The sequence below is a fragment of the Gymnogyps californianus genome, unplaced genomic scaffold, assembly GCF_018139145.2.
Source record: "Gymnogyps californianus isolate 813 unplaced genomic scaffold, ASM1813914v2 HiC_scaffold_31, whole genome shotgun sequence".
In the NCBI taxonomy this organism is placed as follows: domain Eukaryota; kingdom Metazoa; phylum Chordata; class Aves; order Accipitriformes; family Cathartidae; genus Gymnogyps; species Gymnogyps californianus.
This window is the reverse complement of record NW_026114191.1, coordinates 1,371,513-1,437,349: the sequence shown is the minus strand read 5'-3', so window position 1 is coordinate 1,437,349 and position 65,837 is coordinate 1,371,513. Positions and strand designations below refer to the sequence as shown.

Sequence of the window (65,837 nt, the reverse complement as noted above, 5' to 3'; positions counted from 1 at the left end):
ATGGGCAGAAAGATGGGGGGGGTTTGCGATGCCAAGCGCAGGTCAGTGGTGGGACACCTCCCAGGCTCTGTCAGGGGTGAGGAGGCAACAAAACACTGGGGCTGTAAGGAACTGGTGTCCTCACATGGGCCTCAGCCCAAGAGACAGCAGGCCTAGTCAAGAGAACAAGGACTCAGTTCTGGGTCCCAGCCTACCAAAGCCCTTGGCTTTCCCACCCACAGGCTCTCCTACACTCTCCTATGTCTGTGCCTCTTTCTCTGCAGATTTTAACCACCACCCCTGCTTCCCCAACTCACTCTGACCCCATGATATCCCAAGGTTTACTGATAACTCTCTGTCCTCACTGGTCTTCAAACACAAAGCTGTAGTTGTCTGAGGATTTGCCAACGTCTCTGAGTTCCTGTAGCAGATGAGTGATTTAGATCACTTAAAGACTCACCATCAAAGGTATTAGCAAAAGGGATTTTAATGTGAATTTGTAAAAGTGTGACTTAACAAGGTTCGATGGCAAGGTTCACTCTATTACTTCCTCCATGGAAGAAACATACAAAGGAAATCAAGTTAGAATCGATTTACATTTACACAGAGGTCGGAGACGCAAAAAGGTAAGGGAGACCCTCCCTATGAGTCACAAGGTTCAGAATGGATCCCCTTGCTTTCTAAACTCCTCAGAGAGGAGTCTAGGTGCGGCTGGATCCAGACTTCATCCCAGACTTGGTCAACGGTTTATGTCTAATGCAACTAGACCCAAGGATTTCATTAGCATTAGTTCATCGTGCTGTCAGTCACTTACTGAGGATCTGTTGTGAATAAGGGGTCTCTCTGTCTCGGGTAAGGAAGGATCTCTTAGTCTCAGGTAAGGAATCTCAAACCTTGAGAGGCGTCCCAGCTCAAGGGGAGATCACTGCCATGCAGCCACGCTGCCTAGCAGGGAGAGCTCAAAGAAGGCTCACTTATTTATGGGATAAAGTTGTTGGCTTGTAGTCCAATTGCATACAATGGGAGAGGTATGCATGAGACTCCTTGTACCCACAACTTCCTTTGTTCCTTGATAAATGAGTCTTGGAAAAGCCACCCGTTATTCATGTGTTAATCACATAATCAGTATTCCAAGCTCATACGCATCGATCCTCACTGTGTCACTCTGCTCCTTCGTGGGTTTCCTAGAGTTCTTGGCCCGCCTGCGGCTCAGGCCTTTACCTCCTTTGGAGCCTGTACCAAACTACTGCGAGTTTGGTTAAGGGGTCGAGTGCATTCGTCACAGTTCCCCCCAACCCATCCAGCTTCTTTGAAAGCCCTGTTAATTCTCCTCTAACACCCAAGGTGTCCTAGCCCCACACTTCCTTGAATCCTCACATGCACCGCTCCCCCCTGCACTACCACATGTCTCACAAACCCTTCCCTTTTCCCCAACAGTGACGGGACCTAACCGCAGGAGGTCTGTGCATCCTTCACCCTCATGGATGTTTCCTGAGGTCCAGCCAAGTGTGGGGAGTGAAGGAGGAAAAGGGCGAGGTCAGCTCATGGGGCATGAGTGGGCACGGCCACCCTCAGCAGCAGACATTCCCCATCTCCTAGGCTGAGGCATGTACACAGCATAGAAATGTCTCTTTCATAACTCAGTAGCAGAAGAGGGGTCTTCCTTCCTGACATCTTCCCAGGACAAACCTCCTCCTCTTCCCCACCCACAGACATCAACTGCTTTCCAGTTCCATTGCTGGGCTCAGATATGGGTTAAGGACTTGCTAAAGCCATCAGCCATCTCCTTGTTTCTCACTGACATCCCTAAGTCCTCTCTCTGGGACCTACACACGGCCAATCAGTGCTGCTTACAGCCGCTCGCTCTTCAGAAGAGGCCTTGAGCTTCCTGGATCTTCCTGGTGCTTATTAACGATCTTCCTGGCTCCCTCCAGAGCTCATGGCAAACTTTTTTGTCCTTAACAGGGCCTTTAGGACCATCTGTAACCATGTGTTAGGTTTACAGTTGGACTCGATGATCTTGAAGCTCTTTTTCAACCTAAATGATTTGATGATCCTATGATAGTATGATCTTTTATGAGATCATTGTCTTTTTATGATCTTCTGTGCAGAAGGAGCAGTCAGAGAAAAGCCTCAAATACACCAGAAGGGATGCCAAGTGCAGTGCCAGGAAGAAGCAGGTGAGCAACACCCAAGGCTGTGGCTTCCTGGCAAGGAGTCTGCCGTGAGAAGGGATCAGCCTCTGCCATCTGGGGACACAAAAGGGGACTTTTCCAAGACCACTCTTCATCTGAACCACCTGGATACGTCATTGAGGATTGGGTATCATGACGTATACGGCAAATACTGATTCAATTTATGAAGCATGGACATTTTTGTGTAGGCAGATTAATGTGGAGTTCTTTGTAGAGAATTATACTCTTGGGAAATTACAAAAACACCTGAAGAATTGTTGAGAGATTTTGACAGAAGCGCCAGCACATTTGATTCTCAAGAAACGGGACACCAGAGTCCAAGGGAAGAATGGTTTGGGCACTTCCCTTGGATTTGGGAAACGGAAGCATGCTCCCCTTTGCCTGACAGCCTGCCCTCCTCAGCGAGCTGTGTGAGAAACTCTCCCAATGAGGTCTGAACTCACAGTCATGTCAGGTAATTTATGTCTAATTGCAGCCAATGATGTCTAATTCCAGCCAGTCAAGAGAGGTGGTTATCCTGCTAAAATTCAGCATTGGTGCGGCCTCACTTGAATACTGTGTGCATTCTGGGCAACAACTTTAAGAAGGATGTGAAGGTCCTTCAGTGCATCCAGAGGAGGGCAACAAAGTTGGTGAAAGAGCTGGAAGGAGTGTCCTCTGAGGAGCAGCTGAGGACTTTGGGCTTGTTAGTTTGGAGAAAAGGAGGCTGCGGGGCGACCTCATTGCTCTCTGCAGCTTCCTGAGGAGGGGAAGTGGAGAGGGAGGTGCTGATCTCTTCTCCCTTGGATCCAGGGACAGGATGCCTGGGAATGGTTCAAAGCTGCACCAGGAGAGGTTCAGCTGGACATGAGGAAGCGTTTCTTTCCCGAGAGGGTGGTCAAACCCTGGAAGAGGCTTCCTCGAGAGGTGGTCGATGCCCCAAGCCTGGCAGTGTTTCAGAGGCATTTGGACAATGCCCTTAACAACATGCTTGAACTTGTGGTCAGCCCTGAAGTGGTCAGGCAGTTGGACTAGATGATCATTGTTGTTCCCTTCCAGCTGAAACAGCCTGTTCTATTCTATTCTATTCTATTCTATTCTATTCTATTCTATTCTATTCTATTCTATTCATCCAATGTTGTATTGCCAGCTCAGGATTTGAGCTGCCATTTGAACCCATAACATTTCAGTTCACACTACCTCCATCTTCCTTCTGACCCTGGCTGTTGTGTGACACAACTGTCCTGGTGCTCCAGGCAGGATGGGCAAATGTTTGATGCCTGAACTGGAACTTCTTCCCTTGCTGGAAACGCAAATGCAGCAGGCTCCAGCCAAGAGGCCCAACAAAGAAAACTTCCCATAGGGCCAACTAATGAAAATATCCCACAGGCTGTGGGACTTCCTCCTCAGTGACAGAGAATTTGTGAGTCCAGATGATACAGCTTCACCTGTTTTTTCCACTCTCTTTGTAACTTGTCTCTCAACATTTATGAATTTAAGCTGCTTTGCCACTTTGAAACTGTGTCTCTCTGAATACTAGTCCTACATATTTTGTTTTTTTTTTAAACCCAAATGAATATGCAGAATTGAAGTTGGTTTCCATATGTGGGACAGCTTTGCACAACATGTGCTCCAAGAGGGGAAATATCTCAGCCTGCCATGGGAAATGGGTGAAGCTGTGGGGGATAAATGTGTTTCCTGAGACAATATTCGATACGCATACAATACTAAAAGGTGGTGAAGGTGAATGGGCATGAAAGGAACAGGAAACTGCCCATCCAATGGACCTCTGCAGAAGGAAGGTGGAGCTGGACACAGCATGAGGTGATAGAAGTGGGATCAGCATGTAGAGAAGACTTTTCTAAGGAAGGCTGTGCAAGGGAGTACCCTGACTTCACCCAGCTAAAAAAATAGAGACCGGGCAGTGTGCTGAAGTGACGGGGAGAAGTGTCTTGGGGTAAAAGAGTGTGAATGGGAGAAGGTGGGAGAGATTTGGGCTGCAGAGGTTTGAGGCAGTCCTTTCAAGGTCTGAGCAGGCTGAGCTTTGGAGCCAAGGCAAAATGAACAAGTTCTCAAGGATGTTTTGGACTTAGTGGTACTATCACTAGTACCAGTAACAGGACAGTGCTGTAAGGGAACTCCTTCTTCTTCTTGATGACAATCAACTACAGCTCTTTAATTTCCTTCTCAACCGCCATTCTATATTGACAAAATTGCTCTAAGTTCTCAGTAGCTAGCCTCTGGCATGAAGTTCTTCGAACAGTGTTTTACCTCTCACTGCTACCTCCTTGTTATCATTTAAAGCTTGCACCTCTTAGACAGATTGGCCCCTAAATCATACCTGCTCTATCTCTTTTCTCCCTCTTTTCATCAGGAGGAGGAGGAGGTGGAGTAGGGCAGTTGTTTCATTTTTAGCCAAAGAAGGCCAAGGCACAGATCCCAGGTTAGTGCAAAGGAATGAAGAAACACAGAATGTTCATGTGGCATACAGATACACCAGCATTACCTGCATTTCCAGGCTCTGAAGTCCTAACTCTGCAGCAGGGAGCCTGGGAGGTCTCAGCTCCCTTCATCTGCCCTGCATTTCCACATGTAAAATGAAACTAACCTAGTCAAAAAGTTGGTTTTGATTCTCTTCGGAAACAAAAACTTTGCCTATGTCAGGAGATTGGCCCATACACCTAAAGAAGAATCACACTTTGCTGGACAAAAAGCTGAGGTGTTGCCAGGAAGCTCAGGAGGCATGGCATAGTGATTCCTGGGTTCATGGAGCTGGTCAAAGGCCTCGTCTCTGTTTCTGCAATGATGGCTTCAATGCCCGACTCGTTTGTAGGCTCTGTACCTGGATGCTGACATTTATTGAGCAACCTGCTCTGAAAGGATGAACAGGGGAGGCTGTTATTTTTGGAGGGTAGAAGGACAGTAAAAGAGAAGAACCTGGCTTTGGGCAAATGAAAAGGGAAGCAAAGGATGAGGTCAGGGCTGTTTGGGGGCACCTGTGAAGCAGCTCTGTGCCTGCTGTGAATTCCTTCTGGGGTCAGGGAGAACCTGAGAGCTTTCCCTCATTTGAAAACATGAAGGGGAAGGAAAGAGAGCATCATTCAGGCTGGAAGGGACCTCGGGAGGTGTCTCGACCAACCTCCTGCTCAAAGCAGGGTCAGACCAGATTACTCAGGCCTTCATGCAAACACCTCTGGATCACATTCCAGGATAGACGCAGCACACACTCCCTGGGAAAAAGCTTCCAGTGCTTGACTATTCTCATGCTAGAAAAGTTTCTCCCTATATCTAGCCTTAGCGTCTCTTGTTTCAGCCCATTGCCTCTTGTCCTTGTGTCATGGACATGAGCCTGACTCCGTCTGCCTGGGAACTGCACAATGCTGCTGCATGTTCCCCTCAAGATCTTCTCTTCTCCAGGCTGATCAAGACCAGCTCCCTAAGCCTCTTCTCACAGTACCTAAGTTCTCCCACCCTTATGGCTACATTGAGCTGGTTCCAGTTTATCAAGGTCCCTCTGGCATGGTGGGGTGTCACAACCTAGGGAATGATTTTGGATACCATGTAAAAAGTGCTGAGCGGTCTGCTCAGGCTGTGCTCCTGCCCGCATAGCCCAAGATGCTTTTGGCCTTATTTGCTGATGGCTCAGGTTTTACCTAAGGAAACCCAAGGACCACAAGAGCCTTTCCCACAGAGCTGCTACCGACCCGGGCTCTGTCATTGCAGGGTCTTAGTCCACCTCAAGGTCAGGATTTCTTGGCTATCATGCCGTTCCTCTTGACTCCTCCCTCCAGTCTGTCATATCCTTTGGGATGGCAATCCTGCCCTCCAGTGCAGTTTCTGCTCTCCTCAGTGTGATGGCTTCTACAAATGTAATGAAAAATCAACCTTTCCTCTCCTCTGGGTCATTCAAAACATGTTAAACAGGGCAGGCTGCAGGACAGACCCTTGCAGTTCCCTACTAGGTACAGGTCTCCAGGCAGAGTACCACGCATTGACCATGTCCCCCTCTGCCCCACCATCCAGCTGGGTTTTTTACCCGTCTACTTATCCACCCATGCAGACCATAAGATCCTATCCTGGACACAAGTTGTGGGGGATGATGTTGAAAGCCTTGCTGATTTCCAGCTGAAAGACAATCACTGCTCCCCCACGTCCCCACCAGAAAGCAAAGAGGCTGGCCAGGCACAAACTCCCCTGGGCAAATCCAGTCACCTTCTCTTTCCGACACCCAGAAATGCCATCCAAGTGGACATGCTCTGGAGCACAGCCTTCCATTCCCCTGCTCATCCATTGGGCACTTTTGAAAGGTGTAGGCAATGTTTGGGTGTTGCCAGTCATCAGGGATTCCCCCCCAGTCTCCATGACCTTTCAGTGATGGAGAGCGGCCTCCCTGTGGCATCAGCCTGCTCTCTCAGCTTCCTTGGATGCTGCCCTCCTGTCCCAGACACCGGTAAGGATTGCCTTTGCTCAAGGGACACCTAACTTGATCCCCAGCCACTGCCGGCTGTTCTCCTCCAGAGTCCTGCCTCGAGGCACAAAGGCCTGCGAGACCTTGCTGGTGACGACTGAGGCAATGAGGACATGGAGTAGCGCAGATCTATCTGCACCTGCTCTTTCTAAATTCAGCAGTGGCCATGCAGTATCTTGGTTTCTCTTATACTCATTGCTGAAGTAGTAAATGCTCATTATGGTGCCCTTGAATTGCCTCACAGGTTTTACAGACTGATTTTTTATTTGGACTCTCGCTGTGCTTGGCGGATGCTGTCCTTGAAGACCAGCTGTACTAACCTCTGACTCCACACTTTGGCAATGGATTCCATCAGGGTCACAGCTCTGTCTCTGACAGTAACGACTCCAGCTCATCCTGTGTGTGCCCCTGGCTGAGGGCATTGCTGCACATCTGGCCTGAAGCGGCTCAGCTGTGGCACCAGGCAAGCTCTGACTTGCCAGAAGGAAACCTGGCACCAAGTGTCCAAGAGCCCGTGTGGGCAAAGGCTTTGCTTCAGAGCAGAGACATGGCACGGACAAAAGAGAGCTGAATGTCTTTCTAGCCCTAGCACTACAAACCCAGAATGATATGCATGCATTCACTCCGCTGAAGACATCTCCTCCAGCTTGGAATAATAGATCCTACCCTGTCACCTTCCTGATGTCCTGCCTAAATATGGGACCAAACAAGTGATTCTCATGCCCAGCTCCTTTTCTGATAGGAGTAATGGCACTGCTGGAAGTAGGTCTCTCTCCCCAGCTGAGGGAGGGACCATCAGGCATTCCTTCAGCCTCTTTCACAGCAGGTTCCCCCTGAGCCCCAGGGACACCTCGAGGGAGCCCAGAGCGGGCAGAGAAAGTGGAGGAATGGAGGTTTCCAGAGGGCAACATTGACACCTCCTGCAGATGCGCACACCCTGGTAGAGTAATTCCTGCTGCAGGAATCAGTCTGTCCAGGGTGTAGAGAGGGACAGTCAGTGATTCCTTCAGTCTGCCTGAAATTCTGTTCCCCAGGAGAGACCCTGCTGCCTTTCAGGAGCTGTCAGCCCTGGAGGCCCAGGGACACCTCAAGGGATTTGAGGGCGGTGGGGTAGGGGTAGGAGGCAAAGAAAGTGCTGCCTTGGGCTGGTCCTGTGCTGCTGAGCTGGGCTGGGCTCCTGGGATGGAGGGAGCTCATGGCAAGCGGGCAGCGCTGCCGAGAGACAGCTCTGCCCAGGAGCAGCTCCTCTGCAAAGCGCAGCAGGGCTGAGGGCACTGCCTGCAGCACCGAGGGGAGAGCAGTGAGGCAGAGGCAGGTTAAAGCAGTGTGGGATGGGAGGATGCTGAGAGTCAATGGAGGAAGAAATCTTCACAGCCATTGACACGGTAAGTCTCTGGTGGCAGGGCAAAGAAGCTGCAGTTCCTGGAGGGATCTCCAGAAGCTGGCGCATCCCACAGCCTATGGAATCTTTCAGGAAGGCTCTCACAGCTTCTCTGCTGTGGAGGAGGAGGATGTGCTCCAAAGCAGGGCTTCCCTGCCGCACTGTCAGAGGGAGAGGGCATGATGGCTGCATTCTCCCAGGGATGGCCGAAGGGGTGTGAAGCTGGGTGTGCAGCCAGGGGTGCCCAGGGCTGTCCTTCAGAGCAGGGTTCCTGCACCCCAGGGGGCTGTGTGCTGGGGCAGGGACTCTGCCGCCTGCCAGTGTCAGCACTCAGCCTGCCCGGGGAGCTCCCCACAGCGCTGTGGGGAGAAGCTGTGGGTGGAAGGAGCTACCCCTGTCAGGGCAGGGTCCTTCTGCTGTTGAGAGGGTGCTTCATGGGTCAGGGCTGCTCACAGCTGCAGCTTACCCCCACGCATTTCCAAGGGAACTTTCCAAGATGGAGTTCCCTGAAAGGGAAGGTGGCTGTCTTTTGAGGTTTCTCATCTTGGTAGGCTGGGTGGGCAGTGGGACATTTCCAAGGGGACTTTTCTACTGGAAGGTAAAAAGGAGGGATTACTGTATGGCTAAGGAGCTTTCCTGAGGCTGTGTTTTCAGTTTCCAGCTCTGGGGGCTACAGACAGCACCAGCATCAGCTCTCCAGTCTCAGCACGGTGTCTGTGACCTGTTTTGTAGCCGCTGTACACACGGAGAGGCTGCAGGGCAGAGCTGGGCACACAGGGGCTGAGATGGGGTCTCTGAGCCCTGTCAGTGAAGAGATGTGGGGCCAGAGAAACAGCTCCTGGCAGGCACAGCTCCAGGCAGCAGAGATGGGCAGGAACGGAAGGAACTGCTAATGGAAACCCTGTTGCAGGGGAGATAGGGGTACCTCCCGGCCACCCCTGCACTGCAGATGCCTTCACTGAGACGCCTCCTTCACCTCTCCTCTCCCATCCAGCACAACCCTCAGCCCTCACGGCCATGGGGTCGAGGGTGGGAGTCCCCTCTCTGTCCAGCAGAGCAGCAGCAGAGGCGAAGGGCATCCCTCCTGCCGCATGCCCGTTTCCCGCTGAGCAGCAGTCGGGCTGAGGGCAACTGTCCTGCATTATCGCTGTCTGGGAGGTGGCGTGCACAGCTGGGTCAGGGGAAGGCTTTCCCGAGTGCCTGGCTGCCTCTCCCCTTGCCTCTCTCAGCCAGACCCTCACTGTATTTTGCCTTCTTGCTCCACTTGCCTGGTCTAAAGTTCTCTTTTTAGTGCTGTCAGACTCCCTGGGGATGGGAGTTTCAGCTGCCGAGTCACACACTGGTCTTGTTTATCCATTCATGCAGGTGTGTCCATGGGAACAAGTGTCCCAGCTTTCCTCCAACCTGTGGGCTGTGGGCAATGCAGTGTGTGGGGCTGGGGAATGAGTCCATTTTCTCTTACTGAGATGCCGACATTAGGACAATTGACTCCCTCCTTGGGGTGTCCTTCCAAGCTGTGAGCTGCCCTCCAGGATGCAAACCTCTTCCACAGCCCCTTTGTGTTATCTGAAAGCCCCACGGAGAAATGCAGACGTACTCTGCCTGAGGGAATGCTGTTGGGCTGGTGAAATGAGGCATGTGTGTCCTTGACTAGAAGGGGGGTGCTGAGACCTTGAGAAAGGGTGAGACATTTTGTGGTCTGTAGTGGATCCCTCTGCTGTCAGCAGTGCCTGGTGACTTTTCAGGGTAATATAAGAGTTTGGTCGCCCTCCATCTCGTGAAGGTGCGAGTCCAGGGCAGCTGGGAAGAAGGCAGAGAGACAGACCAGCTCCCCTCACTCTGCACTAAGCCCCAGGCAATCCTCTTCCCTCGCAGCTCTCGTTCTGTTCTCCCTGGGGGCAGCAGAAATGTGGAGGGTTTCTGAGATCAAAGAACACTGCCCAGGTGAGATGGGGGCAGCTTTAAAAGACCCCAAACCTCTCCAACTGTCTTCTGCCATCCTGGTTCCTTAGCAGTGGGAGTGCAGATGCTGACAAGCTCTTCTGTGTTAGGAGCGGTTTCATCTGACAAAGTTGACCACCAGGACTGGCCCCTGCCCCCACCATTCCCATGAACCCACTGCTGCAGAGCAGGGCTGACTCCTTCAGCAGCCAGCGGGAAGAGGCCCTTCTTAGGGCACGCTTGGCCAGCACTAACCAGAGCTCCTGCAATGGAGCTGAAGGAAGGTCTGCTGGAAAAGGCAAAGTGGGTGTGCGTAGCAGGGGGAGGGTGTAGGAGAAACGGTTGTGATTTTGCTCAGAGAAGTCTCCCCTAATTTGTCGTTGACTCTTCCTCGAAGGTTAGGAACCCATGCACAGAGGCAACAAATGTTGAACGGCAGCTCCACAACTGAGTTCCTCCTCCTGGCATTCGCAGAGACGCGGGAGCTGCAGCTCTTGCACTTCTGGCTCTTGCTGGGCATCTACCTGGCTGCCATGCTGGGCAATGGCCTCATCATCACCGCCGTAGCCTGTGACCACCGCCTCCACACTCCCATGTACTTCTTCCTCCTCAACCTCTCCCTCCTCGACCTGGGCTCCATCTCCACCATTCTCCCCAAAGCCATGGCCAATTCCCTCTGGGACAACAGGGACATCTCCTACTTGGGATGTGCTGCCCAGGTCTTTTTCTTTCTCTTCTTGATTGTAGGGGACTATTTTCTTCTCACCGTCATGGCCTAGGACCGCTACATTGCCACCTGCCAACCCCTGCACTACGGGACCCTCCTGGGCAGCAGAGCTTGTGTCCACATGGCAGCAGCTGCCTGGGGCAGTGGGTTTCTTAATTCTCTCCTGCACACTGCCAATACATTTTCCCTACCACTCTGCCAAGGCAATGTCCTGCACCAGTTCTTCTGTGAAGTTCCCCACATCCTCAAGCTCGTCTGCTCAGACACTTACCTCAGGAAGGCCAGGCTTCTCCTGTTTGCCTTTTTATTTATCTTCAGGGTGTTTTGTTTTCATTGTGCTGTCCTATGTGCAGATCTTCAGGGCCGTGCTGAGGATCCCCTCTGAGCAGGGACGGCACAAAACCTTTTCCACATGCCTCCCTCACCTGGCCGTGGTCTCCCTGTTTCTGAGCACTGCCATCTTTGCCTACCTGAAGCCCCCCTCTTCCATGGAGGAGTCCCCATCTCTCGACCTGGTGGTGGCATTCCTCTACTCGGTTCTGTCTCCAGCACTGAACCCCCTCATCTACAGCATGAGGAACCAGGAGCTCAGAGACACACTGCAGAAGCTGATTCAATCACTTGTCTTTCAGCAGGGATAAGCAGGCCATGTCTCTTTACAAGTGATTTCCAATTCATCTCGGGTACCTCCTGTGCTTTGGACATTTTACCTGTGAAAATCCTGGTTGTCCGGGAATGTCGACATCCACTCCACTTCTCCAGAGGCATGAACCCAGCCTGTCTGACCCACAGGCCTTTGTCCGTGGGTCTGGCATGATTGTACAGCTGGCCTCCTGTGTCCTATCTCTGTAATCAATGGGATTTCCTCAGTTTCGATGTCCGGAGGCTGGGCTCTTCTTCCAAAGCTGACATCAGGAACAGGCTGAAGAGATTGCATCCATGAGGCCATCCTATTGTGCTTGGGTTCTCTATGGGTTGAGGGGAGGAGGGCACGGGGTGATGTGTCAGGGAATGGGCCTGTGTTGACCCTTCACATATAGGTGCCCAGTTCCAGTGGAAATGACGAATGATCGACAGATCTGACTGGGACTTTCTCCCCATGGCTTTCAGGCACCACAGTCCCCTCAACCTGCAGAGCAGTATCGCCAGCTGAGGGTCCTGTGGGGAGCATCGGGAGCGAGCAGGAGTGGCCAGCCAGGCCAGCATGGACACAGTCCCTGGGGGAAAGGCAGGGACATCCTTGGACAAGAGCAAAGGAGCAACTGTACTTCCAGGGGGGAATATAACAAAGAGAGACCTATTTCTGCATGCACCAGCTCAGGGCAGATGTCCCAGTTTTGGCTGGGATACAGTTAATTTTCTTCTTAGTAGCTGGTATAGTGTTGTGTTTTGGATTTAGTGTGAGACAGACTGAGACACCTCCAGCTAGATCAGGTGCTCACGGCCGTGTCGTGACAAATATCGAAAATCTGCATTTTTTGAGCTCCCACCAACTGGCCTGGGTCCTTGCTCCGGTGTTGGGCTCTGAGGGATTTCTCAAAAACTCAGCTCTCCCAGCCTCCCCTTGGCCATAATGTGCTCCAGGCCCCAACCATCCGTCTGGCCTCTGCAGGACTCGCGCCACTCTGTCAGGGCCTTCCTTGTGCTGGGGAGCCCCAGATTGCATGCAGCAGGCCTGATGCGCTCCTGTGCTGGGTTAGCTTTGAGCAGCAGCCACCCAGCCACCCAGCTGCTCCCTCACTCTCCCTCCTCAAAACGACAGCACCAAGGGAGGAAAAAAATAGAGAAAAGCTTATGGGTCAAGGTAAAGAAAAGGAGAGCACTTACCCCTTACTGTCATTGTCATCACTTACCAATTACTGGGCAAAGAAGAGTTGACTTGGGGAAGATCAATTTAATTCATTGCCAATTAAAAAAAAAGCTGTGGATTGTGAGAAACTCTAACAAAAATATTACAGACCATTCCCCCATGCCACTCCTTTTGCCCAGGCTCAAATTACTCCTTCATTCCCAACACTTCTACTCACCTCAACCCCAAGACAAGCAGGGGGAGGGATGGGGAATGGAGGTTACAGTCAGCACAGAACATCTCTGCCACTCCTTCCTCACACTTTTCCCCTCCTCCAGCTTGAGTTTTCTCCACGGGATCCCACCATATTTGCGGCTAAGGCTATGTGGTGTTCATGTCTTTCTGTCTTACTTTTCTCCTTTATACTCACAGAATGATGGAAATGTTGAGATTGGAAGGGACCTCTGGAGATCATCAAGTTGAAGGCCTCAGCTGAGGCAGGGTCAGCTAGAGCAGCTTGCTCAGCACCTTGTCTAGCTGAGTTTCGACTGTCTCCATGGAGGGACACTGCACAACCTCTCTGGGCAACCTGTTCCAGTGACTGACAACCCTCACAGTCAAACAGTGTTTTCTTGGGCTCAGATGGAATTTTATAGACATGACTAAGATCTCTCCAAGCCTTTTCTTCTCCACACTGAACAGTGCCTCATCTCTCAGCCTTTCCTCTTAGGAGAGATGCTCCAGTCCCTTAAACCAGCTTTGGGGCCCTTTGCTGGACTTGCCTTAGGAGGTCAACAAGTTGGCTGTACTGGGCAGCCCAGCACTGGACACAGCACTCCAGATGGGGCCTCACCAGTGCCGAGCAGAGGGGAAGGGTCACCTCCCTCCATCTGCCACCAATGCTTTTCCTAATGCAGCCCAGGAGGCTGTTGGCCTTTGCCGCAGGGCTGCATTGATGGCCCATGCTCAGCTGCTTGTCCTCTCTGCAGGAGGACCCCAAGGTCTTTCTCTGCAGAGCTGCTCTCTAGCCAGTCGGCCTCCAGCATGATGTCCACAGGGTGGCTGGATCAGAGGCTGTCCTCCTGCAGGGACTTTCTCAGCAGCACCTTGTCCTTCTTGGACAGCAGCTTCCCCTCTGTCACAGGGCCCCACACAGTGCTGCCGAGTCACCTGGCACAGCAAACCCCTCTCCTGCCACGGCGGCACAGCCCAGGCCTGTTGGTCGCGGGCCTTGGGGACTGCAGCTTTTGCTCTCCTTGTGGCAACCTCCTTCATCATTCTGTTGCCACCTGCCATCCCCTCCAGCATGCCTCTGCTGGGAAGCAAAGCCTTGCCACACAGCGGTCGAGTCCGTGGGTACCAGGTTTCCACGTGACAAGTCTGCCCTTGGCCCTGCTGCTGTATCTGAGGTGCTGCAGCCCAAATGTGCACCAAAGCCCACAACCGGGGGCACAGACAGCAGGAGCCTCGTGCGCCATCACAGAGCTGGGACATCAGGGGAAGGAGAGCTGGGGTGGGGAAGGACAGCTCCCATGGCTTTTGTGGTGGATGGAGATACAGCGTCTTTAGGAGAGACTGGCGGGGAAGGTGAGAAGTGGGGGATGCCCTGTGGGATTTCAGGGCAGCTCAGATAAATGGAGGTTGTCTATGGGACAGGCAACAGGTTAGGTGGGAGCTTTTGTGGGGGTCAACTTCTAAATGGGCCATCCACTCTGATGCTCACCTGGACCTGGTACTCCCAAACGAGGAAGAGCTGGTCAGGGATGTGAAGACCAGTGTCAGCCTTGGTGGTAGGGACTATGAAATTGTGGTCTCCCAGATTCCCTGGGAAATGGGGAAGGAGAGTCGCAGAGCACAGACCCTGGACATGAGGGAATGAGAACTTGGCCTGTTGAGGGCACTGGCAGGTGGGATCCCATGGGGGCAGTGTCAAGGCCCTGACACCATCCATAGGCCTTCATGGCCCTGACCAGCGTCACCTGCGGCCTCCACTCACACCTCTGTCCATGGGCCCAGCAGACCATTGAAGCCAGGCCTCAGTTTCAGCCCCACCTTGATCTCTGCTGTAGCTCTACTGCTCTCCAGACACAGCCAGAGACACAGCCTTGCCTGCCCATGGACTTTGTGGATTCAGCCTTGCACACTCACTTCCCACCTTCATTCTTTCTTGGGGGTACACTGCAATGACACTGTGGCCCTGCCAAGTGCCAGACCCCAGCTCATTCACAGAGCCCTAAGGGCCTTTCTGCTGCCTTTCCTCCTGTCCCTTGCTCAGGGTTTGGGAGGAGAGAAAGGAAGAGCAGGTGAGGTTTGTGGGTGCCAGTGATTGAGATGGGGGAGCAGAGCCATCACATCAGAAATGATCTAAAGGCTGTGCTAGTTCTAAAGTGTTCTCTTCAGCTCCTTTCTTGGAGGCCTTACATCTCCCCCAGGAACCTGCAAATGCTGAGATCCCTCCATCCTTCTCTCTTTCAGCAATTCAGTTGAGAGTACCCAAGTCAGAGGCTTTCTTTCAATTCTGTTTACAGCCTAAAGCACCCCATGGTCTGCAGATGTGCCAGGAAACTTGCAGAAGGAACGCACTCCTCTGGACAAGCAGGTGGATGTTCCCAGGAATCTCAGGAGGCATGGCATACTGTCAGCTGTGTTCATGGAGCTGGTCAAATAACTCATCTCCATGTCTGTAATGGTGGCCTAGGTGCCTGCTTCACGTGTAAACTCTCTCTTTGGATGGTGGCATGTACTGAGCAGCCTGGCCTGACCTCAGAGCTTGCCCTGCTTGGAGCTGGGCGTTGCACTACCAACCTCCTTAGCTGCCTTCCACCCTGAATTCTCCTATGAGCATGTGATGCAGAGACCCTCACCTCCACCTTAATCTTTTCTCAGAGGGCACGTGGTGAAGGCACAGGCTCTTGGAAGGGTTGGTGGGAAAGAGTCTTCTGGGGGTCTCTAGTCCAGCCTCCAGGCTGGCTGTGGCTGTGGAGCTCAAACCTGAAGAGCTCCAAAGGAGGAGATCACAGCAACGCTCCTCCTAGTCCATTTCCTTTTCCTTGAGGCTCAGCCTGAAGCTCCCAAGAGGCAGTTTGTGGCTGTTGCCTCTCTCATATCATTGGCCACTGCAGAAGAGAGCTTGGCTCCATCATCTCTCCACTTAGGTGTAGGCTCTTATGAGGTTGCCCCATGCCTCCACTTCAGCAGGCTAGAGAGGCCCAGTTCCCTCACACTCTCCTCACAGCTCCTGCTTTAGGCTCCTCACTCCATCTTGGCAGGCCTCCTCCGCACCCTCTCCAGTCTCTCCATGCCCCTTTTGAAAGGCAAAGCCCACTGGCTCATATGGCAGCCATCAGGACTCGCAGGCCCTTCTCCTCAGGGCACTCCTTAGCTGCTATGGTCACTGCCCGTGTTGCTGCCTGGAGTTCTTCTGCAGCTTTTCCTTCTCAGCCTTCAGGTTTCTGTTGGCCAAATCCCCAGGGGTGTCAAGGTCCCTCTGGACTGAACCTCCAGCAGGCAGGCGTTCAAAGTACATGTGTTGATGTCCCTCCTGAGGCATGATGCCTCTAACAAGACCAGAACTTAAGCAGCAACAGGACACTACAGATAAGAAAAGAGTACTAGTGTCATGGAGTTGCTAATCAAGGTAGCAACTGTGATAGCCATCTCAGAAACAAGAAAGGAGGGTGCAAAGTGAGGAAATGCAGCGCCAGTGGGGAAATGGTGAAAAGGGGGCGACTTTTAGCAAGGGAGTGGATAAGGTTGGTTAAAGAGTAGGACTGGAGAGGTGGGAAAAGAGTGAAGAGGGAGTGAATGGGGAAGCAAAGGAAATGATCAGGGCTGTTTGGGGATACCTGTCAAGTAGCCCTGCATCTGGGCCACACAGCCTGGAGCAGCACAAGCGAGCTGCAGCTGCTCTGACTATGCTAACATCTGACTTCCATGGTCACAGGAAACCTGAGACCTTTCCTTACTGTCACCACGGCCTTATTGAGGCATGATTTACCATTGGTAAGTCCATGCTGACTGCTTTTGCACACATTCTTCTCTTTTATGTGCACAGAAATGTCCCTCGAGAGGCTTCTCATTGATGGCCCACTCCTCACCAAAGCAAGCTTGTACAGCTTGTGGTTCCCTGCGTTGCACTTTTTGCCCCTTTCAAAGGTGGGTGCAACATTGGCATGCCCACACTCGCAAGAGAACTCTACTAATCCCAATTCAAAAGGGATTCCAATTCCAAAGAAATATCAATCTTCCCCTGTAACTTCAGTACCACTATTTTGCCTGTTATACGGTGTATATAGTTTCTCTGATCTTTCATATACTTACACCTGTCCTGATACAATGACCATTTCTGAAGTCATCTTGTCAGATGCGGACGGCCGAGGCAAAGGCCCTTTCCATTATTCTCCACTTTTCTCCTCCCCTTACTCTTTGTTCATTCAGATACCTCTCACCTATGCTGCTGCTTGGAGGTTCCGGGAGTAAAAGTTGGCCTCTCTTTCAGTAGTCTGATTATCTCTGTAGCCAACTTTTTAGTTGTGTTACTATATTTTTGTATCTAGCCATCTAAAACATTTCTTATAAGATAATCCTTTGTAAAAAGGCAACCTCACTAGAGGTAGCTTGTACTGAGCCTATGGTTACAGAGTGTGTTTGATTGTTTATGAAAACTGATCATGCTTTGCTTTACTTTTCTTGTCTTAGAAATAGGAAAAAATCTTCTGTGCCTGTGTGCAGCCAGTTCTCTAAGGAGAGCAGGCGGGAGATGGTGCAAAGGAGCTGTAACATCCAGCTGCAGACTTCAGTGGAGAAGTCCGATGCAAGGAAGAGTAATGTAAGTCCCAGGTGGCCAATGTCAGAAATGGTGAGGCTGGGGAGGTGAGGAGCAAAGTTCTCCATACAGTGTTAGACCTCTAGGGACTGCTTTTCCTACCTGTACAGACCTTCTGAAGAGACACTCTGCATCAATATTAATCAGAGAAAGCTTCTATCACCTCTTCTTTAAACTGAGAAGTAATAAAAAATATATTCTTTAAAATAAAAACTCATTATTAGTAGGTGCACTTTGAAATCTTCCTCCTTCTCTACAGTATGAAATGACTCCAATTAGCTGTACAAGTCTTGAAGACTTGAAGAAAGTTAGGAAGAGAAATAGTTCATTAGGCTTTCTGTATTTTAACGAGCCCCATGATGTATTTGGTGCTGAATCCATGAACCTCAGATACTGAGAGGAGATTGAACAAACCTCTCAAGGAGCCCAAGTCAGAAGCAAAACCCAAAGTACCTTGAAGCCTTGACTGGCCCCACTGAGGGCCTTTACTGACAAAGCCTCCCCAGGGACTCATCAGAGCAGACAATTGGAGGCTGTGATTGCAGGTAGGCAAAGGCACTGTGCAGGTGGCTGTAATGCTGAGAAAACCCTTGCTTTGTCTTATGAAGCACAAAGGCCAAGCCCTCAACCCCAGGCCATGGCAAGGCAGGTCCTGTCCCTCATGTGTAGCTAAGGGCTCTTCATCTGGATCTGTGGGTAACTGCCCATCATCTGGGTCAAAATAAACCATCTCCCGCACGGCTAATTTTAGGAGAGGGTATTTCGAGGACCCAAAGGGGTATCGGTGGGCCTTTGGTATAGCTGCCTTGGAGACAGAGGGAATTGAACAGTTGTCCACCTTGCCCGGACTCTCCGAGGACCCTTTGGTTGTGGGGTTGTTGAGGGTCAAAGAGCAACAGGTGCCGATCGCTACCACAAGGGTGCACCGGCGGCAATATCGCACCAACCGAGACTCCCTGATTCCCATCCATACGCTGATTCGTCGACTGGAGAGCCAAGGAGTGATCAGCAGGACTCGCTCACCCTTTAACAGCCCCATATGGCCAGTGTGAAAGTCTAATGGAGAATGGAGACTAACAGTAGACTATCGTGGCCTGAATGAAGTCACACCACCGCTGAGTGCTGCCGTGCCAGACATGCTAGAACTTCAATATGAACTGGAGTCAAAAGCAGCCAAGTGGTACGCCACAACAGATATCGCTAATGCATTTTTCTCAATCCCTTTGGCAGCAGAGTGTCAGCCACAGTTTGCTTTCACTTGGAGGGGCGTCCAGTACACCTGGAATTGACTGCCCCAGGGGTGGAAACACAGCCCCACCATTTGCCATGGACTAATCCAGAATGCACTGGAAAAAGGTGAAGCTCCAGAACACCTGCAATACATTGATGACGTCATCGTATGGGGCAACACAGCAGAAGAAGTTTTTGAGAAAGGGGAGAAAATAATCCAAATCCTTCTGAAAGCCGGTTTTGCCATAAAACAGAGCAAGGTGAAGGGACCCGCACAGGAGATTCAGTTTTTAGGAATAAAATGGCAAGATGGACGTGGTCACATCCCAATGGATGTAGAATAAGGGGTATAGAATAAGGGGTGGATATTGTCCTTGTTTCGGCTGGGACAGAGTTAACTCTCTTTTTAGTAGCTGGTACAGTGCTGTGTTTTGGATTTAGTGTGAGAATGATGTTGATAACACGCTGATGTTTTAGTTGGTGCTAAGTAGCGCTTATCTTAAGCCAAGGACTTTTCAGTTTCCCATGCTCTGCCAGCAAGCAGGTGTGCAAGAAGCTGGGAGGGAGTGCTAAGGAGTGCCCTGAGGAGAAGGGCCTGCGAGTCCTGATGGCTGCCATATGAGCCAGTGGGCTTTGCCTTTCAAAAGGGGCATGGAGAGACTGGAGAGGGTGCGGAGGAGGCCTGCCAAGATGGAGTGAGGAGCCTAAAGCAGGAGCTGTGAGGAGAGTGTGAGGGAACTGGGCCTCTCTAGCCTGCTGAAGTGGAGGCATGGGGCAACCTCATAAGAGCCTACACCTAAGTGGAGAGATGATGGAGCCAAGCTCTCTTCTGCAGTGGCCAATGATATGAGAGAGGCAACAGCCACAAACTGCCTCTTGGGAGCTTCAGGCTGAGCCTCAAGGAAAAGGAAATGGACTAGGAGGAGCGTTGCTGTGATCTCCTCCTTTGGAGCTCTTCAGGTTTGAGCTCCACAGCCACAGCCAGCCTGGAGGCTGGACTAGAGACCCCCAGAAGACTCTTTCCCACCAACCCTTCCAAGAGCCTGTGCCTTCACCACGTGCCCTCTGAGAAAAGATTAAGGTGGAGGTGAGGGTCTCTGCATCACATGCTCATAGGAGAATTCAGGGTGGAAGGCAGCTAAGGAGGTTGGTAGTGCAACGCCCAGCTCCAAGCAGGGCAAGCTCTGAGGTCAGGCCAGGTTGCTCAGTACATGCCACCATCCAAAGAGAGAGTTTACACGTGAAGCAGGCACCTAGGCCACCATTACAGACATGGAGATGAGTTATTTGACCAGCTCCATGAACACAGCTGACAGTATGCCATGCCTCCTGAGATTCCTGGGAACATCCACCTGCTTGTCCAGAGGAGTGCGTTCCTTCTGCAAGTTTCCTGGCACATCTGCAGACCATGGGGTGCTTTAGGCTGTAAACAGAATTGAAAGAAAGCCTCTGACTTGGGTACTCTCAACTGAATTGCTGAAAGAGAGAAGGATGGAGGGATCTCAGCATTTGCAGGTTCCTGGGGGAGATGTAAGGCCTCCAAGAAAGGAGCTGAAGAGAACACTTTAGAACTAGCACAGCCTTTAGATCATTTCTGATGTGATGGCTCTGCTCCCCATCTCAATCACTGGCACCCACAAACCTCACCTGCTCTTCCTTTCTCTCCTCCCAAACCCTGAGCAAGGGACAGGAGGAAAGGCAGCAGAAAGGCCCTTAGGGCTCTGTGAATGAGCTGGGGTCTGGCACTTGGCAGGGCCACAGTGTCATTGCAGTGTACCCCCAAGAAAGAATGAAGGTGGGAAGTGAGTGTGCAAGGCTGAATCCACAAAGTCCATGGGCAGGCAAGGCTGTGTCTCTGGCTGTGTCTGGAGAGCAGTAGAGCTACAGCAGAGATCAAGGTGGGGCTGAAACTGAGGCCTGGCTTCAATGGTCTGCTGGGCCCATGGACAGAGGTGTGAGTGGAGGCCGCAGGTGATGCTGGTCAGGGCCATGAAGGCCTATGGATGGTGTCAGGGCCTTGACACTGCCCCCATGGGATCCCACCTGCCAGTGCCCTCAACAGGCCAAGTTCTCATTCCCTCATGTCCAGGGTCTGTGCTCTGCGACTCTCCTTCCCCATTTCCCAGGGAATCTGGGAGACCACAATTTCATAGTCCCTACCACCAAGGCTGACACTGGTCTTCACATCCCTGACCAGCTCTTCCTCGTTTGGGAGTACCAGGTCCAGGTGAGCATCAGAGTGGATGGCCCATTTAGAAGTTGACCCCCACAAAAGCTCCCACCTAACCTGTTGCCTGTCCCATAGACAACCTCCATTTATCTGAGCTGCCCTGAAATCCCACAGGGCATCCCCCACTTCTCACCTTCCCCGCCAGTCTCTCCTAAAGACGCTGTATCTCCATCCACCACAAAAGCCATGGGAGCTGTCCTTCCCCACCCCAGCTCTCCTTCCCCTGATGTCCCAGCTCTGTGATGGCGCACGAGGCTCCTGCTGTCTGTGCCCCCGGTTGTGGGCTTTGGTGCACATTTGGGCTGCAGCACCTCAGATACAGCAGCAGGGCCAAGGGCAGACTTGTCACGTGGAAACCTGGTACCCACGGACTCGACCGCTGTGTGGCAAGGCTTTGCTTCCCAGCAGAGGCATGCTGGAGGGGATGGCAGGTGGCAACAGAATGATGAAGGAGGTTGCCACAAGGAGAGCAAAAGCTGCAGTCCCCAAGGCCCGCGACCAACAGGCCTGGGCTGTGCCGCCGTGGCAGGAGAGGGGTTTGCTGTGCCAGGTGACTCGGCAGCGCTGTGTGGGGCCCTGTGACAGAGGGGAAGCTGCTGTCCAAGAAGGACAAGGTGCTGCTGAGAAAGTCCCTGCAGGAGGACAGCCTCTGATCCAGCCACCCTGTGGACATCATGCTGGAGGCCGACTGGCTAGAGAGCAGCTCTGCAGAGAAAGACCTTGGGGTCCTCCTGCAGAGAGGACAAGCAGCTGAGCATGGGCCATCAATGCAGCCCTGCGGCAAAGGCCAACAGCCTCCTGGGCTGCATTAGGAAAAGCATTGGTGGCAGATGGAGGGAGGTGACCCTTCCCCTCTGCTCGGCACTGGTGAGGCCCCATCTGGAGTGCTGTGTCCAGTGCTGGGCTGCCCAGTACAGCCAACTTGTTGACCTCCTAAGGCAAGTCCAGCAAAGGGCCCCAAAGCTGGTTTAAGGGACTGGAGCATCTCTCCTAAGAGGAAAGGCTGAGAGATGAGGCACTGTTCAGTGTGGAGAAGAAAAGGCTTGGAGAGATCTTAGTCATGTCTATAAAATTCCATCTGAGCCCAAGAAAACACTGTTTGACTGTGAGGGTTGTCAGTCACTGGAACAGGTTGCCCAGAGAGGTTGTGCAGTGTCCCTCCATGGAGACAGTCGAAACTCAGCTAGACAAGGTGCTGAGCAAGCTGCTCTAGCTGACCCTGCCTCAGCTGAGGCCTTCAACTTGATGATCTCCAGAGGTCCCTTCCAATCTCAACATTTCCATCATTCTGTGAGTATAAAGGAGAAAAGTAAGACAGAAAGACATGAACACCACATAGCCTTAGCCGCAAATATGGTGGGATCCCGTGGAGAAAACTCAAGCTGGAGGAGGGGAAAAGTGTGAGGAAGGAGTGGCAGAGATGTTCTGTGCTGACTGTAACCTCCATTCCCCATCCCTCCCCCTGCTTGTCTTGGGGTTGAGGTGAGTAGAAGTGTTGGGAATGAAGGAGTAATTTGAGCCTGGGCAAAAGGAGTGGCATGGGGGAATGGTCTGTAATATTTTTGTTAGAGTTTCTCACAATCCACAGCTTTTTTTTTAATTGGCAATGAATTAAATTGATCTTCCCCAAGTCAACTCTTCTTTGCCCAGTAATTGGTAAGTGATGACAATGACAGTAAGGGGTAAGTGCTCTCCTTTTCTTTACCTTGACCCATAAGCTTTTCTCTATTTTTTTCCTCCCTTGGTGCTGTCGTTTTGAGGAGGGAGAGTGAGGGAGCAGCTGGGTGGCTGGGTGGCTGCTGCTCAAAGCTAACCCAGCACAGGAGCGCATCAGGCCTGCTGCATGCAATCTGGGGCTCCCCAGCACAAGGAAGGCCCTGACAGAGTGGCGCGAGTCCTGCAGAGGCCAGACGGATGGTTGGGGCCTGGAGCACATTATGGCCAAGGGGAGGCTGGGAGAGCTGAGTTTTTGAGAAATCCCTCAGAGCCCAACACCGGAGCAAGGACCCAGGCCAGTTGGTGGGAGCTCAAAAAATGCAGATTTTCGATATTTGTCACGACACGGCCGTGAGCACCTGATCTAGCTGGAGGTGTCTGAGAACAGGCTTGGCTCAGAGACCAGCAGTGGCAAGAGCTCTGGGACTTGGTTTCTAACAAGTGTCAGTAGGAAACTGGTTTTCTTTTTATTATTAATGGCAGTGGAGTTGGGTATCACAGAGCCCCAGAGGAGAACAGGGGTGTCCATGCAGCAAAGGTCCCTCCTCAGGGCCGGGGTGTATGGCCAGAGATGGAAATGGCCGGTGTGTGGGGTGGTCAGGGAAAATTGCCGTGGGACAGCTTCCCTGGGGTGTCCAGGGAAGACGGCACAGACTGGGCCCCTCTCTTCTGCCCCTTTGGTGCCTTGCTTCCTTCACCATGAGGCCTGGCTCTGCACTGTGAGCACCCTGCCCTCACTTTGCACGCTCACACAGCTGAGTTCTACATGGGTGTTTTCCCCTCCCAGACACTTTCCTGCCCAGCCCAGCCACTCCCCAGCTCTCCCCAGCTCCCCTGCATTCTGCCCAGGCCAGACAAGCCCAGCAGCCCAGTCTGCCCTGGCCCCACCACACTGCCCACCCCAGGGTGCTGCAGAGCTCTGGGCGCTCCCCCCACAGCCCCAGCCCCTCTGAAGGGCACAGCAGGTCCTGGGGGGCAGGGAAGGCTCTCAGCCTGCCCATCAGCCCCAGGGCTGCTGCTTGCAAGAATGACACAAGCAAACAGAGGCCACTCACTTCCAGGCTCTCCTGCAGTCATTTTGTAGGTGAGCCTCAACCCCCACTGCATTTCACCTCTTCTCTGCCCCCATCAGCCCCACTCCCCAGGGCACCACCAGAGCCCTGGGCCTCCTCAGGCAGCTCCCGCATCTCTCCATTCTCCCTTCCCTCTGCCTGCTGCGTCCCCGCTCACTCCCATGGCACTTCAGAGTCCTTCTTTGTGCATACCTCGGTTCAGTGCTTTACTTTTGGGGGACATCACCTTTGAGGATGTTTCGCCTTCTGAGTCTTTGTTGCCTCCCAGCCCAAGGCACATGGCAAGTCCCCGTCCTCTCCCGTTCCCTCCAAATGCATTTTTGTATGTGCCATCAGTCCTGTCATACGTGAAGCAGCCTGAAGGAGGTAACTGGGAGCCCATGCCCCATCTCCACTGCCGCTGGACACCACAAAGAGAACCTTTAAAACCACAACGTTCACTTCAATGGAACCCAATGGTACCGTGAGCTTAACCCCAATCACAGGGAGAACACAAGGAGACAAAACTCTTTAAAAGACCACTTCCGTGGACATTTTATTGGCAGCACCTTTGGAGGAAGAGCTCAGCCTTCAGGCACTGCACGTGGGAGATGCCCTTTTATTGAACAGCTGCTACTGGACAGGCCACATCTGATCCAGTGTTGTACAAGGGTCAGAAACACCTGGATCAAACCTCAAGACAAGTAGTAGAAGCCCAGAACATTATCTATAAGTAGGATTATGACAAGGGAAAAAAGCAGGCTCTTGGCCTCTGGGAAATGCGCAGAGAAGGGGAGGCAGGTTATTGTCGGTGAAACAGCATCCATCTGGCCAGTTTCGAGAGGGCATCCTTGAGCTCCTGGTTCCTCATGCTGTAGATGAGGGGATTCACTGCTGGAGGTACCACTGAGTACAGAACAGCCACCACCAGATCCAGGGATGGGGAGGAGATGGAGGGGGGCTTCAGGTAGGCAAAGATGGCAGTGCTAACAAACAGGGAGACCACGGCCAGGTGAGGGAGGCATGTGGAAAAGGCTCTGTGCCGTCCCTGCTCAGAGGGGATCCTCAGCATGGCCCTGAAGATCTGCACATAGGACAGCACAATGAAAACAAAACACCCAAAGAATAAACAGGCACTAACCACAAGAAGCCCGACTTCTCTGAGGTAGGTGTCTGAGCAGGCAAGCTTGAGGATGTGGGGGATTTCACAGAAGAACTGGTCCAGGGCGTTGCCTTGGCAGAGAAGTAGTGAAAATGTATTGGCAGTGTGCAGCACAGCATAGAGAAACCCAGTGCCCCAGGCAGCTGCTGCCATGTGGACACAAGCTGTGCTGCTCAGGAGGGTCCCGTAGTGCAGGGGTTTGCAGATGGCAACATAACGATCATAGGCCATGATGGTGAGAAGAAAATACTCAGCTGAAACAAAAAAGAAAAAGAAAGAGAGCTGGGCCACGCACCCTTGGTAGGAGATGTCCCTGTTGTCCCAGAGGGAATTGGCCATGGCTTTGGGGAGAGTGGTGGAGATGGAACCCAGGTCGATGAGGGAGAGGTTGAGGAGGAAGAAGTACATGGGGGTGTGGAGGCGGAGGTCACAGGCTATGGCGGTGATGATGAGGCCGTTGCCCAGCATGGCAGCCAGGTAGATGCCCAGGAAGAGCCAGAAGTGCAGGAGCTGCAGCTCCTGTGTGTCTGCAAATGCCAGGAGGAGGAACTCTGTGATGGAGCTGCTGTTGGATATTTTCTTCCCCTGGGCATGGGAGCCTGTCCAAGGATGAAAATGCATCAATAAGTTGGGACAGATTTATCTGAGCAAAATCTATTCAGTTTCTCATAGAATCCTCCAAGACTGCCTCTCGCCTTTCCAGGAAGATCTTTGGCAGGTCCCTTTCAGGAGCTCTGGTTGGTGCTGGCTGAGGGTGCCCTAGGGAGCCAGGGGTCTGCTGTGGGCTCTGGAGGAGTCAATCCTGCCCTACAGTTACAGGTAAATAGGAAAATGGGTCATCTCAGGTTAAATCCACTTTTGATATCAAAGAGATTTCAGCATTGTTGCTCCCAATTCACCTGAGGGTAGAACAGAGCTGAGGGGATTTTGTTTTGTTTCTTCTGTTCTAGTTGTCCTACCACACCTGAGGAGTGTTTTTAAGGCAGAAATCTTTGGCATTCCTGCTGCACTCCAAGTGAAACCTTGTGGGTCTTGACAGGCAAAGGGACTGTCCCTCAGTGCAGAGGGAGGACAGCCGGTCGGTCCATCAGCCCTGGTCTCAGCTGCCTTGTGCTGGCAGCTTTCTGAGCTGGAGGACTATCACACTCCGGTGTTCCCCCCAAAAGAAATACTCAGGATACTGCTGAGAACAGAGGAATCCAGTTTCCAAATTGTCGTGGTTTAACCCCAGTCAGCAACTAAGAACCACGCAGCCATTTCCCCCTCCCCCCTCCCAGTGGGGTGAGGAGGAGGAAAGGAAAAAAAAAAAAAGTAGAACTCGTGGGTTGAGATAAGAACAGTTTAATAACTAAAGTAAAATATAATAGTATCAATAGTGATAATGAAACATAATAATAATAGTAATGAAAAGAAATATAACAAAAAAAGGAGGGGGGGGAAGAAAAAAAACCAGTGATGCACAATGCAATTGCTCACCACCCGCTGATTGGTGCCAGAGCGCCAGAGCAGCAATCCGCGCCTCCCGGCCAACTCCCCCTGTTTATATACTGGGCATGACGTTCCATGGTATGGAATACCCCTTTGGCTAGTTCAGGTCAGCTGCCCCGGCCACGCTCGCTCCCAGCTTCTTGCACACCTGCTTGCTGGCAGAGCATGGGAGACTGAGAAGTCCTTGGCTTAAGATAAGTGCTACTTAGCAACAACTAAACCATCAGCGTGTTATCAACATTATTCTCACACTAAATCCAAAACACAGCACTGTACCAGCTACTAAAAAGAAAGTTAACTCTGTCCCAGCCGAAACCAGGGCACAAGTACGGATCTCCAAACCCCTGCTCCCATCTCATCGTACCTGAGGAGGATCTCATCTCTCCCTTCCCAGCCAGGGACACAGAGGGCTCATTCCAGCTGCCCGCAGACAGCCCTCCAGCAGCATTTCCTTGGCCTCAGCCCCGTCGTGTCTTCTCTGTTGGGCACTTGGAAAACACAAGGTTGTCATGGGTGAGTTGTGACCTTCGGGAAGGCAGCCTGCAGCCCAGCAGGACCCCCCAGGGAAGGACTCAAATGTCCTCAAGATGGGCTGCCCTGAAGGGAGGGGCAGGTCTTCTCCAGCCCCACACACTGTAGTGCCAGGAGTCCCAAAGGTTGGGAGGGGGTTTGGTTGCTTTTCCTCCATGGAAAAATGTGCATGGCAGGACCCATAGTGCTGGTGTCTCAGCTGAACCTGAATCCCCACCCCACTGTTTGTTGGTTGGGCTGCTGGGAAGGCAATCGATGGCCAAGTGCTTGTGATGCTGAGGGTAGGGAGCAAGGCAGTGAGGGAGAGGAGACCACGGAGTTGCTCTGGGGAAGATGCTTGCACTGCAGGGGATGGCAGGGAGGTGCCTGAATCCCCCCTCCCACCACATTTCTGAGATGTGCTCCCTCTCCCTCTCTGACAATGTCTCTGCTGCCTGGAGCTGTCTCTGCCGGGAACTTCTTCTCTGTGCCCAGGTCTCTGCCCTTTCAGTGCTCACAGAAAGACAGCCCCATCCCTTTCACTGTGTGCTCAGCTCTGCCCTGCAAACCCCTCCTGGCAGCGGGGAACTGCCCCGGGGGCATCTCTGTCTGTACAAGGGCTAAGGAGCAGCTCAGATAACTCCGAAAGAGAATGGGCATCTCTGTGCCTTCTCAAGAGTGCAAAAATAAATTCCCATCTCCCACTGCCCACCCAGCCAACCAAGAGGACTACTCTCAAAGCACAGACTCCTTCCCTTTCAGGTAATCCCCACTTTGACCATCCTCTGGAAAAGTTTCCTTGGAAATGCCCTGGGGGTGATCCCCAGGGGCGCAGGGACCCTCCACAGAAGGACAGCCCTGGGCACCCCTGGCTGCAGACCCAGCTTTCTACCCCTGCAGTCATCCCCAAGACAAGGAAACCATCATTCCCTGTCCTACTGACGTGCAGCAGGGAAGCCCTGCTCAAGAGCATGTCCTCCTCCTCTGCACTAGGGAAACAGTGAGAATCCTCCTGCCAGATCCTACAGGCTGTGGGATGAACCAGGTCTCGGAGATGCTGCCAGGAACACCAGGTTCAGTGCCCTGCAGCCAGAGACTTACCACAGAGAGGGCTGTGAAGATTTCTGCCCCAGTGAGAGCTCAGCCATCCTCCCACTCCACACTGCCTTTAACGTCTCCCTGCCTCGCTCCTCTCCCCTTGGTGCCTGCAGGCAGTGCCCTCAGCCCAGCTGCGCTTTGGGCAGAGCTGCCTCTCTGCTGTGCTGCCCGCTTGCCGTAAGCTCCCCCGTCCCAGGAGTACAACCCAGCTCAGCATTAGAGCACCAGCCCAAGGCATCTCTTTCTTGGCCCTCTTTGGACTCCCTTGAGATGTCCCTGCGGCTCCAGGGGAACCTGCTGTGAAACACGCTGAAGCAATCATTGATGTTCCCTCCCTCAGCTGGGGAGAGACACTGCTTTCCAACTGTGTCATTTCCTCTGTCAAAGACAGAGTTGGGCATGAGAATCGCCTTTCCTTGGCCCATCATCTGACAGAACAACCAGCCAGTGACAGGGAGGGATCTCCTTGACCCCTGCTGAGGCAAGGGATTCAGCTGAGTCATTCGAGGCATCCCATCCTGAGTTGGAAGTCCGGGGGACTTCCTAGAAGAGGGCTCACCTCCCTCTCGTGCACAGCACCAGCCCACAGGAGGTGAGATTCCTCTTGCCTCAGTTCACATGTGCGCAAAATAGGCACCTGCATGTGAGCTGCTTGTCTCAGCTCCCATGCTAAGTAGTGCTGATTGAGGGAGTTGTTCAGGTGGGAACACCTGGTGACATCTGAGGGGACACCAGAGTTTGTCCAAGTTATGGGCAGGTGACTGCAAGCTCTCAGGGAGCAATGCTGAGAGACGGGGCAGTGTCTGGGGGCATCGTCTTGGAGCCTGGTGGGGAATTCCTTTGGTACACCAAAATGACAGCAGATGTTTACATTTAGGACAACTAAAAACTTCCTTTTCCTTATGTCCACAGCAGCCTATAGAGGTAGTCAGCTGACCAAATGGAGCTAAGTCCCTCTCCTTCTCTTCTCCATCAGCTCTATTTCCTAGATCTCCATTGACTGTAATGGCAGTTGGCTCATGGACATCCCCCCATTGCTTCACCTAATTCAGGGCAGCTTCTCAATGGCCAAATACAGGCCTGTAGTGCTATGTGAGATGCCAGGGCTCTCCAGCACAACTGCATGTGGCTGGTAGAGGCAGCACAGAACCTACAGGAAAGGCATCCACATTCAGAGTGGTTGCGTGGCAGACACCTCAGGCAGCATTGCAGACAGATTTGATGCCTTTGCCCAAGCTCAGGTGGCATCTCAGAGAGATTCACTTTCTGGTGGCCACTGACTGAATCCCAGCACTGCAGTGAGGCACAGTCTGACCCATCTCCACCCAGTTGATGCAGGGCAGTTCATGAACAGGAAACACATCACACTGGGATCTCTGCTCATTTGCCTACTCTCAAACTCTGCCTGTTCTTCTTCAAGCCGTCCTTTATTCCTCCACTTGATGATACAACCAAGGAACCGTCCAAGGATTTTCACAGTGTTCCTGGATCACAGGATGTCCACACCCAAGGACATTTTCAGCAGCATCTGTCCTTCCTGGAGATGAGCTTCACCTCCACCACAGGGCTTCAGGAGCTTCAGCAACAGTAGAGACAGCAAAGGCTTCTCCTGCCAGGGCTACAGAGCCCAGCGCTGCTTTCCTGGCCTTGCGGGGAGCAGGGTTTCCTCTTTTGGTGCCTTCACATTGCCATCTGCCATCCCCTCCAGCGTGTCTCTGGTCTCAAACACAGCACTTGCACACACTGGGTCTTGGGCACCTGGTACCGGATTTGCCTGTGACAAGTCTGAGCTGGGCTGCAGTGCCACAGCTGAGGTGCTGCAGCCCAAACGTGCGTCAATGCCCCCAGCCTGGGGCACAGACAGGAGGAGCTGGAGTCCCATGGGCCATCACAGAGTTTTGATACTGATGGAAGAAATGGTGAGGTGTGGTGGGACAGCTCACGCTGCTAGTGGTGCTGCAACGGTGCATACGGGCTTTTCAGGAGAGATGGGCCAGGAGGATGAGGAGGGAGATGCCCTCTGTGTGCAGGAGCTGCTTGTATGTATGGAGCTGCTCCTTGGGCTGTGCAACAGGTTGGGTGAGGCCTTGTGGGTGAGGGTCAGAGGAGAGGTCTGTTAGTAGGACATCCTGGTGGGAGACAAAGCACCTGCAGTCAGGGGAAGGAAGTGGAGAAAGGCTTATTCAGGAAGCCATGGAAGTCTCCAGATCCATGACCCCAAGTCTTATTGGGGATTTCAATGGCCCTGACACCCACCGTTCAGGGGACTTTTAGTGGTAGTCCCATGGGCAGCAGCAGTCAAGGGCAGCAGAGCTCAGTACAGCTGATCTTTTAGGAAAGCATCTTCCAAGCACAAGAACTGTCCAGACCGATAAGCAGGAAAACAACCAGGCATTTCAGGAGAGCAGCTTGGCTAAAGAAGGAACTCATCAAGAAGCTCCATAGAAAAGAAAAGAAGCATTCAGGACGTGGATGCAGGGACTCAAGGAGGAATTTAGAAATCGGGATGATTTTAGCGAAGCCAAGGCCTCCCGAGTGTGGGCCCCTGCAAGAGGTTCAAGGGCATCCAGAGGAGCTGTTACTACTTCCAAAACAGTTAAAGAAAAAAACCAAGATACTGTGTGGTCACTGCTGAACTTAGTAAGAGCAAGTGTAGATAGATCTGAGATTATTCTCTATGTCTTCTTTGCCTTAGTCTTCCCCAGCAAGGTCTCCCAAACCTTTGCTCCTTGAGGCAGGACTCTGGAGGAAAACAACCAGCAGTGGGCGTGGATCAATTCCGGTGTCACTGGAACAAACTCAGTCCTTTCCAGTCCGTGGGGCTGGAGGGGCAGCATCCCAAGGAGCAGCAGACCAGTCACAGTGAGGCCACTCTCAATCATCATTGGAAGGTCATGGAGACTGGGGAACTTCCTGATGACTGGGAGCACCCAAACATTGCATACACCTTTCAAAAATGCCCAAAGGTTGAGCAGGCTGTGCCCCTGAATGTGTCCACTCGGATCCCCTTTCTGGGTGTCTGAAAGGCAGGTGACTGGATTTACCCACAGGAGATTGTGCCCGGCCAGCCTCTTTGCTTTTTCGGAAGAAAGGGCAGGATTGCTGGACGGGGGAGAGCAGTGGTGCTCTTCTACCTGGAGGTCAGCAAGGCTTTCAGCATCATCCCCTGCAATATTCAGTAGTAGGATATTATGGCCTGCAAGGAGGGATAAGCAGATGGGTAAAAACCAGCTGGACAGGTGAGCCTGGAGGTACATGGACAATACGTGGTCCTCTGCCTGGAGGCATCTAGCTAGTAGGGTCCTGCAGGGGTCTATTGGCAACCTGCCCTGCTTAATGTCTTTTTAATGACGTGGAGGAAATGCGAGAGCGATTTTTCATGACATTTGTAGAAGACATCACACTGAGGAGAGCAGACATAACACTGGAGGGCAGGGTTGCCACCACAAAGGACATAGGCAGGCCGGTGGCACGGACCAATAGGAACCTCATGGTATCGAATAAGGACAAATTCAAAGTCCTTCCCCTGAAGTAGACTAAAGCTCTGCAATGACATAGGGCAGGGACTGCCTAGGTGAGTCCTTGGGTTTCTTTAGGCAAAAGATGAGCCATCAACATGGAAGGCCAACAGCATGCTGGGCTGTACGAGCAGGAGCACAGCCAGGGGAAGTCATTCTCTCCCTCTGCTTACCACTTGTTTCACCACATCCAGACTACTTACCCAGGTTTTGGTGCCCCACAAGGCCAGAGAGACATTGGCAAACTGGAGCCAGTTCGGTAAAGGGCCACAAAGATGGTCAGGGCTGGAGCACTTGCCCTGTTAGGAGAGAGGGAAGGAGTTGGGCTTGTTCACCCTGGAGAATGGAGGGCTTTGAGGGCAAGGACCTAACAGCCTTGCACTGCCGACGGTGAGGTTTCCAAGAAGTCACTGTGGTGCAAGACAGGAGCACAGGAGGCAATGAGCTGACGCACGAGAGGGTCAGGCTCAATACAGGGAGAAACCTTTGCAACATGAGGACAGTCAGACACGGGAAGCTGTTTCCCAGAGAGTGTGCGCTGCCTCCATCCCTGGAAGTGTCTCAGACGCACATGGATAAAACCATGAGCAACCCGATGTGACCCTGCTTTGAGTTGGCTTGTCTACAGACATCTTCCAGCCTGGATGACACTTCCATTCCTTCCCCTTCATGTCCGGAACATTAAGGAAAGCACTCAGGTTCCCTCTGACTGTGGCAATAATTCCCATCAGGTACAAGGCTGCATCACAGGCACCCCAAAGAGCACCAATGACATCCTTGGCCTCCCCTTTCCTTTCCTGCTTCCCTTTTCCCCCCTCTCAAGTTCTTTACTGTTAGTATCCTCAGAGCTCCCAAAAAGTCCATCCGACCCTGGCTGGTTAGGAGGGAGTTAATTTTCTTCATCGCAGCCTAGTAAGGTACCAAGTTTTGGATTTGTGATTGAAAGAGTATTGATAACAAGCTGACGTTTTAGCTATTGCTCAACAGTGCTTACACAACAGGAAGGCCTTCTCTGTTTCTCATGCTGCCCCGCCAGCAAGTGTGCTGTGGCTGGGCAAGAAACTGGGAGGGGATACAGCTGGGACAGCTGACCCCAACTGACCAAAGGGATATTCCATACTGGATGATGTCATGCTCAGCAGTAAAAGCCTGGGGAAAGGAAGAGGAGCGGGGGGCATTTGTGGTTATGGCATTTGTCTTCTCAAGTCATTGTGATGAAGGCCTGAAAGCTTTAATGGAAATGGCTAAACAACCTCTGTCAATGGGAAGTAGTGACTGAATTCCTTTTTTGTTTTGTTTGCAAATGGAGCTTTGCTTCACTTGTGAAACTCTCTTTATTTCAACCCATGAGTTTTTCTCGCTTTTACCCTTCTGATTCTCTTCCCCATGCTGCTGTTGGGGGGAGCAAGCAAGTAACTGGGTGGGGGCTTAGTAGCTGGCTGGGGTCAGCCCACCACATCTGTTAATCCTTTCCCTGTTGGCCATGCTTTTCTTCTTTTGTATCCTCCTTATGTGTTGCTGAGATGGTTGCTGTGGTACTTTCTACTCTGAAACAGGCGGCCCTTTCGTCACCTGTAGCCTCCTGCAATTGCTCACATTGTTATCTTGTTAGAGTATCGGGCACCTGCACACATACTGTAACATCTTAGCTGCTGCCTTGCAGTGTTCCCAAGGAGAAGAGATTCAGCTGAAGCTGAGGGTCTCTACATCAGTCGCCCATGGGAGAATTCAATCCTTGGCACCCAAGAATGTTGCCTTTAGTAACTTCCTCTCCTCCCAAAACCTGAGCAAGCGATGGGAGGAAAGGAAGAAAGGAGAGGGGGTCATCACTGCTTTTTCAGTCCACCCAAAGCTGAATTTTGTCCTACTAGCAAAGGTTTAATTCAGGTTCATTTTGCTACCAAGCAGGGTTTTTGGAAAGTGTTCAGATACTGCGTGCTGCTCTTTGCAAGGAATACAGAGGGTCTAGAAAAGCATCATCAAACATAAATAGCTGTCTGGTAGACATCTGTGGAGAAGAGGTGAATTTCACTGATGCAAATTATTAATTGAGGAGTGCAACACCTCAAATGAATATAAGGGGACTGAGGCACCTAAATGCTGCTATGGATGTCTTAGATCGACATGCCACAGGATGAATAAGACCACCTAAATGAGGCTTCTGAATGGGTGGGTGATGCTGTCAATAAAGAAAACTAGACACTGTTGGAGAGCAATGAGGAAAGCCAATGTTCTGAATCAAGAGCTTGCTGGAAAGAGGCAAAAGGAAGGTTGGGTGTGGGTGAAAGCTACCCCATCCTCTTGAGGTAAGGTACGTGGTTCGGACATCTTCCTGAACAGCACCTCCTTCCCTGGCGGCTGACTCCCTGGACCTGCACCAGGCAGCAGCCAGGTTTCTCAGCAGGGCTTTCCATTTGCCCTTCCAGAAATGACCCTGGCTCTCCAGCCAACATTCATGGACCCCTAACTACCAGTTGAGAAAGCCCATGGTATTGAGAGGAAGACCTCCCTGAGGCACATCTCTCCTTGAGTTCCAAGGGCTTGTGCAAGGCTCCTATGTTTGGTGCCTCCCTTTCTATTGCAGAGCACCCTCTGGGCCCAGCTGTACAAGCACTGCAGTGACAGGGCTGTGCCTGGGCACTGAGCCCTGCCTGGAAAGATGAGGAACGGTTCTCAACGCTGAAAGAAGATACGAGCACATTTTCCGTCAGCTGAAATGCACTAACAGTTTTCATCCATAGGCAGTGTTTTCCCATGATGCCAACATGGACATTTCCAGCTCATGTGCTACGCTCAGGACAAGAAATACTGATCTCCCCTATTCCCTCCACAGCACTGCTCTGCCCACTATACTGTGTATTGGCTCTCACCACTCTCTCACATGTTTCCACATGTCCTGCTTGAACTGACCTCTCCTAAAGGCACCTTTTCAGCAGACTGCCTGGGTGTATGCATCTTCCAGTGTCCCTCCAGCTTTCCTCTTCCCATTGGTCTCTCCCCATTCAGATACCTCTCACCTACCCAGGCGCTGCCCTGAGCTTCAGGCAGTTTAAAGCTTGCCTTGCCTTTCAGCAGTCTGCCTGATGGTCTCTTCAGCCACCTCCCCAATTGTGTTTCTGCTTGTTCTCCTCTGTATTTCACTGAAAGTGTTCCACTAAGGTTACCGACAGTGGAAAGTGGACTTCAGTGGAGGAAATGTGGACTTCATCTATTATTTTTTACTGAGCTATTCCTTTCTTTTCTATTCTTTTTTATTATTATTATTTTTATTTTTTTCTTGGCAGGTGAGAAACATTCTTCTGTGATTGTGTGCAGCTGGTTCTTCAGAGAAAGCAGGTGGGAATTGGTGCAAATGAGCTGAATCATTCAGCTAGACTTTAGTGGGAAAAGCTTAGATTTGAGACATCATGATGCGAGTCCCAGGAGGCCACTGAGAGAAATGACTGGTGGAGGGGGGAGGAGAGGGAGCAGCAATGACAACGGGACACAGGACAAAGATGGCCCATACAGTGTCTGACAGAAATGCTCTTACCTTTCCTACATAGTCAGCCTTCATCAGGAGATGCTCTGGATTGGAGAAGGCTGATATCACTTGTTCTGTAAGCGGCAAATTAAAGAAAACTGGAAAAAGAAGGAATCCTGATTTATTGTTCCTTATTCTTTCAGTCTTCTCTGCTTGACTACTCTCCTGAAATTTCTCAGATTAGCCACACAGGAACTGAAGGATTAGGGAAAATTAGGCACAGAGACATGGCTTGTTAGGGTGTTTTGCATGTTAATGAGCCCTCTGGTGCCAAGTTCCTCAACTACAGATATAAGCCTCTAAAGAATTGGAAAGCCAAAGCAAACACCAAGTTTCTGAGGGTGCTGGGGCCCCACTGAGGGCCAACACTGACAAAGCCATGAAGGGAACGACCAGGCAAGGTGTCTGTCTTGGGGGCTGGTTAAGCAAAACTTGGAGGCACTGGTTGCAGTTGGCCAAGGCAATGTGCAGGTGGCTCTGATGCCATGTAAGCCCTTGGGGTTTGTTCCTCACCAGAATGGCCAAGCCCTGACCCCCAGGGCCTGGGAAAGGAGATCCTTTTCCTCACGTGTTCCTCAGGGGAATACCTAGGGCTAGTGTGAGCTGGTGTGTGTGGTAGGGGTGGGGTGTGTGTGTGGGGGGTGTTAGGTGCCAGGTGCTTTTGCTTTAATCATAAAGCTGTGGTTTTCTGGGCACGTGGCAATGCCTGTGAGTTCCCCCAAACCCATCCAGCTTCTTTCATAGCCAGGCTAACGATCCTCAGTCACCTAAGATGTCCCAGTCCCAAACCTGCATCCTCAGTTTGGCTCCATATCCCAGCACTGCACTGCATGTCCTCATTCTTCTGCTGCCCTAAACCCAAACCTCAGTCTATTCCACATTAGCATGACCAGCCCATGCTCTTACAGGTCCTTTTCTTGTCTTTAACACACCCCCCCGCTACACACACACTGCTCCCTCCCTGCACTCCCACGGGTCTCAGAAAACCTTCCTTCTTCCCCTGCAGCAATGGGCCATTGCTCTAGGAGGTTCATGTGTTTTCCAGACTCATGGATGTTTCCTGAAGTGTAGGTAAATGTGGAGAGTGAAGGAGGGGAAGAGAGGAAGGTCAGCTCATGGGGTGTGATGAGCACTGTCCAGCCACCCCTCAGACAACTGGCATTCTCCATCTCCAAGGCTGAGGCACGCACACATGCTGGAAACTTCTCTGTCATTCCTGCTTTGTGCAGGGGCTTTCAGCCACATTCCCAGGGCACACCTACTCCTCCTCCACCAACAAACATCAAGTGCTTTCCATTTCTGGGCTCAGACATGGTTGTAAGGATTTGCTAAAGGCCTCAACCCAACACCTTGCTTCTCGCTGAGTTCCCTCCACCCTCTCTCGCATCCCAACATATGACCAATCACTGCCTAATCACTAACTGCAAAGTTCAGAAGCTCTCAAGGCTTTCCATCTCATCCTCAGGGAATGGCCATGTTTCTCCATTCACCATTCATGTGTCCTACAAGCACCAGTTGAGGAAGCATGTCTTGGGGAGGGGAGGACCTCCCTGAGGCACCTCTGTGCTCTTTGAGGTCAAAGTGCTTGTGCAAGGCCTCAGGAGGAGTTCCTTTGGTGTTCACATTTATATTGCAGATGATTGGCCTGCAATGGGCAGGGAATGAGACAGAGCTGCTACCAGGAATGATGAGGGAGGGGAGATTCAGTGCACTGGCTGTGGCTGGGGTGGAGATAATTTTCTTCACGGCAGCTCGTATGGTGCTGTGTTTTGGAATTGGGTGCTGTGTTTTGGATTTGTGATGAAAACAGTGTTGATAACACAACGATGTTTTAGCTATGGCTGAACACTGCTTGCAGAGTGCCAAGGCCTTCTCTGTTTCTCACACTGCCCCGGAGGACAGGTTGCCCAGGAAGAAGTACATGGGAGAGTGCAGATGCTGGTCTGCCACCACCAGCACGATGATGAGGATGTTCCTAACCACAGCTACTGAGTAAATCATGAGTGTGAGGAGGAGAAGTGGTGTGTGGAGTTCAGGGACATTTCCCAGTCCCAGCAGCAGGAGCTCCCTTGGTGATGTCCAGCTGTCCAGTTGTCTTTCCCCCCTACAGCGTTTTTTGTGTTAAATTAAGGAAGAGTTGGGGTGGACTTTACTGCTTAAAAAAAGAAAGAAAGAAAAAAAACCCAGACCTTATTTTTCCTTTGTTCACAGTTTGGTTTTGCCCCTGCACACACCATAAGGAGAGACGCAGGTTCTTCCAGAGGGCAAATCTGCTCATCCCAAAGCCAATGCCTTCTAACTGCAGTGGTGATTTGCCCCATGGAGCTGCATCTTCCTCACTTTGGACTAAAGAGCACCCTGCATGTTTGCTCATATTGAGACATTGTGTGTTCCTGTGAACACAGGTTTTCCCAGTACAACCCGGAATAGCTCTGGAGGACATAGGTCCTTTGCTCTTTGACGAGGGAAAGATGTGTCAGGGAAGACAATGACCATGCTGTGAAACAAGCCTTTTCTGTGAAAAAGTTAAGGCAGCTATGCCTTCTCCAAGAGGGAGAAGCTTGGGAAATTACAAGGTGAGTGGTGTCAGCTCTTGGAAGCAGTTGCTTTAGGAGAGGATTCCCCACCCTGCCCCACCCCAGCCCTAAACAAGCCCTAAACAGTTTCTTCCATTGACAACAAGCAGGTGAAGAGTTCTTGCCTTCGATGAACATGGGATTGTGCAGTGGGACAAGCGCAGAGGATGCCTGAACCTACCTTGTGTGTCAGACTGCAGAGATCAAAAAAAGAACCAACCACAAACCAGGAGGAAGGAAAAAAGGGGATGTCTGGGGAGCTGTGGGTCAAGCAGGCAGCGTGAAGGAGAGTATGTGCAGGGAAGAACGGAAAGGGACTTCACATCTTTCCCTCCTCAGCAGCAGTTCCTGAGAACCTCGACTCTGCCTCCCTGCACATCCCAGCCCAGCAGCAGGACCTCAGCACAGCCAGCTGTGCTCCTGGGACTCCCTGCTCAGCACTGCCAGGCACCGGGAGGGGGTCCCCAGGGTGCCTGCTGGTGAGGTGGTACAGGAGAAGGGTCGGGGCCTCAGGCCATGCCCAGGACCTGCCTGAGGGCATGGCTGGGAGAGTCCGTGCCCACTGAAATACTTGTTTCCCCTAAACACTCTTACACTCACCTCCCAGGCTGGGATGAGTTGCTTTGCGGTTTGATAATGACGGGGGGAACAGGAAAGGTTTCCAGAATCACTACACCATGATGGAAGTTCCCAACTCTCCCCACTGCATAACTGTTAGAAAAAAGGAGGGGTGGAGGAAAAAAAACTTGCATGATTTTGAGGAGAGAACAGAAAGGAAGAGGGAAGTGATACAGTCCTGAGGGCAGAGAAGCGAAGCGCTGAGGCAATCCACCCTCACAACTGAGGTCTTACAAACTTTCACTGCACAAACACTCAGAAGCAAAATAAACACCACCCGGCCTCAGGACATCCAGCACCCACACGCAATGCTCAGCAGGAAGGGGTGACCTCTGCGCTGATGGTGCTTGGGAACAAAGACCATGGTTGGGCTCTCACCCTCTGCTGCTTCCCTCCCATGTCCTTCCCTTCCTTGATCTCTCTGCCCACCCTGAGCCAGGTTTCATGCTCTCCTCTGCCCTTGCCCTCTTCTCCCAGCAGTTCCTGTGGGGAGTCTTGAGCAGCACCCAAATGCTCCCTGCTCTGCACAGTGCCCTGGGGTTTATAGCACCAAGGATTCCTTTAAGGACCCAGGCACAGCTCGGCTCTCCCCAGAGGCTGCAGACAGGGAGCATTGCTTCATTGGCTCTCAAAGGAGGCTGAAACTTCTGAACTGCTGGCACGTTTGTAAATGCCTCTGGCCAGGCCTGCCTTTCCCCATAACTCTGAGTCCTTCGAACTCCGGCTCAGACTTCTCTAGAAAGGAGCTGGAGGCAGAACAATCATTAGGGCTCAGCCAAACTCATGACACAACCCCAGAAGGGTTCCCAAGAAGAAGACCCCGGACACCTCCCTGCAGCAAACATTAAAAAAGCCCTCACACTGCTGTACTAGTTTTTCAAACACAGTTTTAAAGTAGCAAAAATGGCTAAATACTTAAATGCTGAGAGCCGAGTTAGAAAGAGAGAAGAAAAATAAGTGAAGCTGTATTGTCCATATTCCCAAAGTCTCTGTCAGTAAAGAGAAAGTGCCACAGCCTGTGGGATGCTTTCATTAGTGGGCCCTATGGGAAGCCGGGTTTCTTGGGCCTCTTGGCTCAAGCCTGCTGCATTCACCTTTCAAGCAAGGGAAAATGTTCCAGTTCAGGAATGCGCCTCTTGCCCATCCTGCCGGGAGATCCAGGACAGTTGTGTCACGCAATAGCCAGTGTCAGAAGGAAGATGGAGGTAGTGTGAACTGAAATGGTTTGGGCTCGAATGGCAGCTCAGATCATGAGCTGGCAGGACAAGAGTGGCTGCAGTTAGACATAAATTGCTTGACATGACTGTGAGTTCAGATGGAGTTGGCAGAGTTTCTCACACAGCTCACTGAGGAGGCAGGGTATCAGGGAGAGGGGAGAAGGCTTCATTTTCCCAAATCCCAGGACAGTACCCAAAACATCCTTCCTTGGCCTCTGGTATCCCATGTCTTGAGAAGCAAACACGGTGGAGCTTCTTTCAATAACCCTTCAGGTGTTGGTGAGATTTCCCTGAGAGTATCAGTATCTACAAAGGCCAGAGATCAGTATCTCTGGGCAATGCCAATTAAATCAGTGTTTCCAATGTAAGCCATTATACCCCGTCCTCAAGGACACCTCTAAAACGGTTCAGAGGAAGGGTGGTCTTGCAAAGGTCACCCTTTGTGTCCCCAGGGGGCATGGACACTGCTGGTTTTGCTCTCCGGAGTGGCAGAGGCTGGTCCCCCTTCTCAGGACAGACTCCTTGCCAGGAAGCCACTTGCCTGGTTCTTGCTGGCACTTCACTCAGCATCTGTTTTGAAATGTTTGGTGCTTTTCTGGGACTCCTTTTTCTGCTCTGAAGATCACAAAAGATGGAAAGGGGCTCAGCAGCAGTGATCCCTTTCTGGCTGGGTCTGCTCCCCATGCCAACCAGCATGGCCAGTGCAGGCTCACCCCGTGGCCAAAGGGCACCACAGCCCCTTGCTCTGCAGAGTGCACTGCCAGCTTGGGGCCCTGCAGGGAGCATGGAGAGGGAAGCAGGAGCAGCCGGCCAGGCCAGCACAGACACCCTTACGTGGGGAAAGGCTCTCTGGGAAGGAGGGATGTCCCTGGAGAAGAGCAAGGGAGCATTTGTGTGCCTGCAGGGAGGAATCCATGAGAAAGAGAAACCTCTTTCTGTAGGCATCCGCTCAGGGCAGGCTGCTCTGTTTCTGGAGCAGGACTCTTGTGCTGGCCTGGGGAGAGGAGCTGGCGCCGAGGGGGCACGATCAGTCTGTGGTGAGGATCTCCTGGACCCAAGACCAGGATTCCTACAGTTTCACTGTCTTCCATTTCCTCATGCCATGGTGAGCTTCCAGCCCTGGGGCTGATGGGGAGGCTGAGAGCCCTCCGTGCCCCCAGGAGCGGGGTTAATGCCCAGAGCTCTGCAGCACCCTGCAGCAGGTACTGCTGTGGGGCCAGCCCAGGTTGGGCTGCTCTGCAGGGCTGGGCTGGGGAGTGGGCAGGGCATCTGAGGAGAGCCAGGGAGGGGCTGGGCTGAGCTGGAAAGTGCCTGGGAGAGGACAACACCAAGGTTAGCTGAGCTGTGTGACCATGCAGGGTGAGGACACGCTCCAGTGGGTGTGTGGTGCAGAGCCAAATCTCCTGGAAGGGAGCCGAGACACGCAGGTGCAGGAGGGAGGAGGCTGGTCTGTGCCCTTGGTGGCATGGACAGACTGAGAAGGTGCCCAGGGCAGTTGTCACCTCCCGTCCTCTCCCATCGGCCTTTTCTAGCACTGGTCACTCATGCCAGTTTATGGGTGAGGTTTGCTCTGTGGCCATCTCCTTCCTCCTGCTGCTCTCGATGCCTGTGTGAGGGGAACAGCCAGCCCTGCCCAGCCTTTCTTCTTGCCCAGACCTTGGCAGAACTGAGAACAGGGCTGTCTGCGAACCGCTGCGTGGGACACGGCTGGGGCTGAGCAGGGCCCAGGCACTGCGGGAGGCCATCCAGACAGGAGGGCTGACAGGGACAGAGCCCTGAGGGCTGTCAGGGTGCTGTGCCATGGGGATGTCTCCCCACCCCTGAACACACCTGTCCCATGCGGTTCCAGCACGGTGGGGCCTTTGGACCATGTGTGGGGCAGTGGGGCTGGGCCAGCGCAGGGACAGGGCGCCTGTGTTTGAATCCTCCTGTGGTTTATGGGACCATCTAAAACAAGACAGGTGAACATCTCCACTCGCTTGACTATAAGGCAAGCCTAGGAGGCACTGCCTCAGACAGCTCTACATTCCCCCTGAAGCTCATCGCATCCAGCTTTAACCACCTCAAAGGCCATGGTCTGGACCCTGAAGCTCCTACTTGTAGGTTTTTGGCATCAGGGCAGCTGAATGTCACCTGTGACTCTTAAATACATGCCTGGTGGTTGTGGACAGCAAGGAGTTTCTCCTTGTGGTGCATTCCCATGTCCCATGGACTCTTCACTGGGAATTTGTCTCCTCTTGTTTTAGATAACCACTGTTTGGGTAGCTGTCCACTCTTGCTCTGACAAGGAGTCTTGACCCATCTCCAGAGTAGCTTCTCCTCGCAGCACTTTTAAATCCCTTGGTTCCTTCCTTGTCTTGGCCTCCAGGAACGTGATCAACCCCCACACAGCCTGGCTCTTAGCTCCCTCCTGGGCTCTCCTTTCCAGGTGAATCCCCTTCCAAGCTGAAGTCCCAAATGTGGATTGGAGGCTGTACATTACTACACGCACCATGAATTCCTTTGCAGTATGCTGTGAAAAACCTCCTGGCTGGTAACAATACATCTCAAGCTCCTTCTGGGAAGGTTGAGGTGCCAAAGCAAGCCTGCAGATGATCCCCGTGGTGTCTTCAGGCCACAGGGGCAGCTCACAGGACTCAAAGGAGGCCTCCTCCCTCCAGACACCCCAGCTGAGACAACTTCTTTCTCTCTGCTGGCTAGAAAGGGAACTCGAGACAACTTGATTTGACATAGACATCTGCACTGAGGTGTCTGATGTTGGGGGAGACCAGTCTACTGCCTTTCTTCACCTAAAATGGCGTCACTCTGCATTCAGCTTGGAGAGAAGGAAGAGGGAGTGTGCATGGGTGCTCTGCAGACCCCTTTAAGTAGGCACTGGAACACAGATGTGTTGATACGTGTGCAGATTTGGCCATCCAGGAACAGGGTGTTTCCCTGAAGTTGGTCTTTCCCTGAAGCTGGTACCCTGCTTACCAGTACCTGGTGAGAGCGCTCAATACCTTAGTAGGAGACTCGCTCTGTGCAGAGTGAGGCGTGACATGAACACGCCTAGTCAGGGAGGAGTTTTAAGGGCACTAGGCTCTCTGCAAGACATACAAAAACATTTTTTTTATACTGCAGGCCTCAGTATAATAGAAATGTTTAGAAAATATCAATAAAAATGATACAATGAAGAAATTAGGAAAGATCTAAAGCAAAGAAAATATTTTAATCCACTTTTTGTTGTTGCTAAAATTTGTGGTGGTGTTTTACTCCTAGTTTAGCTTTGTTTTGTTTTGCTATAGTAGTCTTTGAGGGGTTTCTTGACTATTTTTTAATTACTATTTTAACGAGGATAGTGATCTTCAGAACTCGGGTGGGTGCAGCCCCACAAACACAGATGTCTTCAGTCACAGGGACACAGATGCCTTGTGTCAGTGCAGGTGCCCTGGGACCCTCTGCCTGGCCTCTACCAGCAGCTCCCAGGGGCCTCTGGTCTCCTGCAGGACCTGTGTGACAGTGGTCTGTCCCAGGCAAACACCTCAGCTACACCGGGGCCTCTACAAGTGTCCCTCGATGTCCATGGTCAGACAGCTGAGCTCTGCCTGGAAGTGCTTGCACCTTTTCAAAACAGACGAGCACCTTTTCACCAGCCGAGAGGACGGAATATTTTTTATAAAATGACAATGCTTTCCCACCACGCAAGAATGGGAATTTCCAGGAACTATATGAATTGCAGGAGAAGAAATCTTGACCTTCCCCTGTACGTGGATTGCCAGCGCTTTGTCCATGATCCTGTGTACTTAACCTCCTGAATCTTTCCACCTGTCCTGACAACATGACTAGGTGTAAAGGCATCTTCTCAGCAGGCTGTCTAGACCTATGCCCTTCCCATTGCTCTCCACTTTCCCCCTCCCCTTACTCCTTGCTCAGTCAGATCCCTCTCAACTACACAGGTGCTGCTTTGAGCTTCAAGGAGTTAGAAGCCTGCCCTTGTCTTTCAGCAGTCTAATTCTCTCTTCAGCCTACTCCTTCATTCTGTTTATAGCTATCATTTCCCATCTGTCTCTCTAAACCATTTCTAGGGAGGTTATCCCTTTTGGATGATGACCCTCACTGGAGGAGGTTCACCATGTTGAAGAAAGCTCCATCCCTCAGCCTCCCCACACAGGGCACGTGCTTTAGCCCCGAACCTCAAAACCAGGGAATTCCACCTGAACTCAAGAAAACAGGTTTCTACATTGAGGGTGCATGACCCTGGCACAGGCTGCCCTGAGAGTCTGTGGAGTCCATTCATGGAGATATTCAAAACCGACCCGGACATGGTCGTGGGCAACCTGCTCTGGCTGACTCCCCTTAGAGAGGGGGATTGAACTAGGTGATCTCCTAATATTCCTTTCAATCTACATGATTCTGTGAGGACACGAAAGTCCAGCAAAAGGCTTTATGTCTAGGGTAGATGCTTGTGAGGTCACTTCTGCCTGAGGACCCAATAGGCCAGCAGCAGGGCAATGTCTGGCATGTTGATAGTGAGGTCACCGCTGCTATAATCCTAGATACCTGAAGCATTGGCGTATGCTTTGGGTGCTCATTTTGAGGTCACACCTGTGTCTGCAGGTGGCAGGCCAACCCCAGGCTCAAGGCTAGGTTCAGTGCCTATGAGGTCATTTCTTCAGGAGTACCTGGCAGGCCAGCAGCAGGCACATGGTTTGGCTGTTAATTATGAGGCCAGTGCTGCCAGAATCTCTGATAGGCCAGAAGCAGGCAGATCACTTGGATGTTGATTTGGAGGTCACCACTGTCTGAGTGCCTGACAGGCCAGCACCAGTCTCATGGGTGAGCTAGGTGCTTGTGAGGTCACTTCTGCCTGAGTCTTTGATAGGCCAGCAGCAGGCATATGGCCTGAATGCCAATTAGGAGGGTGCTACTGCCTGAGCACCTGAGAGACCATGAGCAAGCTCCTAGGTGTTTGAAGTCATGTGTTTCAGAGTACCTCTTAGGCCAGCAGAGGGTTGATGACTAGGCTTGGTACTTGTGAGGTCACTTCTGCCTGAGTATGTAACATGCCAGCAGCTAGCAGTTGCTTCTGAGGTCACTGCTGCTTGGTCACTTGATTGGCCAGCAGCAGGCTCATGACTGGGATCTGTGTTTGTGAAGTCGTTTCTTTCTGAATACCTTTTTAGGCCAGGATCAGGCTTGTGGCTGTGTTAGGTGCCTGTAAGCTCTCTTCTTCCTGGAAACTCTCCTGGACTCTCCCATAGGTGGTGGGATGCCTGTACTAGTGGTCCCAAAGCTTCCTCCAGCTTTTGCCTTCTCAGCAGTGAAATATCTCAGCTTTTCTTTTCCCTGGGTTGGGATTTCTGGGCTCAGTGGAGAGATGTCCAGCAGAGCCAAGATGCCTGCGCCCCTAACCCAAGTCCTGGGTGGGGGTGGGGATGGGGGGTTGTTGCACCCACCATCATGTGCCTGGTGGGCTTGTAACCCCCATCCTGTGGAAGCCATTGTATTGTCTGCAGCAGCAGGAGCCATTTCCCATTGCCACTCATCTGGTTCTGTAGAGCGCAACCCCTGGACGAGATCTCCACTGAGACACAAGGGCCTCCTTTCTCTTTAGTCCCCACCCATGGACCCACGACCTGGACCTCAGATAAACACCCAAGGGTGCATAAGTGTGGGAACAGTGTGACCACTGCATGGGCAAAGACGTTTCAAGGATGCACCCAAAGCCTGGCCCACTGGAGAATAGACTTTGGGTTGTTTAAGGCTCTGCTTGGAAGGATCCCATGGGAGAAGCAGTGGAAGTCATGGGGCCAGGAGAGCTGATAGACCAGCTGCTCAACGCATGGGAGGAAGTTCAAGGAAGATAGAGACATGGATTTTCTACCCTGGATGAAGACATTGTCCAAGTATGCGGAGATGACGTTAGGAAAGCCAAAGCATAGCTAGAGTTCAAAATTGTTAAAGGGGGAAGTGATGGACAAAGAAAAAGGCTCTTGCAAGTACTTTGGAGGCAAAAAAATAAAGGTGAAGGAAAATGTGGACCCACTGGTCAATGGAGGAACATCAGGTAGAGAGTACTGAAGCAAACTGGGCTCACATGTGTCTCTCAGAGCAGAGGGGACACACTCAGGGTTGCTGGGGGAGCTGGGCGATGTCAATGTGGGATTGCTCTCAAACAGCTTGGAAAGATCATGATGATGGGGGAGGTTTCTGATGACTGGGAAAAATCAAATGCCACATCCATCTTCAAGCAAGGCAGAAATCAGATGCCAGGCTGACCCAGGCAAGTGTATCAACCAGCAGCATGTTGACATGGAGCTGCTCCCTGTCATTACCCCTCCTCTTTCTTTTTCCCATGCTGGCTCCTCTCTGATTCACCTGGATCCCTCCAGTTCCCTGCCTTTGGCCCTTCCCCTAAACAACCAAGCAAAACTTTTGCACGCTCCTACAGTCCTCTTTAAACACCTTTGTTTTCTCCCTTTGTGACCAGGTTACAGTCTTACTTGAGCCTCTCCTAGGTTGCACAGGGGAGGATCCTTCAATGCCCATCCACCAGCGACCCAAGAGCTCTGGTCTCTGTTATCTGCTGCTTGAGCCTTTGGAGGCTGGGTTGCTCTTGAGGGGGATCTCAACCTGCTGCAGAATGGGGCTTTCAGGAACATCCTGATATCCAGCCAAGGCAGGGGTAGAGTCCTGTGCATTGGGCTGGAGTGATGCCAGAAGCCCCATGCAAAGGGTCAACTAGGGGCTGAGTGGTCAGAGGACAGCTTTGCAGAAGAGGCCCTAGGGCTCTTGGTGAAGAAGCTGAAGAGGAGCCAGCTGTGTGCCCTGGTGGCAAAGGCTCCCATCCCACAGGTGACTGAAGGAGTCCAGATCTGTGGAGACCCAAACTTCAAACCCATTCCTGTGTCTGGGCTCTGGAGGAAGGCTGCTTAAAGGCTTTCCAGTGGTGAAAGGTGGCTGAGGAGGAAAGCCTGATCCTCCAAGTGTGAAGAAGCTAGGATGGGGCTGTCTCCCTTTCCCTACCAGAAGGAGAAGGGCAAGGAACAGAGCTGCAGCTGGAGCCAGAGGAACACAGCTGGGGCAGGGGCTTGGTGACCCCTCAGGAGACAGGGGAGGGAAGGCTGGATCCCCGCACTTGTCCACGAAAGGTACTCAAATGTCATCCTAGCTTTGTTCTTCTACTTTCTCAGTAAAGAAAAACGTTGCTATTTCAACAATTCATTCACGTAACATCACCAACCAGTTTATTATGAAGAGAAAAGCAAACCCATGACCTGTTTCACAATTTTCCTATATGTTTCCTCCTGAGAACCTTCCTTTTCATCCCCATGCTAACTGGCAAGTAGACAGTGGCACACACTTTGGAGATGCACCCAGTATGCAGCACTTGCCCTTGTGAAAGACCTGCAAGTGGATTTTCCCTAGTGTCACTCACCTACCAGGAGCTCTGGGCGCAAGCCAGGGCTTTCCTGAGCACCTTCCTAAGGGCCTCTTTGACCTCCCTGTTCCTCAGGCTGTAGATGAGAGGAGTGACTAGGGGTGTGAGGATGGTATAGAAAAGGGACAACACTTTGTTGAGCTGCCTCAGAGGGGCTGTTCTCGGCAGCAGATAGACAATGATTAGGGTGCCGTAGAAAATGGTGACAATGGTGAGGTGAGAGGAGCAGGTGGAGAAGGCCTTCTGTCTGCCCACGCGAGACGAGATCCTCAGGATGGCAGCTATGATGTGCACATAGGAGGCCAGCGTGAACAGGAACGGGAAGACCAAATCAAGGAAAGAGATTATTAATGCAATTGGTGCGAACATTGTGATGTCAGTGGAGGCGAGCTCCAGCAATGGGGTAAAATCACAGAAGAAGTGGTCAATTGCCTTGGGGCCACAGAATCTCTGGTGAGATATGAAAGAGGTAGTTACTACAGAAATCAGCAGTCCCCCTAGCCAAGATGCAGCCACTAGCTTGAGACAGACCTTCCAGGTCATGAGGCTTGCATAGAGCAGGGGCTGGCATATGGCCAGATACCGATCATAGGACATCATGGCCAGCAAGTAACACTCAGTAGTTGCAAAACAGCCAAAGGAGTAGAACTGAGCCATGCAGCTGTGAGCAGAGATGGTCCTGTCCCCATTCAGCAAGCTGGCCAGCAGCCGGGGCAGGGTGGTGGAGCTGTAGCAGGTCTCCAAGGAGGACAGATTGCCCAGGAAGAAGTACATGGGGGTGTGCAGGTGCCGGTCTACCACCACAAGCACAGTGATGAGGATGTTGCCAACCACAGTCACTGAGTAGATAAGGAACAGGAGGAAGAAGAGCGGTGTCTGGAGTAAGGCAACGTTCCCCATTCCCAGCAGGAGGAACTCCATTGGTGATGTCAAATTGTCCCACTCCCCTTTCTCCATGCTGTGCTGTTGCCTTGCTTCTTCACCCTCTTCAGGAAAGGAGCTCCAAGAAAGAACCCGTGTTGCTTTCCCTATTTTAAACAGGAAAGGATCATAGACAGGATCAAAGGATAACTCAGGCTGAAAGGCACCTCACAGGAGCTGTGAAGGCTTTTTTTGCCAGAGAGAAGAACTACATCCTGCTGAGCTCTTCAAATTCCTTTCACTGCACCCCTGCCTTGTGAAAACAAAGAAATAGTTCTTTCCAAATGGCAAATCCCCTCAACCCAGGAGAGTCCCTTCTGACCACAAAGGTGAGCTGCCCCATGGAGCTCTCACTCTAGCATTAGAAGAGAAGGTGCATTTGCATATATTTATACCTTCGACTTGCCTCCTCCCAGATTTTTTTTTTCTCTGTAGGTCACAGCCTGCTTTTCAGGCACTGAGATCTTTCTGTTCTAGGGAGGTAAGGGGAAAATGTGTCAAACAAAAAAAGCCTCACTCTCTGAAACCATCTCTTTGCTTTCATAGAAGTTCTCCATGCCAAACAACATTTCTCTTTCCCGGAGAAGGATGGATACCACTCAAGATGAGTAGTGTCAGCTCTTGGAGACCCAAGCCCTCTCCAGAAATGCCAATTTCTCCCACAGACAAGTGGAGAAACAAGGGAAAAATACAGTGAGGGTCTGGCTGAGAGAGGCAAGGAGAGCTGCAGCCAAGCACTCAGGACAGCGTTCCCCTTACCCAGCTGTGCACGTTGTCTCCCAGACACCAACATTGCCGGGTGGTTGCTCTCAGCCCCTGTGCTCTGCAGAGGGAACTGGGCACGTGGCTGGAGAGCTGCACCACGGCTCTGCTGGAGCTCTGGCTGCAGAGGAGGTGGTTCATGCCTTGGACCCCACAGCCCTGAGGGCAGAGGCTCTGCTGGGTGGGAGAGGAGGCAAGGGGGCTTGCTCAGAGGAAGGGGTCTGCATTGGAGGGGATCATACATAGCTTTATCAAGTCTCCCTCCCACAAAATTTTGGGTTTTAATTTCTTCTCCTTCCCTGATTATATCTCTGCTGCCTGGATATATTCTTCCTGGGAGGTGTTTCCCTGTGCCATGTCTTTTCCCTGTGAGTGCTCACAGACCTCATCCCAACCTCTGTGCACTCACCATGGCCCTCCAGAAACCTGCCTGTTCACAGGGCACTCCCTGGGCACGTGTTCATGTTTGCAAGTAGAAAAAAGGACAGGTCAGACTAAGCCTGATGGGTCCAGCAAAGGTGATGCTGGAGCTGTGCACAGGCAGAGGAGTGGCTGAAGGCACTTTAGGAGGCTCCTGGAAGATCTACTGATCACTCAAAGTTACAGTTCAGGAGCCTCAGTGACTTCTTCAAACTTAAGAACTCCTTTTCCACTTATCCCTCCCATCCCCCAAGAGTACAGAATTGAAAACACAGACTCACAAAAGTTCCTTATCTCTATAGTAATCCTTGCCTTGACCTTCTTGAAACCTCCTGTTGGAAATGCCCTGGGATGATCTGGAGCTGTGAGCAGTCCTGACTCATGCAGCACCCTCTCAACAGCAGAAGGACCTTGCCCCGACGGGGGTCACTTCTTCCACCCACAGCTTCTCCCCACTGCACCGTGGGGAGCTCCCTGGGCAGGCTGAGTGCTGACCCTGGCAGGCAGCAGAGTCCTGGCCCCAGCACACAGCCCCCTGCGGTGCAGGGACCCTGCTTGGAAGGACAGCCCTGGGCACCCCTGGTTGCACACCCGGCTTCACACTGCTGCAGCCATCCCTGAGAGATACGAGCCGTCACGCCCTGTCCTCTGACAGTGCAGCAGGGAGTCCCTACTCTGCAGCATGTCCTCCTCTACACAGCAGAAACTCTGAGAGTTCTACTTACAGATCGCATAATCTGAGGGATATGCCAGCTTTAGGAGTTCCGTCCAGGAACTGCAGTTGCATTGCCCTGCATCCAGAGATTTACTGTGTCAAAAGCTGTGAAGAATTCTCTTCAAATGAGCTCTCTGCATGCTCCCATCCCACACTGCCTTTAATCTCTCTCTGCCTTGCTCCTCTCCCCTCGGAGCCTGCAGGCAGTGCCCTCAGCCCTGCTGCGCTTTGCAGAGGAGCTGCTCCTGGGCAGAGCTGTCTCTCTGCAGCGCCGCCCGCTTGCCATGAGCTCCCTCCGTCCCAGGAGCCCAGCCCAGCATCATTTTCTCTGCCCCCTCTGGGCTCCCTCGAGGTGTCCCTGCGGCTCCAGGGGAGCCTGCTGTGAAACAGGCTGAAGGAATCACTGATGTTCCCTCCCTCAGCTGGAGAGAGACACTTCTTTCCAACAGTGTCATTTCTCCTATCAGAGGCAAAGTTGGGCATGAGAATCACCTTTCCTTTCTTTCTCAGAGACAGAGTTAGGTCTAAATATCGCTTTCCCTTGTCCCATCAGTAGGCAGGATCCCCAGATAGTGACAGGGAGAGATCTTCTTTACCCCAGCTGAAGGGATTCAGCTGAGTCAATTGAGGCGTCTCATCCTGGCTTTGTAGTCCTGGTCCTGGAAGGGGTCTCAGCTCCCTCCCATGCAGACCACAAACTCACAGGAGGTGGGATTCTTCTTGCCTCAGTTCAGGTGTGCATAAAATAGGCACCTGCATGTGAGCTGCTTGTTTCAGCTCCCATGCTAACTAGTGGAGATGGAGGGCAGGAGTGAGCTGTTCAGACCCAAACACCTGGTGACATTTGTGGTGCCAGAGGTGATGCATGCTGGTAACTGCAAGCTTGTCATGGTTTAACCCCAGCTGGCAACTAAGCACCACACAGCCGCTCACTCCACCCCAGCAGGAAGGGGGAGAGAATTGGAAGGGTAAAAGTGAGAAAACTCGTGGCTTGAGATGAAGGCAGTTTAATAGGTAAAACAAAAGCTGCGCACGCAAGCAAAGCAAAACAAGGAATTCATTCACTGCTTCCCATCAGCAGGCAGGTGTTCAGCCATCTCCAGGAAAGCAGGGCTCCATCACACGTAACGGTGACTTGGGAAGACAAATGCCATCACTCCGAACATCCCCCCATTCCTTCTTCTTCCCCGGTTTATATGCTGAGCCTGACATCATATGGTCTGGAATATCCCTTTGGTCAGTTGGGGTCAGATGTCCAGCTGTGTCCCCTCCCAACTTCTTGTGCCCCTCCAGCCTTCTTGCTGGCTGGGCATGAGAAGCTGAAAAATCCTTGACTTAGTATGAACATTACTTAGCAACAACTGAAAACATCAGTGTGTTATAAACATTATTCTCATACGAAATCCAAACCATAGCCCCATACTAACCACTAGGAAGAAAATTAACTATCCTAGCTGAAACCAGGACAAAGCTCTAATGGAGCAGTTCATAGAAAGAGGGAAGCATCTGGGGACAGCTTCTTGGAGGCTGGTGGGAAATTCCATTGTCCCAGTGAATTGACAGCAGATGCCCACATTTAAGACAACTGAACCTGTAACTGTTCCTTCTGTACAGGGCAGCCTATGGAGGTCTTCAGCTGATCAAATGGAATCATGTGGCACAGGCAGAGCTGAGTTTCTCTTTCTCTTCACAACCAATTAGCTGTATTTTCTACATGTCTTTAGAGTATAATGGCTGTTGTCTCATGTGCATCCCTCCATTGCCTAACCTAGTTCAGGGCAGCTGAATCCTAATTTAATATCCAAACAGAGGCCTGTAGTGCTACTTGAGATGCCAGGGCTCTCCAGCACAACACAGGTCCTATAACAGCAACCCCCTCCACATTCAGATTAGTTGTGTGACAGGCACCCAGGGCATCTCAGACAGGTTCGGTGCCTTTGGGCCACTGACTGAATCCCACCACAGCACTGATGTAAGGTCTGTCCCATCTCTACCCAGTGGATGCAGAGCAGTGCATGAACACCAAGCACATCACACCAGGGTCTCCACTTGAGTGTATTCCCTCTCAAACTCTATGGTGGTTCTTCTCTCCTCCAGCATTTACCCATCCCCTCAATGATAGTCATGGATCAGGCCAATGATTTGCACAGTGTGCCTGTATCACAGGATGTCCACACCCAAGGACATTCTCAACTTCATCTCTTCCTTCCTGAGATCAACTTCACCTCCACCACAGGCCCTCAGAGGCTGCAGAGGCACCACAGAATGCAAACCCCTCTCCTGCTCAGACTACACAACGCAGTTCTGTTTCTTGGGGAGAGCAAGGTTTGCTCTCTTTGTGGGCACCTCATTTGTTCTGCACGCTGCCATCTGCCATCCACTCCAGCATGTCTCTGCTCTGAAGCAAAGCCTTTGCACACACAAGGTCTTGGGTGCTTGGTAGCAGATTTTCCCACTGCAAGTCTGCTCTCAGCCCTGGTGTCACAGCTGAGGTGCTGCAGGCCAGACATACACCGATGTCCTCAGTGTGGGGCAGAGACTGGAGGAGTTGGAGCCTCACATGTAATCTCTTCATTCCACTTTGAGGGACTAACAGCTGAGGGCTGTTGGGACAGCTCACATGGTTAGGGTGCTGTGACGGGTGGCTACAGGATGATCAGGAAAGACAGGCCAGAAAGATCAGGAGGGAGGTGCCCTCACTGTGAAGGAGCTGCTTAGATGTGTGGTGCTCCTTTGTGGGAAGAACAAGTTGGGTGAGCGCTTGTGGGCGAGGAGAGACTGGTAAGGGTGACTTTGTCGGGGGAGACAAAGAACCAATTAAAGTCCCCTGGCAGACTTTAACTACCCTGGCATTCACTGGAGGGGATCACAACAGCGTGCAAACAGTCCTGGAGGTTTCTGGAGGGTCTTGGTCAAGACACAGCTTGGGACACAGGTCTTTACAGCAGAGCTGCCAGACGGGTCAACTATGGTGATGCTCATATGTGACTCTCAAAGAAGGAAAAGCTGGACATGGATGTGAAAACCAGTGTCAGCCTTGGCTGTCGTGACCATGCAATTGTGGGGTCTCACCTCCCAAGGGGAAGGAGAATAGAAGAGTGCAGATGCTAGACCTCCGAGGAACAGACTTCAGCTGAGTCTTGTGACTTTAAGTGGGGGATCCCACGTGAGCAGCACAGAAGGGCAGCAGAGCTCCATACAGCTGGTCTTCAAGGACAGTGTTTTTCAAGTACGAGACTGTGAATACCAATAGTCAGGAAAACAAGCAGAGCTATCAGGAGAGAAGCTTGGGGAAACAGGAAACTCATGGGGAAGAGTTTTCTCCATAGAAAAAAGGAAGCATACAAGAGGTAGATGCAAGGATTGAAACAAAGGAGGAATTCAGAAATACGGTTGGTTTTAGGAAAGCCAGAGCTCCCCTAGAGTTCACACTTGCAAGGGAGTTCAAGGAACAACAATGAGCTGTCACTACTTCAGGAACAGTTAAAGAAGAAACGAAGAGAACATGTGGACATTGCTGAATTTAGTACGAATGGGTATAGATATATCTGAGGCACTCTTGGCCTTTGTCTTCACCAGCAAGGTCTCCCAGTTCCGTGTGCCTAAGAGGCAGAACCTCAGGCGAAATCCAGCAGTGGATGGAGATCAAGTCAGGGGTTACTTAAGTAAGGTCAACCCTTAATAGTCTATTGGACCAGACGCGATGAATCCAAGGATGTTGAGATACCAGGCCGATGTCATAGCAGGGCTGCTCTGATACATTTTGGAAGGTTATCATGACTGGAGAAAGCAAAAAGCAAATCTTGCATACATCTTCTAAAAAGACCCAAAGACTGAGCAGGGGACTTACAGGCTGCAGTGACAGAGGCCAGGAGCTGTGTGGCTGGGCAGCAGCTCTGTGGAAAAGGCTCTGGTGGTCCTTGAGTTTCATTAGGCAAAACATGAGCCAGCAGAAAAGGCGGCCAACAGGATCCTGGGCTGTATGAGCAGGACCACAGCCAGAAGAAGTTATTATGCCCCTCTGCTCAGCACCTTTTACGCCACACCCTGCGCAAGGACAGTGAGACATTGACAAACAGGAGCCAGTTTGCTGGAGGGCCACTAAGGTGGTAATCGACCCATTACCCTTCAAGTGTTTGTGTGATTTCATTAAGAACAGGAGTATCTACAACAATAACAACAACAACGACAACAACAACAAGAAGCATTAATCTGTCTAAATATAAATATCTGCAGTGGAGCAATCTGCATCTGTGGTAGCCATCTTGGGCAATGCCAATTAAATCAGTATTTGCAATATACAGCATGCTACCCAATCCACAGGTAGACATCTGAAGTGGTTCAGATGAAGGGTGGTCTTGCAAAAGTCACCCTTTGTGTCCCCAGGGGGCATGGACACTGCTGGTTTTCCTCTCCAGAGAGTGGCAGAGACTGGATCCCCTTCTCAGGACAGACTCCTTGCCAGGAAGCCACAGGTATGGGGGTAGCTCACCCGGTTCTTACTGGCACTTCACTCGGCATCTGTTTTGATATACTTGGTGCTTTTCTGCAACTACTCTTTCTGCACAGACGATCATAAAAAGACAGCCATTTCCTAAGAGATAGTCAAAAAGGCCCTGTTATGGCGAGGAAAGCTCACTATGAGCTCTGGAGACAGCGAGGAAGATTATAAAAAGCACCAGGAAGATCCAAAACACTCAAGGCCTCTTCTGAAGAGTGAGTGGCTCTGAGCTTTAGTGATTGGCTGCGTGTAGGTCTGGGAGAGAGGGTCGGGGGGATGTCATTGAGAAACAAGGGGAAGGCTGATGGCTTTAGCGAATCCTTAAAACCATGTCTGAAAACAGCAATGGAAAACAGCTGATGTCTGTGAGTGGAGGTTGAGGAAGAGGATTGCCCTGAGAATGCAGCAGGAAGGAAGGTCCCTCCTATGCCAATCAGGGATGATACAGACATTTCTGTCTTGTGTGCATGCCTCAGCCTGACAGATGGAGAATGCCCACTGCTTGAGGTGGCTGTGGTCAGTCATCCACACGGGCTGACCTTGCTGACCAGCACCCTGGATCAAAGGTAACCCCTGGCTTGATCCCCATCCACTGCTGGTTGTTGTCCTCCAGAGTCCTGCCTCAAAGCTCAAAGGCCTGGGAGACCTCGCTGGTGGTAACTGAGGCAAAGAGGTCATAGACTATCTCAGATCTATCTACACCTACTCTTACTAAATTCAGCAGTGGTTCCACACTCTCTCTGTTTCTTCTTTAACTGTTCCTGATGTAGCAACACCTCATCTTGGTTCCCATTGCATTCCCTTTTCAGTTTCAAATGAGTTTTTAGAAGGATCATTGCTGTGCTTGAAGGATGCTGTCTTTGAAGACAAGATGTATCCAGGCACACTGTGAAAATGATTGGTCTCTTCATTGTTTGTATCAATGGAGTGAGTAAAGATCCCTGTGTGATGTGCTTCACACCCATGCAATGCCTGCAGCTATTGGGTAGAGGAGGGACAGACCTTGCCTCTCTGATGGCATCTGATGACTGATGCCTCTGACTGATGGTAACAGTCAATGGCACACAGGCAGCAAATCACACTCCCTGCGTTGCAGTCTGGGGTGTCTGTCACACACCAGCTCTGAATGGGAATTGCTTTCCTGTAGGTCCTCTGCTGTTCCTGCAAACCCTGGCATCTCGTGTAGCTCTGTGAGCCTGGATTTCAACACAAAATTGAGTAGCTGCCCTGAATTCTGTAAGGCAATGTGAGGGCGAACATGAGACAACTGCCAATGTAGTCAGTGGAGATCTGGTAAATACAGCGGAAGGAGAGGAAAGAGACTGAGCTCTCTGTGGCCCATGACTCCAGTTGTTCAGACGAATAACTCCATAGGCTGCACTGAACATAATGACTTCAGCTGCCCTTACTTTGGCCATCAGCTGTCATTTCAGTTGGCCAAAGGAAATTCCCAACAGCCTCCAAGAGGGTGCCCCCAGATGCTGCCCTATTTCTCTGAACTTCTCCATTTCAGTTTAGAGTTCCCTGCATGTATTTTCAACCACGTCTGGCACCTCAAATGTCAGCAGACATTTGCATCTTGTAGCGTCCCTCTCCTTTGATGAGCATGAGGGCTGACACAAGGAGCTCACGTGCAAGTGCCTATTTTGTGCACATATGAGCTGAGGCAAGAGGAATCTCACCTTGTGTGGTTTTGTGGCAGGCATGGGAGGGAGCTAAGACCCCTTCCAGGACCAGGACTACACACCCAGGATGAGATGCCTCGATTGACTCTGCTGAACCCCTTCCCTCAGCAGGGGTAAAGGAGATCCCTCCCTGTCACTCTCAAGGTGTCTTGTCTAATGATGGAACAAAGAAAGGTGATTCTCATGCCCAAAACTTTTCCTCATAGGAGAAATGACAGTGCTGGAAAGAAGTCTCTCTCCCCAGCTGAGGGAGGGAACATCAGGGATTCCTTCAGCCTGTTTCACAGCAGGCTCCCCTGGAGCCGCAGGGACACCTCGAGGGAGCCCAGAGGGGGCAGAGAAAATGATGCTGGGCTGGGCTCCTGGGACGGAGGGAGCTCATGGCAAGCGGGCAGCGCTGCAGAGAGACAGCTCTGCCCAGGAGCAGCTCCTCTGCAAAGCGCAGCAGGGCTGAGGGCACTGCCTGCAGGCTCCGAGGGGAGAGGAGCAAGGCAGAGAGAGATTAAAGGCAGTGTGGGATGGGAGCATGCAGAGAGCTCATTTGAAGAGAATTCTTCACAGCTTTTGACACAGTAAATCTCTGGATGCAGGGCAATGCAACTGCAGTTCCTGGACGGAACTCCTAAAGCTGGCATATCCCTCAGATTATGCGATCTGTAAGTAGAACTCTCAGAGTTTCTGCTGTGTAGAGGAGGACATGCTGCAGAGTAGGGACTCCCTGCTGCACTGTCAGAGGGACAGGGCGTGACGGCTCGTATCTCTCAGGGATGGCTGCAGCAGTGTGAAGCCGGGTGTGCAACCAGGGGTGCCCAGGGCTGTCCTTCCAAGCAGGGTCCCTGCACCGCAGGGGGCTGTGTGCTGGGGCCAGGACTCTGCTGCCTGCCAGGGTCAGCACTCAGCCTGCCCAGGGAGCTCCCCACGGTGCAGTGGGGAGAAGCTGTGGGTGGAAGAAGTGACCCCCGTCGGGGCAAGGTCCTTCTGCTGTTGAGAGGGTGCTGCATGAGTCAGGACTGCTCACAGCTCCAGATCATCCCAGGGCATTTCCAACAGGAGGTTTCAAGGAGAAGGTCAAGGCAAGGATTACTATAGAGATAAGGAACTTTTGTGAGTCTGTGTTTTCAATTTTGTACTCTTGGGGGATGGGAGGGATAAGTGGAAAAGGAGTTCTTAAGTTTGAAGAAGTCACTGAGGCTCCTGAACTGTAACTTTGAGTGATCAGTAGATCTTCCAGGAGCCTCCTAAAGTGCCTTCAGCCACTCCTCTGCCTGTGCACAGCTCCAGCATCACCTTTGCTGGACCCATCAGGCTTAGTCTGACCTGTCCTTTTTTCTACTTGCAAACATGAACACGTGCCCAGGGAGTGCCCTGTGAACAGGCAGGTTTCTGGAGGGCCATGGTGAGTGCACAGAGGTTGGGATGAGGTCTGTGAGCACTCACAGGGAAAAGACATGGCACAGGGAAACACCTCCCAGGAGGAATATATCCAGGCAGCAGAGATATAATCAGGGAAGGAGAAGAAATTAAAACCCAAAATTTTGTGGGAGGGAGACTTGATAAAGCTATGTATGATCCCCTCCAATGCAGACCCCTTCCTCTGAGCAAGCCCCCTTGCCTCCTCTCCCACCCAGCAGAGCCTCTGCCCTCAGGGCTGTGGGGTCCAAGGCATGAACCACCTCCTCTGCAGCCAGAGCTCCAGCAGAGCCGTGGTGCAGCTCTCCAGCCACGTGCCCAGTTCCCTCTGCAGAGCACAGGGGCTGAGAGCAACCGCCCGGCAATGTTGGTGTCTGGGAGACAACGTGCACAGCTGGGTAAGGGGAACGCTGTCCTGAGTGCTTGGCTGCAGCTCTCCTTGCCTCTCTCAGCCAGACCCTCACTGTATTTTTCCCTTGTTTCTCCACTTGTCTGTGTTATTGTTATTGTTATCTTGTTTGTGCTGCCAGGCTCTCTAGGGATGGGAGTTTCAGCTGCAGAGTCACACACAGATCTTGTAGGTCCTCACACACACAGGTGTGTCCATGGGAATAAGCATCCCAGCTTTCGTCTCACGTGTGGGGTTGTGGTCAATGCTGTCTGTGGGGCTGGGGAATGAGCTGATTATCCTTTGCAGAGATGCCATCATTAGGACACTTGGCTATCTCCTCAGAGTGGCCTTCTAAGCTGTCAGCTGCCCTGCAGGATGCAAACCTGTGCCATAGCAGCTTTGTGATATCTGAAAGCCCCACAGAGAAGTGCAGAGATGCTGTGACTGAGGAAATGCTGTTGGGTTGGTGAAATGAGGCATGTGTGTCCTTGGCTAGAAGTGGGGTGATGAGACCTTGAGAAAGGGTGAGACATTTCGTGGTCTGCAGTGGATCCCTCTGCTCTCAGCCATGTCTCGTGGTCTTCAGGGTAAAATGGGAGTGTGATCACCCTCCACCTCAGAAAGGTGCAAGCCCAGGGCAGCTGGGAACAAGACGGAGGGACAGACTGGCTCCTCTGACTCTGCATTAAGCCACAGGCAATCCTCCTGCCTTGCAACACTCACTCTGTTCTCACTGGGTGCAGCAGAAATTCTGAGGTTTCTGACAACCAAGAACACTCCCCAGGTGAGATGGAGGGAAACTTTAGGAATAAACTCTGAAACTATGTTCTGTCATCCACATTCCTTAGCATGGGAAGTGCAGATGCTGACAGGCCCTTCTGCCTTAGGAGTGGTTTCGTGTGACAAAAAGTCAAACACCAGGCATGCCCCCTGCCCCCATCCTTCCCATGAGCCCACTCCTGCAGAGCAGGACAGCAGCCAGTGGCCAGAACCCCTGCTCCTCATGGTGCATTCAGCCAGCACCAAGCAGAGCTCCAGCAACGGAGCTGAAGGAATGTCTCTTAGAAAAGTAAAAAGAGGATGGATGTAGAAAGAGGAGTGTTTAGGAGAAATGGCTTTTGTTTTGCTTAGTCTCCCCTAACTTCTCGCTGCCTTTTCCTCCTTGGACAGTCACTTATGCCCAGAGGCAGCAAATGTCCAACGACAGCTCCATTACCGAGTTCCTCCTCCTGGCATTCGCAGATACACGGGAGCTGCAGCTCTTGCACTTCTGGCTCTTGCTGGGCATCTACCTGGCTGCCCTCCTGGGCAACGGCCTCATCATCACCGCCATAGCCTGCGACCACCGCCTCCACACCCCCATGTACTTCTTCCTCCTCAACCTCTCCCTCGTCGACCTGGGCTCCATCTCCACCACTCTCCCCAAAGCCATGGCCAATTCCCTCTGGGACACCAGAGACATTGCTTACTTGGGATGTGCTGCAGAGGTCTTTTTTTTCTTTTTCTGTGCTACAGCAGAGTTTTATCTTCTCACCGTCATGGCCTATGACTGCTATGTTGCCATCTGCCAACCCCTGCACTATGGGACCCTCCTGGGCAGCAGAGCTTGTGTCCACATGGCAGCAGCTGCCTGGGGCAGTGGGCTTCTCAATGCTGTGCTGCACACTGCCAACACCTTTTCCCTACCACTCTGCCAAGGCAACGCCCTGGACCAGTTCTTCTGTGAAATCCCCCAGATCCTCAAGCTCGCCTGCTTGGGTGCCTACCTAAGGGAAGTTGGGCTTCTTGTGATTACCGCCTCTTTTGGTTTTGAGTGTTTTGTTTTCATCGCGCTGTCCTATGTGCAGATCTTCAGGGCCGTGCTGAGGATCCCCTCTGAGCAGGGACGGCACAAAGCCTTTTCCACGTGCCTCCCTCACCTGGCCGTGGTCTCCCTTTTTCTCAGCACCTCATTTTTTGCCTACCTGAAGCCCCCCTCCATCTCCTCCCCATCTCTGGATCTGGTGGTGACTGTTCTGTACTCATTGGTGCTTCCAGCAGTGAACCCCCTCATCTACAGCATGAGGAACCAGGAGCTCAAAGATGCACTGAAGAAGCTGAAGAAACTACGTAGCTGCTGCTTCTAGCTTCAGGGTGTTAAAAACTGTCTTCCAGTAGTATGTCTCTATGTCTCCTTAGCCAACCTTTAATTGTGTTTATAGCTATCCTGTTTTGTCTCTAGGTCTCAAAGAGTTCTTGTACGGATGGTCCTTGCAAAAGGCAGACTGCATTAGATGCAGTTTGAACTTAGCATATGGTTGAGGAGAGTAGTTTATGGTTTCCTGAATTACATCATGTTTAAATATTTTTGCCAGCAATGAAGATAAATCCTTCTGTGCCCATGTGCAGCCAGTTTACTGAGGAACTCAGTGAACTGAGTTCGTTGAGTTGGCACTGCTCAGTTGGTGGCCAGTCAAAAGTGGTGTTCCCCAGGGCTCAGTATTGGGGCCAGTTCTGTTTAATATCTTTATCGATGATCTGGATGAGGGGACTGAGTGCACCCTCAGTAAGTATGCAGATGACACCAGGTTGGGTGGGAGTGTTGATCTGCTTGAGGGTAGGAAGGCTCTACGGAGGGATCTGGACAGGCTGGAGCGATGGGACGAGGCCAATTGTATGAGATTCAACAAGGCTCAGTGCGGGTCCTGCACTTGGATCACAACAACCCCATGCAACGCTACAGGCTTGGAGAAGAATGGCTGGAAAGCTGCCTCGTGGAAAAGGACCTGGGGGTATTGGTCAACAGCTGAATGAATATGAGCCAGCAGTGTGCCCAGGTGGCCAAGGAGGCCAAGAGCATCCTGGCTTGTATCAGAAATAGTGTGGCCAGCAGGACTAGGGAAGTCATTGTCCCCCTGTACTCAGCCCTGGTGAGACTGCACCTCGAATACTGTGTTCAGTTTTGGGCCCCTCACTACAAGAAAGACATTGAAGTGCTGGAGCGCATCCAAAGAAGGGCAACGAAGCTGGTGAAGTGTCTAGAGCACAAGTCTTACGAGGAGCGGCTGAGGCAACTAGGGTTGTTTAGCCTGGAGAAAAGGAGGCTGAGGGGAGACCTCCTTGCTCTCTACAATGACCTGAAAGGAGGTTGTAGCAAGGTGGGTATCGATCTCTTCTCCCAAGTAACAAGCGAGAGCACAGGAGGAAATGGCCTCAAGTTGCACCAGGGGAGGTTTAGATTGGATATTAGGAAAAACTTCTTCACTGAAAGCATTGTCAAGCATTGGAACAGGCTGCCCAGGGAAGTGGTTGAATCACCATCCCTGGAGGTATTTAAAAGACATGTAGATGTGGCACTTAGGGACATGGTTTAGTGGTGAACTTGGCAGTGTTAGGTTAATGGTTGGACTCGATGATCTTAAAGGTCTTTTCCAACTGAAATGATTCTGTGATTCTGTGACTCTATGATTCTACGAAACTTGCCCCCTCTTTCAGAAGTCTGATGAACTCCTTAGTCAACACTTTAATTGTGTTTATATCTATCCTTTCCTATCTCTCTGCCTAAAACAGTTCTTGTATGGATGTCCCTTGTGAAAAGTGGACCACGTTAGATGCTGCTTGAACATAGCATACAGCTGAGGAGAGAGTTTTAAAGTTTATTAAATATTATCATATTTAACTTTTGTTTGCTGTCAATGAAGAGAAACCCAGCTGTGCCTGTGTGCAGCCCAGGTCTCTAAGGAAAGTAGGTGGGAGCTGGTGTAAAGGAGCTGTACCATCCAGCTGCAGACCTCAGTGGAGAAGTCTGATGTGAGGAAAAGTGATGCAAGTCCCAGGTGACTGATGAGGGAACTGGCGGGCTTGGGGAGGTGAGGAGCAAGGTTGTCCACACAGACCCCAAGGGACTGCTTTTCCTTCCTGTCCAGACCTCCTTAGGAGGCAGCCTGGATCAACATCCATTGGAGAGTGCTGCTATCCCTTCTTCAGTAGACTTTAAAAAGAGAAAAAAGACCCTTAAAAAGCAAACTGATTTTCTGTGAAGTACTCATTGAACACTTCCTCTTTACCTACCCCCCTGAAACATCTCCAAGCAGCTGTACCAGACATGAAGACTTGAAAAAAAATGTAGGAACAGAAAGGCACATTAGGGCTTTCTGCATTGTAATGAGCCCCAGGGTGCATTTGGTGCTGAGTCCATGAACCTGAGATACTGAGAGGGGATTGAACAAACCTCTCAAGAAGACCAAGTCAGAAGCAAAACCCAAAGTACCTTGAAGCATTAATGGGTCCCACTGAGGACCATTACCAACACAGCCTCCCCAGGGACTTGTTAGAGCAGATAATTGGAGGCCATGATTACAGGCAGGCAAAGGCAAAGTGCAGGCAACTCTGATGCTGAGAAAACCCTTGGTTTGTTTGATGAAGGAGGAGGGTCAAGCCCTGACCCCCAGCCCCTGGGAAGGGAGATCCAGTCCCTCACGTGTGTCTCGGTTCTTCCCGGGGGTGTGGGGAGTGCGATGCCAAGTGAATGAGAATGGTACGACACCTCCTGACCTCCCTGGGGGAAGTGCAAGGAGGCAACGAGGTCCCATGGCCATGAGGACAGTGGATCTCCTTTTAGGTCTCCGTGGCAGGGACATCAGCCGTAGCCAAGGGGACAAAGACCTCGTTTCCGTCAGGGCCTGTCAGCCTTGCCAGTGCCCTTGGCCATCTGCACCACAGGCCATCCTACACTGTCCCATGCCTGTGCCTGTTTCCCTGCAGGCTGCAGGCACCCAACACGCTTCCCCACCTTGTTCTCACCCTGGTATGTCCCTACCTGTACTGGTGTCTCTCCATCCTCGTCAGCTGTTCCTTGAAACACAAAGCCGTGGGCTGATCCAGACTCCCTCTGAGTGACTTTTTGCACCACAGCACTGCCCTCAGAGTGACATTTCTTTATCCTCAGGTCTGCTCTGGGCCTCCAAAGCTGCAGTTTCTGGTGGTTTTCCTTTCTCATGCTGTTTCCCACTACCAAACAAAGTGCCATCATCTCTGAAAGAAATTTTCAAGCTGTCTTGAGCTACTACTATTCTGCCCTCAGCCTCCACTTCACCAGGCTAAAGAAGCCCAGGTCTCTCAGCCTCTCCACACACGACCCCGAAACCCATCTTGGCAGACTTTCTCTGGCCAGGTTGACAGTCCCTCCCCATTTCTCCAGAATGAGGAGTCCCACACTGGGGCACACTATTCCAGATGTGACCACACTACTACTGAGTCAAGACGGAGAGTAGCTCCTCTTGTTGGGGGGCTACACTCCTCCCAGTGCAGCCCAATGTGCTCATGGCCATATTCCTGTTTAGCACCACTGGCCGCTGTGGCATCCCTCGTAATGCCCAAACCCTTCTCCTTCAGGTTGCTCCTCAACCAGTCATGTCTGAGCTTGCCTTGATGTACGGGTGTTGTGGTTTAACCTTGGTAGACAGCTAAGTCCCACACAGCCTCTCGCTCACTCATGATGTCATATGGTCTGGAACATCCCTTTGGTCAGTTGGGGTCAGCTGTTCCAGCTATGTCCCCTCCCAACTTCTTGTGCACCCCCAGCCTACTCGCTGGTGGAGCAGCATGAGAAGCAGAAAAGGCCTTGATGCTGTGCAAGCTCTGTTCAGCAATACCTAAACCAGCGGTGTGTTATCAGCACTGTTTGGTCACAAATCCAACCTGCAGCACCATATGGGCTGCTATGATGAAAATTTACTCCATCCCAGCCCAAACCAGTACAACAGGGTGGTTCTGCCCCCGATAAAGAACATCAGAAGATCAGAAGGAGAAGATCCCTTCTCTTTGGAAAACTTCTTGAGGTTTCTGTTGGTTAAATCCCAGAGTTTCTCAAGGTCTATTTGGAGCAAAGCTCCATTGTGTCAGCGGTTAATGTGTGCATGCAGATGGCTCACCTGACTTGTGGTGCCTCTAACAAGATCATGACAAGAGGAATTAAAAGGACATGACAGATAATAAATAAAGAGGAGATACTAATTAAATGAAATTGCAGTGGGAAAGCCTGGAGCTCTGCCTTGGGATAGGTGACGAGCCTGTTGAGAGCTTGTGGCTCAGGATTAGCCAGGAAGATCAACATGGATGACCTTTTTGTGGATAGCTGTTATTGACTGCTTGATCAGGAAGAAGTAGACGAGACTTTCTTCAGGCCACTTGAAGAAGTCTCATGTTCTCACACCCTGGTCCTCCTGGTCCTGGAATTGAACCACCTTGGTAGCTGCCTAAGGGGCAACATAGCAGGGCACAACCCATCTGGAAGGCTTCTGGAGGACATCAGTGATAGCTTCCCAAGTGTGCAGAGATGGGGTTAGGAAAGCCAAAGCCCAACTCAAGCTGAATCTGGCTAGCGACAACAAAAACAGTTTTTACAACTACATGAAGAGCAAAAGGAAGACTAAGGAGAATGTACATGGTATATGGTCCAGGATATGGAAAAGCTCGAGACAGTCAATGTCTTCCTCACCTTAGTGTTTACTGCTAGGACTGGCTTCAGGCAGCGCAGGACCCTGAGACCAGAGGGAAATCTGGAGCATGGAAGACTTACCCTTGATGCAGGAGTCTCAGGTTAGGGAACATCTAAACAAACTGGACATACCTAAGTCTATGGGAAATGAGGGGTTGCACCCACGAATGCTGCGGGAACTGGTCAATGTCACTGCAAGGCCACTCTCGATTATCTTTCAAAGGTCATGGTTAGTGGGAGAGGTTCCTGAGGACTGGAAGGAAGCAAATGTCAGTCCTATCTTGAAGAAGGGCAAGAAGGAGGATCTGGGGAGCTGTCAGCCTGTCTCCTCTAACTGCCTCCTAGACACGCTGACGAAGTATAGGTTAGATAAGCGGAAAGTGAGGTGGATTGAGAACTGACCGAACAGCCGGGCTCAGAGGGTTGTGACCAGTGACACAAAACCCAGCAGGAGGTACCAGGAGCTGCAGTGCAGGGCGCCAGAGCTCAGCCCTCAGCCCGGGAGGTGCCAGCAGGCAATGCCAGCGGCTGCAGCTCCCAAAAGACTCCCAACCCCACGAGAAGCAGTGAATGCTGTCCTGACCATGGAGAGCTGCTCTGGCTGCAGAGGAGCTGCTAGGAGCACTGGGTTGGCACTGCCCACCCAACATCTTCCCCCCAGGTGTCTCTTGGGTCCCTGGAACCATCACAGTGACAAGGGGGAGATTGCCACCTGGCTGGGGGCTGGTAGGAGGAGATGGGGTCTGCAATGATGTTCCTGGGACAGTTTCTCCTGTCTGATCACGCAGCAACAAGCCGGGCTGGATATTTGGACTGAGGGACTCTTCTTGAGGGCCTCCATGGGCATGGGAATGGTCTACAGTTTCCCAAGTTCTCCTCTGTATGCTGCCTTTCCTGGTGGGAATCACAGAGGCTACCAGCCCCACAGAGGACCCAGGAGAGGCCTTGTCCTTTCTGTGGCCACAGCTGGACCCCAGTTCTCCAGCTCAGCCCCGGCTGAGGAGCCTTGTCTGGGGGTGTTTTTGGGGTAAGGGCTGACACACGGGGTGGGGAAGGTTGTCTCAAGGACATGTGCTGGGCACAGGGACTGAAGGACAGCAGCAAAATGATGTGGGTTCTGAGTCAACATTTCCTTCAGTGCAAGCCCTGACACAGGGTCCCACTCTTCCTTTCCATGCCACCCTTCAGGAGGGATGATGGCACTAAGAGATGGCAAGTGGTGGACACCAATCCTTCTCCAGCTACTTCCCAGGCCTGGTGGAGCAGCAGGACAGCAAGGACTTCTGTTTCTGCACCATGAGCATGCTTTAGGGTACCAAAACTCTGGGTATTACCTTGGAGTAGCTGAACACTGACATTTTTCTCTCCAAGGCAATTTCCAGCCCTGGTCAGCTCCTGTCTGATCTCTTCCCATCCCTCCTCTGAGCTGGCCTGGTGCTCCTGACCCCTTCCCTGTGTTCCTCACAGGGCCCTGAGCTGGCAGCAATGCTCTGCAGAAGGAGTGAGCTGTGAGAGCATGGAGTGACTCCACACTTGCTGTGCTGGTTGGGATGGGAAGCAGATCCAGCTGGATGGACAGCACTGCCACTGAGCTCCTTCCCAGGGGTCTAAAGCTGTGGAAGGAGCTTGGAGCATTTCTTGTGGCTCGGGACGTTTTCTAGTGTGCACATTGGACTACCCATGGTCCTTTTCTGAAGGAGATGTGAATCACCCTCCAGTCTCCTTTTCCTGGTCTTGTTGGGTCCCCACTGCCTCCCCAGAGGCAGAGCCCTTGTTTGCTTGTGGATACTCAAATATAGGGCTTTGCCTTTGGGTCGTTCCACCGTGGGATGGTCCTTTGTTTTGGGATACCCACCCCCAGGCACATAGTGTCCCTGTAGATGCCCTCTGCTCTCCTGGGGACTCCAGTCTC

The 65,837-nt window shown here is 51.8% G+C and overlaps 3 protein-coding genes and 1 pseudogene across 3 annotated transcripts; 2 read left to right on the top strand and 2 right to left on the bottom strand.

Moving 5' to 3' along the window:
- Positions 1–7,973: 7,973 nt before the first annotated feature.
- On the top strand, positions 7,974–11,311 carry LOC127028296 (olfactory receptor 14J1-like; annotated as a pseudogene).
- Positions 11,312–24,314: 13,003 nt separating this feature from the next.
- On the bottom strand, positions 24,315–25,295 carry LOC127028295 (olfactory receptor 14A16-like). Its single transcript, XM_050914016.1, has one exon. The coding sequence runs from the start codon at positions 25,293–25,295 to the stop codon at positions 24,315–24,317; it is 981 nt and encodes a 326-aa protein (XP_050769973.1).
- A 21,344-nt stretch (positions 25,296–46,639) lies between these two features.
- LOC127028293 (olfactory receptor 10A7-like) lies at positions 46,640–47,599 on the bottom strand. Its single transcript, XM_050914015.1, has one exon. It carries the CDS (start codon positions 47,597–47,599, stop codon positions 46,640–46,642), a length of 960 nt encoding a protein of 319 aa, XP_050769972.1.
- An 11,041-nt stretch (positions 47,600–58,640) lies between these two features.
- Positions 58,641–59,573, top strand: LOC127028292 (olfactory receptor 14J1-like). The gene has a single exon (XM_050914014.1). The coding sequence runs from the start codon at positions 58,641–58,643 to the stop codon at positions 59,571–59,573; it is 933 nt and encodes a 310-aa protein (XP_050769971.1).
- The last annotated feature ends 6,264 nt before the right edge of the window (positions 59,574–65,837 follow it).

Coding starts and splice junctions, on each gene's coding strand:
- LOC127028295 (XM_050914016.1), bottom strand. CDS start 25,295: ATGCATTTTCATCCTTGGACAGGCTCCCATGCCCAGGGGAAGAAAATA.
- LOC127028292 (XM_050914014.1), top strand. CDS start 58,641: ATGTCCAACGACAGCTCCATTACCGAGTTCCTCCTCCTGGCATTCGCA.
- LOC127028293 (XM_050914015.1), bottom strand. CDS start 47,599: ATGGAGAAAGGGGAGTGGGACAATTTGACATCACCAATGGAGTTCCTC.